The following is a 72,089-nucleotide window of genomic DNA, read 5'->3' as shown; positions in this document are numbered from 1 at the left end:
AGACCAGTGGGCCTGACGTGTAAGACAAGAGTAAAGGAGAACAGTTCTGAAAAATATTTTCACACTTAGAATAAACTATCTTGATGCAGCAATGGTTGAAATAGTTTCTAATCTGGGGATGGAACTCATCGTGTTTGTGTGGACAGTGTTATTGCTGGAAAATTCCAGATTCTGTTTATTTTCTTATTTCATTATGACGTACTGAGCAATAACATTCCTTGATAATTGGCATTAAGTTTGTTAGTGTAATTAAATTGCTCCTTGACAGAAAATTGGAAAACAGCAAAAAAAGCTGCGAAATCGAGTCATGGTGTAACTTCGATCTCCCCAAGGAGCTTCCACACAGTAATAAGGTGGCATTTCAGGGAATGCAGCAGCTCAGAGATTCAAACAGGGAGCTTGCCAGTTGCCTGAAGGGGCTGATCATCCCGCGTGGAAGAAATGTTTCAACCAATTGATCACCTGGTCTTCTACACCACCCTTGCCTTTGCTGGCATTCCTGGTAAGGCTTCATGACAATTGAATTTGTTTAAATCTGCTGCTGATATGCTCTCCACTTTTTGCTGTTAAAGAATAACGTGTACAGTTCACTACGGGTTCGCCTTATCCAGACACCAGAACAGTGATAGCAATTCACTGAGCAGCATTCTTGGTACAATTCTCCACTGACAGAGATGCCCAACTTCACTGCTGCTGCAGCATTTTCAGATGTCACTGTTCTATCAACTGTTCCACTTTCACATGATTTGAAGTTGTGCAGAGCGATCGGGCAGGTTAGTTCTGAAGAAGGGTCACTGGACTGGAAACATTAACTCAGCTTTCTCTCATATAGATGTTGTCAGTCCTACAGAGAAATTTCTGCTTTTGTTGTACAAATGAAGCCTGATTTCACTAGAATTTTGAAGTTTGACGGATGATCTGAGCGAAATCCTTCAAACTATTCATGGGAAAAGACAGGAAAGATTAGCTATTTCAATTTCTGGTTGATTGTAGAATGAAGGAGCACAATATGAGTATTGGGGAGAGAAAGTTAAAGGGAGATGTTCAGAAGCACTTCTCCACACAAACAATGGGAAAGGTTTGGAACTCTCTTCCGCAAACAGCAGTGGATGCTTGATCAGTTTTGAACTTTAAATCAGTTGTCATTTTTTTTCTGTAAGCAAAGGAATCGATAAATATGTGCTGCACTGTAGTTTGCAAAGCTTTTTCTAACTATCATATCTTCGGGAAAATCTTTCTTCCTCACCGTCTTTGGTCAAGTAATTGCAGTCTTGAGAGATATCCCCACTCCCCGCTGCATGTTGAGATGCTTGTCATGTACAGATGTGTAGATTTACAGTGTAAATATATCATCAGTCCTAACACGCACAAGTTGTCCTTAACCAGCCCCAGCATGCTGTGGAGTGTTGTCCTGTGCGTCCTGTTTGAAATCTTATGCAGTTTTTGATAATCATTTTTTCCTGATCCTGATGTGACTCTGATCAGAATTTCATTCAGTGCTCAGAGCGGGAAGTAAACCAATCAAAGGAGGCTTGCGTTTGCTGTGTTGACAGTCCAATCACCAGCCCGAGGAGTGAGTTGGGAGTGTGTTTTCTAATGGGGTTCTCCTCTTGCCAGAGTTGGAGCAGAGAACTTAAAGAGTTTACTCCAAACATTTTTTAAATAGTTACCTGGAATTTCTTTTGCTCTCCTAGCATGAGCTCAACTTCTGTCAAAACTCCATAATCTCTGAAACGACAGGGCTGGAGGAGCATCTGAGGTGGCTGCAAAAGTCTTAGACATTAAACCCACTCAACGCCAACTACTTCCGCTCACACAGTGCACTCGGTTTTGGTGGTAAAATCTGACTATTTTTCTTGGAACAGTCGAACTAGATTCTAATCAATCATTCATTGCTTCTTTTCCCATTTGTCTTCCACAGTTAATTTGCTGGTGATTGTTATCCTTTCCCGGGGAAATTGCGGAATTTCCAATTCCACTACTCGTTACCTGGTGCTTATGGCAGTTGCCGATCTGATGGTCATTATCTCTGGTGTTATACTGAGGAGATTTACCTATTATTATTACCCACTCTGTTTTTTGGCCATCCCTCCTGTGTGCAGTGTTGCTAGGGTCTTAACTTTTGCTGCCACCGAATGTTCTGTCTGGTTCACCGTCACTTTCTCCTTTGACAGATTTGTAACGATTTGTTGTCAGAAGCTGAGAACAAAATATTGCACTGAGAAAACTGCGACTGTGGTTCTAACAACAACATGCACCCTGTTCTTTTTGACAAATATCCCCATCTATTTTACAATTGAGCCTCGGTGGATTATCAATAATGTGCCATTCTACTGTAAAAGAAAGTCAAGCTACTATACTGAGACTTGGTGGGTGGCATTCGATTGGCTTGATAAGGTTTTAACCCCTTTACTACCATTCGTTTTAATTCTGTTGCTCAATGCTCTGACAGTCAGACACATTTTAGTAACCAGTCAAGTTCGGAAGGGGTTAAAGTGTCAGATCAAAGGAGAAAAGCGCAGAGACCCAGAGATGGAAAGCAGAAAGAAATCTATGATATTGCTCTTCGCCATATCTGGGAGCTTCATCCTCCTGTGGTTAATCACTGTTGTAGATTTCTTATATTATGTCATTCAAGGAGTCCATCCTGATGATTACTCGCCTTTTCTATTTCACTTGAGGAAAGTTGGTTTCATGTTGCGGAATCTAACTTGCTGCACAAACACATTTATTTATGTAGTAACATTGTCTCGGTTCAGAGCAAAAATCAGGAACACAGTAAACTACCTGGTTACGCGAATTCCTTGTGTCATGAATAAATAAAACTCATCAAGCAAACCCACAGGAGGGTCCTTTTGTTTCCCGATGGATAAATGAGTTTTAAAAGTTCACTCATGGGATATGTTCATCGCTGGCTGGGTTGGTGTTTATTACCCTCAGCTAGATCCCCCGTGAGAAGGTGTTTGGGAGCTGCCTTCTTGAACTGCTGCTGTGCATGTGCTATATGTCAACCCACCTAATTACTAGGGAGGATAGTCCGGGAATTTGACCCAATTTTACGAAACAAACCAATCTATATTTGCAAATCAGCAATGTGAGAAGCTTGGAGGGGAACTTACTGGGGTGGTGTTCCCATGTATATACAGGCCTTGTACTTCTGGATGGAAGGGGTCAGTTGCTGTCTGAGGATTTGTGGAGATCCTCTACAGTGCACCTTGTATATGGTACACACCGCACCTCCTGAACATTGATTGTGGAGGCATTCGATGCTTGTGGATGTGGTGTGAAAGAAGCGGCTTACTTTGTCCTGGAAGGTATCGAGCATCTTGAATGTTTGTTGGAGCTAGACCCATCCAGGCAAGTGGGAAGTATTCCATCACACTCCTGACAGAGTGTCTTTATACCAATGCAGGCAAAGCGTTGAGCTGAGAACGTGCGGGTTCCCTATTGTAGCACAACGCAAATGAATTGGCCAGGTAATTGAATTTCTTCCTGGGTTATTCTTTCAGCTTAGAACCGTCTGTCACCTTCCATCAAAATTACATTATTCAGTGGGGTCGAATGAAACTAAACAGAATGGTTAAACAGAAAATGTTAGACTATTAAATACATGATCTCACTGTTCAGTAACAGTTCAACAAACCCCATACAAATTCACACAGAGCATCATATGAACCGTTTCGACGTGTGAAGTTGCAGCATGATATCACAAATCGTTACCAGAACCCAACCACCAAAGGAATGATAACAATGCCTCAACTCCCTAGTTTTCAATGTCAAGCTTCTCAGTTCCAATGGGCTGCTACTCCAATGTGGTCTCATCAGAAATTTTCTGTCCCCGGGAGCAGAGTCAAAACAGTGCAACAAATTTCCCTCTCTGCTGGCCTCCCCACGCCATTGCATGGAGTTGGTGGCGAGTGACAACACTCAAGGATTCAGTCAGAGAGGAATGATTTGGAGGTGCCAGTTTTGGACTAGGGTGGACAAACTTAAAAATCACACAACGCCATGTCATAGTCCAACAAGTTTATTTCGAAGCCCGAGCTAACAAGGCGCTGCCTCCTCATCAGGTGGTTCTGGATCATAATCGTACAACACAGAATTTACAGCAAAATGGTTACACGGCAATGACAACTTCAGTTGTTTAAACAAGAAATCACACAACACCAGTTTATACTTCTTAAACAAATTTAAATTACGCCGATCATCTTTTGAAATGGGATATGATGGTTTAGGTTCTTTAATGTGTAAATATCAGAATTGCATTCTCAAGGTGGCGTCAGCTTATCTAATAATAGAACATATGACATGGAACATAGAAATGTACAGCACAGAACAGGCCCTTCGGCCCACGATGTTCTGCTGAGGCTTAATCCTAATCTAAAATAAAATAACCTAACCTAAGCTCTTCTCAATTTACTGCTGTCTATGTGCGTATCCAGCAGTCACTTAAATGTGCCTAATGACTCTGCTTCCACCACCATCGCTCGCAATGTAGTCCATGTGCTCACAACTCTCTGTGTGAAGAACCTACCTCTGAAGTCTCCTCTGTATCTTCCTCATAACACCTGAAAACTATCACTCCTCGTGCAGTCAATCGTGGCCTGGGGAAACGTGTCTATCATCTCCATGTTTGCCTCTGTAGAGAGAAAAGTCCGAGCTTTATCAACCTCTCTTTATAAGACAAGCCTTCCAGTCCAGACAGTATCCTGGTAAAACTTCTTTTCACCCTCCCCAAAGCCTCCGTATCTTTTCTCTAATAGGGCGACCAGAACTGGTCACAGTATTCCAAGTGTGGTCTCACCAGGGCTTTGTAGAGTTGCATCAAAACCTCGTGGCTCTTAAACTCAATCCCCCGTTAAAGAAAGCCAAAACAGCATATCCATTCTGAACAACCCTATACACTTGGGTGGCAACTTTGAGGGTTCTCTGCATTTGAACACCAAGACCCTGCTGTTCCTCCACACTGCCAAGAAATCTGATTTTAATCCTTTATTCTTCATTCAAGTTCGATCTTCCAAAATGCATCACTTCGCATTTATCCAGGTTGAACTCCATCTGCCATTTCACAGCCCAACTCTGCATCCTGTCAGTGCCACGCTGCATCCTACAATAGCCCAGGATATTATCAAAGGCACCTCCAACCTTGATATCATCGGCAAATTTAATTACCCACCCCTCAACTTCCACATCCAAGTCATTTATAAAAAGTGCAAAGAGCAGAGGCCCAAAAACACAGCCCTGTGGGACACCCCTCACCACTGACCTCCAGGCAGAATACTTTGCATCGAAAACTACTCTCTGCCTTCTGCCAGCCAACTAATTCTGTTTCCAGGGAGCCAAGCCTCCCTGTATCCCAATCTTGCTGAGTTGAGGAATGAGCTGACAATTGGGAACATTAACAAATGCCTTGCTGTAGTCCATATAGACCACATCCACTGCTCGACTTTCGTCGACTGGTCTTGTCACCTCCTCAAATAACTCAACGAGCTTTGTGAGGAATGACCTACTTCTCATAAAGCTATGCTGACTGCCTTTAATCACGCTATGCTTTTCCAAATAATCATAAATCTATCCCTCAAAATTATTTCCAAAGCCTTGCTGACCACAGACATAAGAGTGACTGCTCTGTAATTGCCAGAGATTTCCCCATTACCCATCTTGAAAAGAGGAACAAATGCCTCCCTCTAATCATTTGGTATGACTCCCGTGGATAGCGAGTAAGGAAAGGTCTTCGTCAGCAGGTTATCAACCTCCTGTCCCTCACTGCATATCAACTTAGTAGGAATCTGGTCTGTCCCTGGGTGCGTATCAATCTCAATGTTTGCCAAAATTTCCAGCACATCAACTTCCTCAATCTCTATCTGTTCAAGCCTATTTCCCAGCTCCTCAAAGTTCTCATTAAGGCCCCTTTCCTTCGTGAAAACTGAAGCAAAAAAACTCATGTAGGGCTTCCCCTATCTGCTCAGAGACCACGCACACAATTTCCCCATGTTATCCCTGACCGGCCCTACCTTCTCCTTGATCATTCTCGTATTCCTGATGGATGAGTCTTTTCCATGCCTTCTCACCCCAGCTCTCCTCATACCATTTCTGAGCTCTTTTCTACAGTGTGTAATCCTCTGAAGCTGTGCTTGATCCTTGCTTCCTCCACCTTACGTAAGCTGCCTTCTTTCTTTTGATGAGAATCACCTCTGTTCTCGTCATCCAAGGCTCCTTAATCTTACTCCTTCTTGACTGTTTCAGGGGAATAAATTTATGCATCACTCGCACCAACTGCACCTGAAACTTTCTCCACTTGTCTGTTGTGCCTTTTCTGTGGGCCAATTGCACACAATCTGCATTTCCCAAGTCCTGTCTGATCGCATCATAATTTCCTTTTGCCCCATTAAATATCTTCCCTTGGTAACAGCTAGTTTCCCTTTCCGTGGCTGTGGTGCATCTGAGGCAGTTGTGATCACTGTCACCAAAGACTTCTGCCATGGCTCATTGCCGTGCACCAAATCCAAAAGAGCCTCTCCCCTTGTCGGCCTGTCTATATACTCCTGTCTGAACACTGACAAGGATGGCTCCATCCAAACCATCTGAACGAAGGAGGTTCCAGTCAATATTGGGAAAGTTGAAGTCACCCATGACAACAACCCTGCTCCATCTGCATTTTTCTAACAACTGCCAGCCTTTGAGTTCTTTGATCTCCATAAGACCATAAGACCATAAGACATAGGAGTGGAAGTAAGGCCATTCGGCCCATGGAGTCCACTCCGCCATTCAATCATGGCTGATGCGCATTTCAGCTCCACTTGCCCGCATTCTCCCCGTAGCCCTTAATCCCTCTAGACAACAAGAACCTATCAATCTCCCTCCTGCAATTTGGGGATCTACAAAAAATAAACCAATGAGGTAGCTGCTCATTTGCTGTTCCTAACTTCCACCCGTACTGACTCAGTAGACAAGCATTCCTCAACAATTTTCATTTCAGTAGCTGTGACGCATTCACTGATGAGCAATGCTACACCCTCTCCACTTTTTCCACTCTCCCTGTTCTTTTTAAAAGTTCTAAATCCTGGAACATGTAACAACCATTCCTGCCTCTGTGCAACACATGTCTCCGTTATGGCCACAATAGTCCCAAGTAGTGAACCATGCTATAAGTTGACCACTCTTATTCCTGACACTCTTTGGGTTAAAGCAGAGGAACTTCAACCGATCCCTTTGTTTAATTGCATGAAAAACCTTCCCAATAGATTGACTACATCTTGTCACTGCCTCATCTACAATACCCCCCCACGCCCCAGATATGTAACTCTGGAGCCCAAACCCCTCCCGAACCACAAGAGCAAATCTCCAACGCAGGAGATGTGTGACCTTCCAGTTCAGCTGCAACTTGTTTTCAGGTACATGAGAAGGCATCCCAGTGTCTAAAAACCTGAAGATCTCTCTGCTCATCTACACTACCAAGAATGTTACCATTACTGCAGGACGTTTTATTCATAGGACTCAATCCAAAATAAATCTCCTTACATGTTTTCCCATTACATTCCATATGGCACCAATCAACCGGGCTCTGCAGTTTATCTGGGTCCCTCTGTAACCCATAACATTCTTCTGTACTATCTACAACGCCGTTGACTTTAGTGTCATTCGCAAAATTGGTATCCCATCCATTTAGGCTCTACCCAAGATGTTCATAAAAATGACAAACATCAGTGAACCCAAAACAGAGACTTGAGTTGCACCACGAATAACTGAACTCCAGCATGAACATTTCGCATCAACCACCACGCTCGATCTTCTTTCAGCTCGCTGATGTCTGACCCAAACCGCTAAATCACACTCAATCCAATGCCACCAGATTTTGCGCAATAGCCAACCGTGTGGTGACAGTAATGGAGGAAATGAGAGAAATTTAACAAAGTTTCACACCGCAATTGCCCTCATTTCCACCACAGCACCAAATAACAGCGAGTAGATTCAATACAGGATTTGGGTTCACAACAGTGGTGAAATAATGATCTTCATTCACTTTCCAAGATCATGGTGAACAACACAACTTGCCTGGAATATGAAACAGCAGCGCAGCCTGGATGTGCCCGGGATTATGCCAGGGGACTTTGGAGTAAGAGGTGAAAGTGAAGACCACAGCACCAGGGGAACACAGCGTGGATACTGACTGGTTGGAGGTTCTGTGCTCTCCCACTTCACAGAATGGTTTGGAGGTAATAATTATGTTTTATTGCATTGAACTTCAACACACACCCCCGCCCCCCACCCTTCCTAAAGTTGCCATAATTATCAGTCAGCACAAGTGGGACTCAAGGTCCTGTTTTCTTTGAAACTGGAACCTGACCTCAGCGCCTGAAATTGCTCAGACAGTCCACCAAACACGCGTTGCTCACAAAGCAATGGAGGTCGGCACCCAGATAATACCCTGCACCATACGGTCATTTCCAGCGCCTGTTCTGCAAAGTTAGCGGTTCAAAGGAGATCCTCCCACTCAAATTTGAGTTAGCAGCAGAATCCGAGAAGGAGAGATCACATTTCGAGGTTCTTGAATACGGTGCTGGTACAAATTGGAATTTTCCTGATCTTTGCCCTGAACCGGGCGTTTTCCTGTGCAGCTTTCCACATCAGGGCCGGATCAATTGTCACATGGGTGCCAGCTGAGTTGGAAACCAATGTGGGAAACGAAGAGATAAGCGAATTCACGAAATGTTACTAAATCCCACGGTGCTTGCTGAGAGATGTACAAAAGGCAGTGTCTATGCGTATTGACAGAAGGTAAAAGTCATTGCAAGATCTCAAAGAAGTGCTAACTGCACATGATTGGTCTTGTATTCGAGGTGCGAAAAACTCTCCCGTCTGAGTCACAGCTGAAAATCACACAACGCCATGTTAAAGTACAACTGCTTTATTTGGAGGCACTAGCTTTCGAAGTTCTGTTCTTCATCAGGTGACAACTTCCTGATGATGAAGCAGTTGTTCGAAAGCTAGTGATCCCAAATAAAACTGTTGGACTCTAACCTGGTATTGTGTGACATTGAGCTTGGTGCAAGTGAGTACTGCAGATACTGAGGATTAGAGTCAAAATAAGAGTCGTGCTGGAAAAACACAGCAAGTCAGGCAGAATCTGAGGAACAGGAAAATCGACGTTTTGGGCCTGATGAAGGACGTTTGCCCGAAAGGTGACTTTGAAACTTGTCCAGCCCATTCCAACACTGGCACCACCAAATCACGTCTGAGTCACTTTCACGTCTCTTCTTTCTGACTGAATCAGAAAGTAGGTATTTCACCAGAGCTTCGGTTAGTGTGGGGCTAGAAAAGCACTGCAGGTCAGGCAGCATCCGAAGAGCAGGGCAGCTCCGAGGATGCAGCCTGACCCGCTGTGCCTTTCCAGCACCACTCTAATCTAGACTCTGGTTTCCAGCATCTGCAGGCCTGGTTTTTGCCTATTTCACCAGAGCTGCATGTGGTCCACTTTCCTCTCCCTCTCAGTTTAGACATTCCTGCCCCTCTGTGATGTGAAGGAAAATAAAATGGATACAATGTCGTTCAGCAGCCTGTCAGTCATTTCCTCAGCTTCAGTTCCCACACGGCTTAGATTTCAGAGATGAAAACGTGTTGCTGGAAAAGTGCAGAAGGTCAGGCAGCATCCAAGGAGCAGGAGAATCGACTTTTCGGGCATGAGCCCTTCTTCAGGATTTCAGAGCACAAGTTAACATTAGCGACTGTATGAGAGCGCGAGGTCAGAGCTTCATCTGAGACTGTAAATCCACACATTCAGGTTGTTGACTGAATGAGCTGCAAACAAAGCCGGTGCTTAAAACTCTCGAACATGTGAACTGCTCCAAAGCATGACTGAGGATTTCTGCTTTTGATTTACACACGTTGATAAACAGCACAAAGCATCCCAATGAGGCCAGAGAGAGCCTGCTTTGGGAAACTGTTGGAGGGCAGTGCACACCAGTATTCCAGTATTCACTGCGGGTTCTCCTTATCTCTGAACTGGGCCGCTTTTGCACACACGCCAAATGAAGTATTGCTGTGACAGAAAAGTCAGTGCCCAGCAACTGCGCTCTTAAAATAGGATGCCCATCAGTGCCATTCACAGTGGTACATATTCAGGACCAGCGAGGAGAGAAATTTAACAAAGTTTCACTCAGCAATTAATCGGAATTGTATTCCTTGTCAGCACTGCAGCAGATATGCGTGAGCAAATTCAAAGCCAGGTTTGCTGATGAGACTAACGAGAAAGAAAGCTCCCTTCACGCCAATCCCAAAAGCTACCACTGTTAACAACAGAACATGTGTGTCCCTGTGGGGACTTGAGCCAGATTCAGTGGCGCATGAGGCAAGCGTGATGACCACTACACTGCAGTGCAACTGTACTCGCTGTCCTACCCAACGCACTGACAGTTGTGGCCATCCCATGCATTAACTTTCTCTTTCAAGTAGATCATTGTCATTCAGCATTATTGAAATGTTAAAGAGCATCACGTGAAATTTCTCAGGAAATGTTAGCAGGGATGTTGTCAGGTTTGCACGGTTTGGCCTACAGTAGCCCAGGATATTATCACCGGCACCTCCAACCTCTGTATCATCGGCAAATTTAATTACCCACCCCTCAACTTCCTCATCCAAGTCATTTATAAATCCTACAAAGAGCAGTGGCCCAGGAACACAGCCCTGCGGGACAACACTCACCACTGACCTCCAGGCAGAATACTTCGCATCAACAACTACTCTCTGCCTTCTGCCAGCCAACTAATTCTGATTCCCTGTGTCACTGTGAAAGGGGACAGAGGGAGAGTGAGAGTCCTTTGGGTTATAACCACCTTCGGCAGCAATGTTTCTCTCTCCAAGTTTCCAAACAGTTCATTTTATCGCCCTGGGTTTCAATGTGAACAAGGTGGAGCTTTGATAAATTGATGTTGTTCGGGAGTAGCACTGAAGGAAGGTACAGAATAGGCTGATGATAACGAGGGCTCGTTCTGAGGCGATGGGTTGTGGTGAAGTGGCGCCGTCTATAAATGGGGTCATTCAACTCGTCTGATTCCAGATCCCGGGGCTAGAAATAACGAGCGTTTTCTCGCTGAATTTGGACGGGGCTTTGACTGGAAGAGACCGTGACGCCAGGTATGAAAGGACATTTCACTGGAGTGGATCGTGAAATCGAGCAGTGACTGTGAATAAAACGCTGGAAACGTCCAGCAGAGGAACAGGCGACCCCGAAATCGGCACCTGGGAACAGATGTCTTTCCCTTTCCACTGAAAAGCACTGTTTCACAAAGTGGGGAGTTCCAAGTGAAGCAGTGGGGATTATCTCTGCTGGTTGTTCACCTCGTGAATGCTTTCTCTCCCCAATGTCAGCGTTTACATTCCACAATGACAACCTTTGGGGTCTGTACCAGGGAATTGGGCCAACGGCGTGATGGGTAACGCCTCTGACTTCGGCTCAGGAGATCGTAGGTTATACCTGGGGCGAGCACAATGAGTTTTTCGGCACATTCTGCGAGTTGGACGTCCATTTTGGGTTCTCCAGGAGGTGCAGAGATTCATTGAAATTGGAAGTTGCATTTGGGCCAATTGCATTTCATTGCCAGACAATTGGATGGTAGGTCCTGTTATGTCAGGTTCTGAGGAGCTGTAGGGATGGGAGCAGTGGGGTTTTTTTAATCGAATTTGAAAATTGCATTTGGTTCCATTGCAGCTCATTACCAGAGGGGTGTATGACACGTCCTGATTTACCTGGTTCTGAGGAGCTGCACGGATTCCATCCAAGTGTTTTTGAGTTTGAACGTTACCTTTGGGTCCATTGCAGCTCATTGTCAGAGAGGTTTGTGACAGGCCATGTTATGTCAGGTTCTGAGGAGCTGCAGCGATTGAATCACTGTGCTTTTAAAGTTGAAAGATGCACCTGGACCCATTCCCCATTTTCAGTTCCAACTCACCTCAAGGTCTCTCATTGACTCTGCAACTGGCTTGTGTTCCACCTAAAGCTGCCTTTTGTCAGAGAATCTTGTGTGTGAAGACAAAGGGCGCAAGTGAAGCGCAAAGACCGGATATAATCATGAAACCTTTGACCCTCACAGGGAATGTGTCTGTTTGTTTCCCTCTGTGGGTGAAAAGGGAGATGTGTTCGTCAGTGGGGTTACAGCACAGTGTGAATAGGCCAAACGTCGTTCCCATTTCTGTGTTATTTAAGATCACAAGGGGAATCTCATTGACATTTCCACTGGGAGCATCAGAACACACAAGGATATGGGTCAAAGCTGGTGGCTGGGACTAGTCTAGATGGATGCCTGATGAGCCGCACTGCATGATGGGCTGAAATGTCTTTTTGCAATCTGTAAATGCTCCAATGCAAGTAGAGACTACTCTGCAGATGAAAAGATCAAAAATAAAAATGCAGAAGCAGTTTGATTGAGAGTAAATGCGACATATTCGGTCGACTTCTCACGAAAGACAAGAGTGGTCCAAAAGGAAGAGGACTAAATTGGTGGAAGGCCAACTATATCAACATTAGTCTGTCGCTGGGGAATGCAGATTGGGAACAGGTGTTTGAACGTATATCCATATTCAATATGTGGGTGGTTTTTAAATACAGGTTAATTAGCGTTCAGGAGAGAGGATGTTCCTGGAAAATGAGCAATACAAATGGCAAGACAAGGGAACCATGGATGTCAGGTGAAATGCCAGCTTGGCTAAGAGGAAAAGGGGTGCGTACTTAAGGTCCAAGTGACTGAAGACAGACGAACGTTTGAAAGAACATGAGGACTGTTCTGCCAATCTGAAACGAGGAGTTAAGAGGCCTAAAAGGGGTCATGAGATATCCTCAGTGAGCAGGGTAAAAGAAAGTGCCTTTATTCAGATATAATGAGCTAGAGGGTACTAGAGAATGTGTTGGCCCACTCAGGACAAAGGAGGAACCTTATGCGTGCAGTCAGGGAAAATGGGTGAAATTCTTATTGAGTACCTGGCATCGGTGTTCACCAAGGATAGGGATATGGTGGATGTTAAGGTTAGGAATAGATGTTTTATTACTCTAGGTCAAGCTGGCATAAGGAGGGAGGAAGTGTTGGGTATTCCAAAAGGCATAAAGGTGGGTTAGTCTCCAGGTCTGGATCGGATCTATCCCAGGTTTCTGAGGGAAGTGAGAGAGGAGATAACCGAGGTTTTAACAAATACCTTTCCAACATGATTGAACACGTGTGAGGATCTGGAGTACTGGAGAATTGCTAATGGTGTCCCCTTGTTTAAGAAGGTTAGCAGGAATAATCCAGTAATTACATACCTGTGAGGCTGTTGTCAGTGACAGGGAAGTTACTGAAGATTAGGATATATTTCCATTCAGAAGAAAATGGGCTAATCAGTGAGAGGCAACATGGTTTTGTGCAGGAAAGGTCATATCTTACAAACCAAATAAATGTTTTTGTAAAGGTGACAAAGTTGATTGATGAGGGAAAGGATCCAGATGCCATGGACATGGACCTTGGCCAGGCTTTTGATAAAGTACGCAGATGGAGAAGGTGAAGTCACGTGGAGTCCAGGGTGCTTGAACTAGATCGGTAGAGAACTGGCCGACAACAGGAGACAGAATGTAGTAGTTGGGTAGTTGGAAGGGACTTCCTGAAAGTGGAGATATGTGACAGTGGTTCCACAGGGATCCGTATTGGGGCCACCGTTATTTGTGATATATAAAAGTGATTTCGAGGAAGGTATAGGTGCCTTATTAGTAAGTTTGCAGATGACACTAAGGTTGCTGGAGTAGCAGATAGTGATTGGGATTGTCAGAGAATACAGCAGAATAAACATATGAAGGAAAGTTGGCGAGAGAAATGGCAGATGGAATTCAATGCATGCAAAACCAAGGTGATGCATTTGGAAGATCCGATTCAAGAGCGAACTGTACAGAAAAAATGAAATGTCCTCGGGAAACTTGATGGACAGACCGATCTGGGTGTTTATGTCCATTCTTCCCCGAAGGTGGCGACGCAAGTCAGTGGAGTGGTCAAGAAGACATTCCTCCATCGGACGGAGCATTGAGTACAAGAGTTGGCTGTTCAGGTTACACCTGTATAAGACTTCGGTTCAGCCACATTTGGAACACTGTGTACAGTTCTGATTGTCACATTGCCAAAAAGGACGGGAAAGCTTTGAAGGGGGTGCAGAGGAGGTTTACCAGGATGTTGCCAGGCATGGAGGACACTCGCTGTGAGGAGAGGTGGAGTAGATTAAAAAGCCGGAGGTTGGGGTCGGACCTGCTAAAGGTCTACAAAATCATGAGAGGTTTGCAGGGAAGATAGCAAGAAGCCTATTTTCTCAGAGTGGGAAACTCAATTACTAAGGGTCACGCGTTCATCGTGAGGGGGGGTTGGGGGGATGTTTAAGGGAGATATGTTTGGTACTTTCTTCACACAGAGGGCGGTGGTTGCCTGAAACACATTGCCGGCGGAGCTGGTAAGGGCGGGAACAATAACATCATTTAATATTCATCTGGGCAGATACATGAAAAAACAGGGAGCAAATGGATACAGACCGTCAGAAAATAGGCACCAGGTTTAGATAGAGGATCTGGGTTGGCACAGGCTGGGAAGGCCGAAAGGCCTCTACCACTGGGGTAAGGTTATTTGTTGTTTGTTCTTTGTTATATTCAGCCTCGCCAACAGGCCAAACCGTGCAAACCTGACAACATCCCTGCTAACATTTCCTGAGCAATTTCACGTGATGCTCTTTAATTTTTCAATAATGCTGAATGACAATGATCTACTTGAAAGAGAAAGTTAATGCATTGGATGGCCCCAAATGTCAGTGCATTGGGTCGGACATCGAGTACTGTTGCTCTGTAGTGTCGTGGTCGTCACGCTTGCCTCATGCGCAAATATATCTGGCTCAAGTCCCCACAGGGACACACATGTTCTGTTGTTAATAGTGGTAGCTTTTGGGATTGGTGTGAAAGGAGCTTTCTTTCTTGTTGATCTCATCAGCAAACCTGGCTTTGAATTTGCTCTTGCATATCTGCTGCAGTGCTGACAAGGAATACAATTCCGATTAATTGCTGAGTGTAACTTTGTTAAATTCCTCTCCTCGCTGGTGCTGAATATGCACCACTGTGAATGGCACCGATGGGCATCCTATTTTAAGAACGCAGTTGCTGGGCACTGACATTTCTGTCACAGCAATACTGCATTTGGCATGTGTGCAAAAGCGGCCCAGTTCAGAGATAAGGAGAACCCGCAGTGAATACTGGATTACTGGTGTACACTCTCCTCTAACTGTTTCCCAAAGCAGGCTCTCTCTGGCCTCATTGGGATGCTGTGTGCTGTTTGTCAACGTGTGTGAATCAAAGGCAGAAATCCTCAATCATGTTTTGGATCAGTTCACATGTTCGAGAGTTTAAACCACCGGCTTTGTTTGCAGCTCATTCAGTCAACAACCTGAACGTGTGGATTTACAGTCTCAGATGAAGCTCTTAACTCGCGCTCTCATACAGTCGCTAATGTTGACTTGTGCTCTGAAATCCTGAAGAAGGGCTCATGCCCGAAACGTCGACTCTCCTGCTCCTTGGATGCTGCCTGACCTGCTGCACTTTTCCAGCAACACATTTTGATCTCTGAAATCTAAGCCGTGTGGGTACTGAAGCTGAGGAAATGACTGACAGGCTGCTGAATGACATTGTATCCATTTTATTTTCCTTCACACCACAGAGGAGCAGGAACGTCTAAACTGAGAGGGATAGGAAAGTGGACCACATGCAGCTTTGGTGAAATAAGCAAAAAGTAGGACTGCAGATGCTGGAAACCAGAGTCTCGAGTAGAGTGGTGCTGGAAGAGCACAGCAGGTCAGGCAGCATCCGAGGAGCTGCCCTGCTCTTCGGATGCTGCCTGACCTGCTGTGCTTTTGCAGCCCCACTCTAATCTAAGCTCTGGTGAAATACCTACTTTCTGATTCAGTCAGCAACAAGAGACGTGAAAGTGACTCATACGTGATTCGGTGGTGCCAGTGTTGTAATGGGCTGGACAAATTTAACAGTCACCTTTCGGGCAAACGTCCTTCATCAGGCCCAAAACGTCGATTTTCCTGCTCCTCGGATTCTGCCTGACTTGCTGTGTTTTTCCAGCACTACTCTTATTTTGACTCTAATCTCCAGTATCTGCAGAACCCACTTGCGCCAAGCTCAAAGTCACACAACACCCAGCTAGAGTCCAACAGTTTTATTTGGGATCACTAGCTTTCGAACAACTGCTTCATCATCAGGAAGTTGTTACCTGATGAAGAACAGCACTTCAAAAGCTAGTGCCTCCAAATAAAGCAGTTGTACTTTAACATGACGTTGTGTGATTTTCAGCTGGGACTCAGACGGGAGAGCTTTTCACACCTCGAATACAAGACCAATCATGTGCAGTTTGCAGTTCTTTGAGATCTTGCAATGACTTTTACCTTCTGTCCATACGCATAGACACTGCCTTTTGTACATCTCTCAGCAAGCACTGTGGGATTTAGGAACATTTAGTGAGTTCGCTTATCTCTTTGGTTCCCACATTGGTTTCCAATTTAGCTGGCACCCATGTGACAATTGATCATGCCCTGATGTGGAAATCTGCGCAGGAATAACCTGGTTGAGGGCAAAGATCAGGAAAATACCAATTTATACCAGCACCGTATCCAACAACCTGGAAATGTGAGCTCTCCTTCTCGGATTCTGCTGCTAACTCAGATTTGAGGGGGAGGACCTCCTTTGAACCGCTAATTTTGCAGAACAGGCGCTGGAAATGACCGTATGGTGCAGGGTGTCATCTGGGTGCCGACCTCCTTAGCTTCGTGAGCTACGCGTGTTTGGTGGCCTGTCTGAGCAATCTCAGGCGCTGAGGTCAGGTTCCAGTTTCAAAGAAAACAGGACCTTGAGTCCCACTTGTGCTGACTGATAATTATGGCAACGTTAGGAATCGGGGTGGGGGTGTAGAAGTTCAATGCAATAAAACATAATCATTACCTCCAAACCATTCTGTCAAGTGGGAGAGCACAGAACCTCCAACCAGTCAGTATCCACGCTGTGTTCCCCTGGTGCTGTGGTCTTCACTTTCACCTCTTACTCCAAAGTCCCCTGGCATAATCCCGGGCACATCCAGGCTGCGCTGCTGTTTCATATTCCAGGCAAGTTGGGTTGTTCACCATGATCTTGGAAATTGAATGGAGATCATTATTTCACCACTGTTGTGAACCCAAATCCTGTATTGAATCTACTCGCTGTTATTTGGTGCTGTGGTGGAAATGAGGGCAATTGCGGTGTGAAACTTTGTTAAATTTCTCTCATTTCCTCCATTACTGTCACCACACGGTTGGCTATTGCACAAAATCTGGTGGCATTGGATTGAGTGTGATTTAGCGGTTTGGGTCAGACATCGGCTAGCTGAAAGAAGACAGAGAGTGATGTTTGATGCAAAAATGTTCATGCTGGAGTTCAGTTATTTGTGGTGTAACTCAAGTCTCTGTTTTGGGTTCACTGATGTTTGTCATTTTTATGAACATCTTGGGTAGAGCCTAAATGGATGGGATACCAATTTTGCTAATGACACTAAAATCAATGGAGTTGTAGATAATACAGAAGAATGTTATGGGTTACAGAGGGACCCAGATAAACTGCAGAGCCGGGTTGAATGGTGCCATGTGGAATGTAGTGGGGAAATGTGTGAGGAGATTTACTTTGGATTGAATACTAGGAATAAAACGTCCTGCAGTAATGGTAAGATTCTTGGTAGTGTAGATGAGCCGAGAGATCTTCAGGTTTTTAGACACTGGGATGCCTTCTCATGTACTTGAAAGACAAGTTGCAGCTGAACTGGAAGGGCACACATCTCCTGTGTAGGAGATTTGCTCTTGTGGTTCGGGAGGGGTTTGGGCACCAGATTTACATATCTGGGGGGTGGGAGGTATTGTAGATGAGGCAGTGACACGATGTATTCAATGTATTGGGAAGGCTTTTCATGCAATTAAACAAAGGGATCGGTTGAAGTGTGCTTGCTTTAACCCAAAGAGTGTCAGAAATAAGAGTGGTCAACTTATAGCATGGATCAGTACTTGGGACTATGCTGTTTTGGACATAAAGGAGACATGTGTTGCACAGAGGCAGGAATGATTGCGACATGTTCCAGGATTTAGAACGTTTAAAAAGAACAGGAGAGTGAAAAAAGTGGAGAGGGTGTAGCATTGCTCATCAGTGAATGCGATACAGCTACTGAAATGAAAATTGTTGAGGAAGGCTTGTCTACTGAGTCAGTATGGGTGGAAGTTAGGAACAGCAAATGAGCAGCTACCTCATTGGTTTTTTATTTAGACCCCCAAATTGCAGGAGGGAGATCAAAGAACTCAAAGGCCGGCAGATGTTAGAAAAATGCAGATGGAGCAGAGTTGTTGTCATGGGTGACTTCAACTTTCCCAATATTGACTGGAACCTCCTTCGTTCCGATGGTTTGGATGGAGCCATCTTTGTCAGTGTTCAGACAGGAGTATGTGGACAGGCCGACAAGGTGAGAGGCTCATTTGGATTTGGTGCACGGCAATGAGCCATGGCAGAAGACTTTGTTGACAGTGGTCACAACTGCCTTAGATGCACCATAGCCACGGAAAGGGAAACGAGCTGTTACCATGGGAAGATATTTAATGGGGAAAAAGGAAATTATGATGCTATCAGACAGGAGTTGGGAAATGCAGATTGTGTGCAATTGGCCCACAGAAAGGGCACAACAGACATGTGGAGAAAGTTTAAATTGCAGTTGGTGCGAGTGATGCATAAATGTATTCCCCTGAAACAGTCAAGAAGGAGTAAGATTAAGGAGCCTTGGATGACGAGAACAGAGGTGATTCTTATCAAAAAAAAGAAGGCGGCTTACGTAAGGTGGAGGAAGCAAGGATCTAGCACAGCTTCAGAGGATTACACACTGTAGAAAAGAGCTCAGAAATGGAATGAGGAGAGCCGGGGAGGGGCTGGGTGGTGCATTTGTTCAGGTTCCCAATGGCCAGCTCATTCCTCAAGTCAGTAATTATGGGATACAGGGAGGCTTGGCTCCCTGGAAACAGAATTAGTTGGCTGGCAGAAGGCAGAGAGTAGTTGTAGATGCAAAGTATTCTGCCTGGAGGTCAGTGGTGAGTGTTGTCCCGCAGGGCTGTGTTTTTGGGCCTCTGCTCTTTGTAGGTTTTATAAATGACTTGGATGAGGAGGTTGAGGGGTGGGTTATTAATTTTGCTGATGATACAGAGGTTGGAGGTGCCGTTGATATTATCCTGGGCTATTGTAGGCTGCAGCGTGACATTGACACGATGCTAAGTTGGGCTGTGAAATGGCAGATGGAGTTCAACCTGGATAAATGCGAAGTGATGCATTTTGGAGGGTCAAACTTGAATGCAGAATATAGGATTAAAAACAGGATTCTTGGCAGTGTGGAGGAACAGCGGGGTCTTGGTGTTCAAATGCAGAGAACCCTCAAAGTTGCCACCCAAGTGTATAGGGTTGTTCAGAAAGGATATGCTGTTTTGGATTTCTTTACTGGGGGATTGAGTAAAAGAGCCACGAGGTTTTGATGCAACTCTACAAAGCCCTGGTGAGACCACACTTGGAATACTGTGACCACTTCTGGTCGCCCTATTATAGAAAAGATACGGAGGCTTTGGGGAGGGTGAAAAGAAGGTTTACCAGAATACTGTCTGGACTGGAAGGCTTGTATTATAAAGAGAGGTTGATAAAGCTCGGACTTTTCTCTCTGGAGAGGCAAACATCAAGATGATAGTCAGACACTTTTCCCCAGGCCACAATTGACTGCACGAGGAGTCATAGTTTTCAGGTGTTCGGAGGAAGTTAAAGAGGAGACTTCAGAGGTAGGTTCTTCACACAGAGAGTTGTGAGCACATGGACTACATTGCGAGCGATGGTGGTGGAAGCAGAGTCATGAGGCACATTTAAGTGACTGCTGGATACGCACATAGACAGCAGTAAATTGAGAAGAGCTTAGGTTAGGTTATTTTATTTGAGATTAGGATTAAGCCTCAGCAGAACATCGTGGGTCGAAGGGCCTGTTCTGTGCTGTACATTTCTATGTTCCATGTCATATGTTCTATTATTAGATAAGCTGACGCCACCTTGAGAATGCAATTCTGATATTTGCACATTAAAGAACCTAAACCATCATATCCCATTTCAAAAGATGATCGGCGTAATTTAAATTTGTTTAAGATGTATAACCTGGTGTTGTGTGATTTCTTGTTTAAACAACTGAAGTTGTCATTGCCCTGTAACCATTTTGCTGTAAATTCTGTGTTGTACGATTATGATCCAGAACCACCTGATGAGGAGGCAGCGCCTTGTAAGCTCGGGCTCCTAAATAAACTTTTTGGACTATGACATGGCGTTGTGTGATTTTTAACTTTGTCCACCCTAGTCCAAAACTGGCACCTCCAAATCATTCCTCTCTGACTGAATCCTTGAGTGTTGTCACCCACCACGAACTCCATGCAATGGCGTGGGAAGGCCAGCAGAGAGGGAACTTTGTTGCACTGTTTTGACTCTGCTCCTGGGGTCAGAAAATTTCTGATGAGACCACATTGGAGGAGCAGCGCATTGGAACTCAGAAGCTTGACATTAAAAATAGGGAGCCGAAGCATTTGTTATCATTCCTTTGGTGGTTGGGTTCTGGTAACGATTTGTGATATCATGCTGCAACTTCACACGTCGAAACGGTTCAAATGTTACTATGTGTGAATTTGTATGGGGTTTGTTGAAATGTTACTGAACAGTGAGATCATTTATTTAATAGTGAAACATTTTCTTTTAACCATTCTGTTTAGTTTCATTAGACTCCACTGAATAATGTAATTTTGATGGAAGGTTACAGACGGTTCTAAACTGAAAGAATAACCCAGGAAGAAATTCTATTTACCTGGCCAATTCATTTGCGTTGTGTTACAATAGGGAATCTGCACATTCTCAGCTCAACGCTTTGCCTGCATTGGTAAAAAGAAGCTCTGTCAGGCGTGTGATGGGATGCATGGGTCTAGCTCCAACAAACATTCAAGATGGTCGATACCTTCCAGGACAAAGTAAGCTGCTTCTTTCACACCACATCCACAAGCATCGAGTGCCTCCACAATCAATGCTCAGGAGGTGCGGTGTGTACCATATACAAGGTGCACGGTAGAGGTTCACCACAAATCCTCAGACAGCAACTGACCCCTTCCATCCAGAAGTACAAGGCCTGTACATACATGGGAACACCACCCCAGCAAGTTCCCCTCCAAGCTTCTCACATTCCTGATTTGCAAATATAGATCGGTTCGTTTCGTAAAATTGGGTTAAATTCCCGGACTATCCTCCCTAGTAATTAGGTGGGTTGACATGTAGCACATGCACAGCAGCAGTTCAAGAAGGCAGCTCCCAAACAACTTCCCACTGGGGAGCTAGCTGAGGGTAATAAACACTAACCCAGCCAGCGTTGCCCATATCCCATGAGTGAAATTTTAAAACTCATTTATCCGTCGGGAAACAAAAGGACCCTCCTGTGGGTTTGCTTGATGAGTTTTATTTATTCATGACACAAGGAATTCGCGTAACCAGGTAGTTTGCTCCGAACGGAGACAATGTTACTACATAAATAAATGTGTTTGTGTAGCAAGTTAGATTCCGCAACATGAAACGAACTTTCCTCAAGTGAAATAGAAAAGGCGAGTAATCATCAGGATGGACTCCTTGAATGACATAATATAAGAAATCTACAACAGTGATTAACCACAGGAGGATGAAGCTCCCAGATATGGCGAAGAGTAAAATCATAGATTTCTTTCTGCTCTCCATCTCTGGGCCTCTGCACTTCTCTCCTTTGATCTGACACTTTAACCCCTTCCGAACTTGACTGGTTACTAAAATGTGTCTGACTGTCAGAGCATTGAGCAACAGAATTAAAACGAATGGTAGTAAAGGGGTTAAAACCTTATCAAGCCAATCGAATGCCACCCACCAAGTCTCAGTATAGTAGCTTGACTTTCTTTTACAGTAGAATGGCACATTATTGATCATCCACCGAGGCTCAATTGTAAAATAGATGGGGATATTTGTCAAAAAGAACAGGGTGCATGTTGTTGTTAGAACCACAGTCGCAGTTTTCTCAGTGCAATATTTTGTTCTCAGCTTCTGACAACAAATCGTTACAAATCTGTCAAAGGAGAAAGTGACGGTGATTAAGACAGAACAATCGGTGGCAGCAAGAGTTAAGACCCTAGCAACACTACACACAGGAGGGATGGCCAAAAAACAGAGTGGGTAATAATAATAGGTAAATCTCCGCAGTATAACACCAGAGATAATGACCATTAGATCGGCAACTGCCATAAGCACCAGGGACCGAGTAGTGGAACGAGAAATTCCGCAATTTCCCCGGGAAAGGATAACAATCACCAGCAAATTAACTGTGGAAGACAAATGGGAAAAGAAGCAATGAATGATTGATTAGAAACTAGTTCACCTGTTCCAAGAAAAACAGTCAGATTTTACCACCAATACCCAGTGCACTGTGTGAGCGGAAGTAGTTGGTGTTGAGTGGGTTTAATGTCTAAGACATTTGCAGTCACCTCAGATGCTCCTCCAGCCCAGTCGTTTCAGAGATTATGGAGTTTGGACAGAAGTTGAGCACATGCTGGTAGAGCAAAAGGTATTCCAGGTAACGATTTAAAAAATGATTGGACTAAACTCTTTAAGTTCTCAGCTCCAACTCTGGCAAGAGGAGAACCCCATGAGAAAACTCATTCCCAACTCATTCCTAGGGCTGGTGATTGGACTGTCAATAAAGCAAACGCAAGCCTCGTTTGATCGGTGGATATCCCGCTCTCAGCACTGAATGAAATTCTGATCAGAGTCACATCAGGATCAGGAAAAAATGATTATCAAAAACTGCACAAGATTTCAAACAAGACACACAGGACAACATTCCACAGCATGCAGTGGCTGGTTAAGGACAATTTATGCGTGATGGAATGCTGATATATTTACACTGTAAATCTTCACATCTGTACATGACAAGCAGCTCAACATGCAGGGAGGAGGAGGGAAAACTCTCAAGACTGGAATTACTTGACCAAAGACAGTGAGAAAGAAAGATTTTCCCGAAGATATGATATTTAGAAAAAGCTTTGCAAACTACAGTACAGCGCATATCCTTCGATTCCTTTGCTTACAGAAAAAAATGACAACTGATTTAAAGTTCAAAACTGATCAAGCATCCAATAGACAATAGACAATAGACAATAGATGCAGGAGTAGGCCATTCTGCCCTTCGAGCCTGCACCGCCATTCAATATGATCATGGCTGATCATTCCTAATTAGTATCCTGTTCCAGCCTTATCTTCATACCCCTTGACTCCACTATCTTTAAGAGCTCTATCCAATTCTTTCTTAAAAGAATCCAGAGACTGGGCCTCCACTGCCCTCTGGGGCAGAGCATTCCACACAGCCACCACTCTCTGTGTGAAGTAGTTTCTCCTCATCTCTGTCCTAAATGGTCTACCCCGTATTTTTAAGTTGTGTCCTCTGGTTCGGCACTCCCCCATCAACGGAAATATGTTCCCTCCTGCCAGAGTGTCCAGTCCTTTCATAAGCCTATACGTTTCAATCAGATCCCCTCTCAGTCTTCTAAACTCAAGGGTATACAAGCCCAGTCGCTTCAGTCTTTCCGTGTAAGGCAATCCTGCCATTCCAGGAATTGACCTCGTGAACCTACGCTGCACTCCCTCAATAGCCAGAATGTCTTTCCTCAAATTTGGAGACCAGAACTGTACACAGTACTCCAGGTGTGGTCTCACCAGGGCCCTGTACAGCTGCAGAAGCACCTCTTTGCTTCTATACTCAATCCCTCTTGTTATGAAGGCCAGCATGCTATTAGCCTTCTTCACGACCTGCTGTACCTGCATGCTTGCCTTCATTGACTGGTGGACAAGAACACCCAGATCTCTCTGAACAGCCCCTTTACCTAATTTGATACCATTGAGGTAGTAATCTGCCTTCCTGTTCTTGCCACCAAAGTGGATAACCAGACATTTATCCACATTAAACTGCATCTGCCATGCATCTGCCCACTCACCTAACTTGTCCAGGTCACCCTGTAATCCCCTAACATCCTCATCACATTTCACCCGACCACCTAGCTTTGTGTCATCAGCAAATTTGCTAATGTTATTGCTGATACCATCTTCTATATCATTTACATATATTGTAAAAAGCTGCGGTCCCAGCACGGATCCCTGCGGTACCCCACTGGTCACTGCCTGCCATTTCGAAATGGAGCCGTTAATCACTACCCTTTGTTTCCTATTAGCCAACCAATTCTCTATCCAATCTAGTACTTTGCCCCCAATCCCGTGCGCCCTAATTTTACTCACTAACCTCTTGTGTGGGACTTTATCAAAAGCTTTCTGAAAGTCCAGGTACACTACATCCACTGGATCTCCCTCGTCCATCTTCCGAGTTACATCCTCAAAAAATTCAAGAAGATTAGTCAAGCATGATTTCCCCTTCATAAATCCATGCTGACTCTGTCCTATCCTGTTACTATTATCCAGATGTGCCGTAATTTCATCCTTTATAATAGACTCCAGCATCTTTCCCACCACTGAGGTCAGACTAACTGGTCTATAATTTCCTGCTTTCTCCCGCCCACCCTTCTTAAAAAGTGGCACAACATTAGCCGCCCTCCAATCCTCAGGAACCAACCCCGATTCTATTGAACTCTGGAAAATAATCACCAGCGCATCCACGATTTCCCGAGCCACCTCCTTCAGTACCCTGGGATGCAGGCCATCAGGTCCCGGAGACTTATCAACCTTCAGACCTAACAGTCTCTCCAACACCAAATCCTGGCAAATAGAAATTCCCTTAAGTTCAGGTCCTTCAGCCACTGTTACCTCAGGGAGATTGCTTGTGTCTTCCCCAGTGAACACAGATCTGAAGTACCCATTTAATTCCTCTGCCATTTCTTCGTTCCCAGTAATATATTCCCCTGCTTCTGTCTTCAAGGGCCCAATTTTTGTCCTAACCATTTTTTTTGCCTTGGACATACCTAAAAAAGCTTTTACTATCCTCCTTTATATTCTTGGCCAGTTTACCTTCGTACCTCATTTTTTTCTCTGCGTATTTCCTTCTTACTAATCCTCTGTTGTTCTTTAAAAGCTTCCCAGTCCTCCGTTTTCCCGCTTATCTTCGCTAAGTTATACTTTTTCTCTTTTAACCTTATATGTTTCTTTACTTCCCTCGTCAGCCACGGCCGCCCATGTCTCCTCCTGGGATCTTTCTTCCTTTTAGGAATGAACTGATCCTGCATCTTCTGCATTATACACAGAAATATCTGCCATTGTTCCTCCACGGTCTTCCCTGTTAAGGTATTAAACCATTGAACTTTGGCCAGTTGCTCCCTCATAGCTCCATATTTCCCTTTATTCAACTGAAATATTGTCACTTCAGATTGTACCCACTCCCTCTCAAATTGCAGATTGAAGCTTATTGTATTATGGTCACTACTTCCCAATGGCTCCTTCACTTCGAGGTCACTGACCAATTCTGGTTCGTTACACAATACCAGATCCAGAATCGCCTTATCCCTGGTCGGCTCCAGCACCAGCTGCACTAAAAATCCATCTCTGAGGCACTCCACAAAGTCTCTTTCTTGAGGCCCGATACCATCCTGATTCTCCCAGTCTACCTGCATGTTAAAATCCCCCATAACAACTGTAGTAACATCTTTGCGACAAGCCAATTTCAGCTCCTGATTCAACTTACCTCCAACATCCAGACTACTGTTTGGGGGCCTGTAGATGACTCCCATGAGGGTCTTTTTACCCTTAGTGTTTCGAAGCTCTATCCACACTGACTCTACATCCCCTGACTCTAGGTCCGCCCGCGCAAGGGACTGAATATCCTCCCTTACCAACAAGGCCACCCCACCCCCTCTGCCCGTCAGTCTATCCTTACGATAACACATGTAGCCTTGAATATTCATTTCCCAGGCCCTGTCCCCATGAAGCCACGTCTCAGTTATCCCCACAATATCGTATCTGCCAATTTCCAAAAGAGCCTCAAGCTCATCCACCTTGTGTCTAATGCTTCGTGCATTCATATATAGAATTTTTAATTTGTTACTGCTCTCACCCTTCCCCTCAACCCTTATTTCACTCAACTTTACAGCATGATGCCTTTTCCAGTTTTCTGCCTCCTTGATACAGTTGTCTTTCTTGACTTCTCTTGTTCTAACTACCCCTTCAATTTCCTTTTTAAACATCCAGCTTGTCCCCTCCCCCCCGCTACTTAGTTTAAATGTAGCGGTGTTGCAGCAGAAAACCTGCCTGCCAGAATGCCGATCCCTGTTCTATTAAGGTGCAAGCCATCTCTCTTGTAGAATTTATGGTTACCATAAAATATACCCCAGTGATCCAAGAACTTGAAACCTTGCTTCCTGCACCAGTTCCCCAACCACACGTTCAAGTCCATTATCTCCCGGTTTCTGGCCACACTAGCCCGAGGAACTGGAAGCAAACTGGAGATAACCACCTTGGACGTCCTGCTTTTTAGCCTTCTTCCTAGTTCTGCGAAGTCTCGCTGTAGTATGTTCCTCCTCTTCTTCCCGACATCATTTGTGCCGACGTGTACCACCACCTCGGGCTCTTCACCCTCGTCCTTGAGGATGTCCTGCACTCTGTCCGCGATGTCTTTCACTCTAGCACCAGGAAAGCAACACACCATCCTTAAATCCCGTCTGCTACCACAAAAACCCCGGTCAGTTCCTCTCACGATGGAGTCCCCTATTACCACGGCTCTATGTGATGTCCGACTCTTCCGCTCTGCTTCTGCGGCAACTTTTGATTGACAAACATGGCCGCCTTGCGAACTGGTAGTGTCATCAGACTCTACTGTTTCCAAAAGCTTCAACTTGTTCCTGACAGGTACTTCTCCCGGCGTCTCTTGCACCTGTCTCCTCTCTGCCTTCCTCATCGTCTGCACTCTTCTGCTCTCTTCTGGCATGATTGGTGTAATAACATCACTGAAGGTCTTGTCCAGAAAGATCTCGTTCTCTCGGATGAGCCTAAGGTCTTCGAGTTCTTTCGTCAGTGCTGCAATATGCTCGGTCAACTGCTGTTTGCGGAAGAGAGTTCCAAACCTTTCCCATTATTTGTGCGGAGAAGTGCTTCCGAACATCTCTTCTTAACTTTCTCTCCCCGATACTCATATTGTGCTCCTTCATTCTACAATCTACCAGAGCTTGAAATAGCGAATCTTCCCTGTCTTTTCCCATTAATATTTTGAAGGATTTCGCTCAGATCTTCCCTCAAACTTCAAAATTCTAGCGAAATCAGGCTTGATTTGTACAACAAAAGCAGAAATTCCCCAGTGGGACTGACAACATCTGTGTGAGAGAAAGTTGAGTTAATGTTTCCAGTCCAGTGACCCTTCTTCAGAACTAACCTGCCCGATCGCTCTGCATAACTTCAAATCATGTGAAAGTGGAACAGTTGATAGAACAGTGACATCTGAAAATGCTGCAGCAGCAGTGAAGTTGGGCATCTCTGTCAGTGGAGAATTGTACCAAGAATGCTGCTCAGTGAATTGCTATCACTGTTCTGGTGTCTGGATAAGGCGAACCAGTAGTGAACTGTAGACGTTATTCTTCAACAGCAAAAAGTGGAGAGCATATCAGCAGCAGATTTAAACAAATTAAATTGTCATGAAGCCATACCTGGAATGCCAGCAAAGGCAAGGGTGGTGTAGAAGACCAGGTGATCAATTGGTTGAAACATTTCTGCCGCGCGAGATGATCAGTCCCTCCAGACAACTGGCAAGCTCCCTGTTTGAAACTCTGAGCTGCTGCGTTCCCTGAAATGCCACCTTATTACTGTGTGGAAGCTCCTCGGGGAGATCGAAGTTACAACATGACTCAGTTTCGCAGCTTTTTTTGCTGTTTTCCAATTGTCTGTCAATGAGCAATTTATTTACAATAACAAACTTAATGCAAATTATCAAGGAATGTTATTGATCAGTACGTCATAATGAAATAAGAAAAAAAAACAGAATCTGAAATTTTACAGCAATAACACTGTCCACACAAACACGATGAGTTCCATCCCTAGATTAGAAACTATTTCAACCATTGCTGCATCAAGATAGTTTATTCTAAGTGTGAAAATATTTTTCAGAACTGTTCTCCTTTACTCTTGTCTTACACGTCAGGCCCGCTGGTCTATAGTTCCCTGGTTTTTACTTAACACCATACTAAAACAGTAACATGATGTTTGCCAACCTTCACTCTTCCAGCATCTCACCAATGACTATCGATGACACAAATATCTCAGCAAGGTGCCCAGCAATCACTTCCCGAGCTTCCCACAGAGTTCTCGGGTACACCTGATCAGGACCTGGAGGTATATCCACTTTTATATGTGTGAAGACATCCAGCACTTCCTCCTCTCTCATGTGGACATTTTCCAAGTTGTGACCATCTATTTCCCTCCATTCTATATCTTCCATGTGCTTTTCCACAGTAAACGCTGATGCAAAACACTCGGTTATTATTTCCTCCATCGACATCAATGCCACACAATGGCCGCCTTGTTGATATTTGAGGGGCCCTATTGCAGAACATAGAACATAGAACAATACAACGCAAAACAGGCCTTTCGGCTCTCAATGTTGCGCCGACCTGTGAACGATTCTCAGCTCATCTCCCTACACTATTCCATCGTCATCCATGTGCTTATCCAAGGATAGATTAAATCTCCCTAATGTGGCTGAGTTGACTACATTGGCCGGTAGGGCATTCCATGCACTTACCACTCTCTCAGTAAAGAACGTGCATCTGACATCATCTTAAATCTATCAGCCCTCAATTTGTTGTTATGCCCCCTCATACAAGCTGACGTCATCATCCTAGGAAATAGGCTTTTCTCTCTACCCTATCTAACCACCTGATCCTCTTGTACGCCTCTATCAAATCCTCCTTAGCCTTCTTCTTTCCAATGAGAACAGCCCCAAATCTCTCAGGCAACATACTGGTAAATCCCCTCAACATCTTTTCCAATGCTTCCACATTACTTTTCTCAACTCAGAAACTCGAGATAACCATTTGCTCTGATATTCAAAATTGTCCACAAAGTGCAGATACATGCAATTTCAAACGCAATGCCACCAGCCCAGCTTCAGCTTGTCATGTTGACAAATATTGCCTGGAGAACCGTACCTTCAACGATCGCACACTGTGCTCCTTAGTACTCACAGACCTTTGGAGTCATGGTGATACGCTGCTGATCAACTGCTCCGACCCTTATGCCAAATGCATTTGAATTGTAATCCTAACAGAGGGTTTTATCGACTTTCACACGTTCGAGAATTGCTAACACCACCTCGTTGTGAACCCGACTCCAATCTAGTCTGGTAGCCTGTATCTCAATATTCACCTCAATAACGTTGTCGTTTTCCATCACGAAGGCTGATAAAAAATATTGACTTCGTGCTTAAACTATCTCCTCTGACTCCACACACACTTCCTACTACTATCCTTGATTGGACCTAATCTTACTAGAGCCATTCTTTTATTCCTGATAAACCTTCCGGGTTTTCCTTGATCCTCTCCGCCAATGGATTCTCATGTACACTCCCGGATCTCCCCAGGTCTCGATCTAGGTCTTTCCTAGTTAACCTGTACTTCTCAAGCACCATAACTGAGGCATCACATCTAATCCTAACATAAGCCTTCTTCTTCCTCTTGACAAGAGATTCAACTTCTTGAGTAAACCATGGTCCCTTCACTCGACAGCCTCATCCCTGCCTGACAGTCATACACTTATGACGCAGTGGCTGTTCCTTGAATAAGCTTCACATTTCAATTGTGCCATGCCCTACAGTTTCCTTCCACATCCTATGCATCCTAAATCTTGCCTAATCACATCATAATAGCCGTTTCCCCAGCTCGAACTCCGGCCCTCCTGTATATGCACATCCGTTTCCAGCGCTAAAGTAAACATAACCGAATTGTGGGAACAGTCACCAAAGTTGCTCACCTCCCTTCAAGTCTAAAAACTGGCCGGGTTCATTCCCCAGTTCCAAATTCAATGTGTCCTCGACGCTTATTTACTTGTCGACATATTGTGTCAGGAATGATGAAATACAAACAGACTCGAACCGCAACGTAACCGCAACGGGACAGGCTGCAAGGTCGTTCAGTGAATCAGTGGCTGTAAAATTTCAAGGGAAGGAAAGAGTCAAGATTAGAGTGGTGCTGGAAAAGTACAGCAGGTCAGGCGGCATTTGAGGAGCAGGAAAATCGACGCTTTGGGCAAGAGCCTTTCATCAGGAATGGTGAAGACTGCTCATCAGATGCTGCCTGACCTGCTCTGCTTTTCCCGAATCACTCCAGTCTTGACTCCAATCTCCAGCATCTGCAATCCACACTTTCACCTAAGGGAAGGAAGGAGTTGCAGTGCCTCTTATATATCAATCTGAATGGTATTTTATTGATTTCAAAACAGGGAAAGGATGGCCACTCAGTTGGACAATGTGGAGTCTGTTCCCATCAATGATGGCATTTTATTAGCAGTCGGTGGGAACTCCATTGTGTGGGATGCCATATCCTGAAGACTCAGGGTGTCCCACCTAAACAAGACCATATAGATGAACAGCAGCGTATCCCAACTGCATACTGGAACAGCCTCCTATCCATGATCGCAGTCATTACTGGAACTGGAAATCCAGGCAAATGAGTAGAAGGGGCCATGGAAGGCGGAGTGTACACAATTTTGCCAGGGCCAGGTTGGCAGGTTCCACTGAGGGCATTAATGATTCATTAAACATCCCCCCAGTTGGCACATGGACCTTCACCGAGCGGGAGTATTGTGAACACAGCTTTTTCAGTCCTATAAAGGTAAAATTGGAGAGCAGCCACGCGAGAAAAAGTATTCACGTTCAGTGCTGTACACTTGAGACGGTTTTGTGTGTGTTTGTGCGAAAGGATTTATAATGTTGTTAATAGTCAATTGGTTTCAAACAATGGTGATTTATTGTTTATTCATTTGTGGGACTTGAGTGTCACTGGCTGTCCAGCATTGATAGCCCATCCCTAATTCCCCTCGAGAAGGTTGTGGTGAGCTGCCTTCCTGAATTGCTGCAGTCCACGTGCTGTGGGTTGTCCCACAATGCCAGTAGGGAGGGAAATTTAGGGCTTTGGCCCAACGACTGTGAAGGAATTGCGATATATTTCCAAGTCAGGATGGTGAGAGGCTTGGAGGGGACTTGCAGGTGGTGGTGTTCCCAAGTCCCTGTTCCCCTTGTCTTTCTAGACGGAAGTGGTTGTGTGTTTGGAAGGTGCTGTCTTGGAATCGTTGGTTAATTTCTGCAGTGCGCCATGTAGAGTGTAATAACTGCTGCCACTGAGTGCTGGCGATGGAGGGACTGAATGTTTGTGGATGTGGTGCCAAACAGGCAGGCAGCTTTGTGTCAAGCTTGTTCAGGATTGTCAGAGTTGCACCTATCCATGTAAGAAATTGAGGGTTTAGTTAAGAAAACGAAGGAAGCATGTGTAAGGTGTAAACAGGATATATAGAGTAATCCTAAAAAGAGTATAAAGGCAGGAGGAGTATATTTAAGAGATAGCTTTCGTAGATAGAACTAAGGAGAATGCAAAAGGTTTTTACAAATACATTAAGAACAAAAGGGTAAGTCGGGAGAGAATAGGACCCCTCAGAGATCGACAAGGCGGCCTTTGTGTGGAGCTGCAGAAAATGGGGAGATGTCAAACGAGTATTTTGCATCAGTATTTAACGTGGAAAAGGATATAGAAGGTATAGATTGTCGGGAAATAGATGGTGACACCTTGTAAAGTGTCCATATTACAGAGAAGGAAGTGCTGGATGTCTTGAAACGCATAAAGATGCAGGGAATCCTGAGGGACAAGATGTGCATGTGTTTCAAAAGGCAAAGACTTATGAGGGATAGTCAACGTGACTTGGTGCATGGGAAATCATGTCTCACAAACTGGACTGAGTGTTTTTGAAGAAATAACAAGGAGGATTGATGAGGACAGAGCGGTACAGGTGATTTATATGGACTTCAGTAAGACAAGGCTCCCCAGAGGAGACTGGTCAGAAAGGTTAGATCTAGAACTAGGCATTTGGACACAGAACTGGCTCAAATGTAGAAGACAGAGCATGGTGGTGGAAGGTTGCTTTTCAGACTGGAGGCCTGTGACTAGTGGAGTGCCACAAGGATTGTTGCTGGGACCTATACTTTTTGTCAGTTATATAAATGATTTGGAACCGAGCTTATGAGTTCCAGTTAGTAAGCTTGCAGATGACAACAAAATTGGAGGTGTTGTGGGCAGCGAAGAAGGTTACCTCAGATTACAAGAGGATATTGACCAGTTCGGCCACTGTGCTGAGAAGTGGCAGATGGAGTTTAATTCAAATAAATGCGAGGTGCTGCATTTTGGGAAAGCAAATCTTAGCAGGAGTTAGACAGTTAATGGTAATGTCCTAGGGAGTGTTGCTGAACAAAGAGACCTTGGAGCGCAGGTTCATCTTAATTCCCTTTTGGATTTCATGGGAACTCATAGAGTCATATAGATGTACGGCACGGAAATAGTCTCTTGGGTCCAACTGATCCATGCCGACCATATATCCCAACCCAGTCTAGTCCCACCTGCCAGCACATGGCCCATACCCATACCACCCTTCCTATTCATATACCTATCCAAATGTCTTTTAAATGTTGCAATTATACGAGCCGTCACCACTTCCTCTGGCAGCTCAATCCATACATATGCCACCATCTGAGTGAAAATGTTGCCTCGTAGGTCTCTTTTGTTCACCAGTCTCTCATGGGGAACCTTGTTGCACGCCTTACTGACGTCCATATAGATAATGTCTACCACTCTGCCCTCATCAATTCTCTTTGTAACTTCTTCAAAAAAACTCAGTCAAGTTTTTGAGACATGATTTCCCACGCATAAAGCCATGTTGATTATCCCTAATAAGTCCTTGTCTTTCCAATTACATGTACATCCTGACCCTCAGGATTCCCTCTCACAACGTGCCCACCACTGACATCAAACGCTCTGGTCTGTAGCTCCCTGATTTGTCCTTATTTGAGACAGTATTTAATTTGCAGTTATACTTTATTGTGCTTTGGGAATTTGTTTTGGTTAAGTACTCAGTGAAGTGCAGTAATTCACATGATAACTGCAACAACTAAATGTAAAATGATGGGTTGATATAAGAAATTATAAATACAGAAATAATTTGTAGGTTCTATTAACTGCAAGCTCTAGAAATTGAAAAGGCATCCATCCTCGATTTTAAACTAACTGATATTAAAACAATGATATTGTTAATGTAAAATGCAGCATGATTTATGAAGGACTCCCTCCCGGTTTCTACATCTTCACGGCCACATTCAGTAATATAATAAGAGGCTTAATAAGCTGCTTGTTTACCCTGGAGCATCTGAGGGCGAGGGGTATAACATCGTGAGTGGCGTAGATATAGTGGATAGACAGCATTTTTTTTCCTGGGTTGAGGGAGTCCAGAACTAGAGGGTGTAGGTTTAGGGTGAGAGATGGAAAATAAATGAAAGGGCCCTAATGGGCAACTTTTAATGCAGAGGATGATGCATTTATGGAATGAGCTGCCAGAGGAAGTGGTGAAGGTTGGTACAATCTTCATATATCATATATCATATCATATATCACTTTTCTCCCTCCTGATTTCTCTTTTTAAAAATGTCCCTACAACTTTTATATTCTTCAAGAAATTCACTTCATCTCATTTGTCTATATCTAATATACAACTCATTTTTATTGTTAACCAGAACATTAGCATCTTTATTTCTCCATTGTTCCCTCGTGTTCCCAGCCTTACCTTCACTCTAACGGGAATGCAATGCTGCTGAAGTTTCGTTACCTCACTTATGGAAACCTCACACTTGTTGGCTCTCCCTTTACCTGCAAACAGTTTACTATAATTTACTCTTGGAATTTTTGTTTCATACTATCAAAGTTTCCCCGAATCCAATGAGGAACGTTAACTTTTATACATGACCTATCCTTACCATAAGTATTTTCGAACTCATTGAATTATAGTCACTGGCGCCAAACTGCTCCGCTGCAATCACTTCAATCACTTGCCCCGCTTGATATCACAAGGCAAGGTGAAGATTTTTTTCTCTGTTGTGGTTGCATCTACATATTAATTAAGAAACTTTTTTTGAGCACATGTACCAAATTCCTTACCATCCAAGTCCTTAACATTATGGCTGTCCCAGGTTATGTTTGGAAGGTTAACATTCACTATGATGACAACTCCATTATTCTTATATATAAATGAGATCTCTTTACATTTTTGTTCTTCAATTTCACTCTGACAACTGGAGGGACTATTACAATCGCATCGCCTTCTTATTTCGGACTTCCATTTATTTAGCTTTACTGGACCACCCCTCAGAAATATCCTCTCTTAGTTCAGCATTGCTAAACTAAGGTGTCCTGACATTGGGAGTACTTTTTGTTTTTAAACAGATTCAACTTTCTAATTCCATTGTCTGCCTCTTATACGTTTCTGTGGAGCAATGTTCCTGATTTTCATTATTACATGACCCGTGGGCGTGACGATTTGTGCTTAAGAGGAAATGGTGTCTAATCATTCTGCCTCTGGAGAATTCTAGAAGACAGACAGTGTGAACGATGCATTTATATTAGTGGTCCACTTGATGGTGCAGCATTAACCTTCTGACTGAATGAAACATAACTGGACAGATCAAGTGAAAAGTGTTTTTGGGAAGGGAGTGGGACGTGTAAACTTGGGAAAATATATTATTACTTATTGGCCTTGAAAAAAGAATCAAGCAAACTCAAAGTTAGTGCATTTCATTCAAGATTTATTAACCACTTCAGAAGCATTTTTATCGAAACGCTTATGTTAATGTTAATAGAAGTGAATATATTGACTGGATGCTACATTGAGACGAGGTTGCATGCACTATGAGCCGTGAATTTTATGTACATCTGTAACAATCGCCAGAAAGAGCTCAACATATGAGGGAAGCAACCATTCTGAATAAGGAACAAGTAAAAAAAAAACAAATTGAATTGGGAAGCTATAAATTATTCCAACTATAATAACCTCAAAGATATCAAAGTGAAAACGAAAGGCCATCAATATTTATCTTAGTTACACACTGACAAACTTAAGTGATCTCACTGTTCGAGTCAGCAACAGGACAGATTGTAGATTGGGAATTCAGAAGACTTGATAAGCAGATGAGGAAAATCTACGGTGTCCACAACTCATTCACTTAACCTGGAAAAGACAGATAAAGTCATGATGCAGATGTTTATGATCCGATGCATTCAGGTTCTCAGTTGCATTCAATGGCACATTTTGATATTTCACAAGACATCTTTGGCTCCTTGCTGTGTGAAATATTTGATTATTCTCACCTTCACCAGAGTGACGGCAGCACTGTAGAAAATACTCAGGAAGAACAGGGTGATGAATGTGGACGCAGTTGCCCTGATGTTGCCATTATCATCTTCATTGTCTTCATTCCAAGTGCGATCTATTGAATCTATGAATATAAAACCGAGAAAACGTATTCAGATTGTGTATTTATCCTGACTGATCTATCTGCACCTTAGTATTGTAATTAGAGACTGCTACATCTTCTTTAGGCAGTCAGGTGTTTCTCAGGTTTGACTCTCTATCTGCATGTATTAATGCATGACTGACTCTCATCAAGAAATTACGAAAACTAACTGCACAATTTTCCTTACTGTCCGTGCTGGAAAACTTCGAATTACTTTGCCTTTTAATCTATTATTGAAGAATATTATCATTTGAGGAATACTTACAGAGAACAAATATTTTAATTTTATCGTTATATTTTAAATATGGGCTGTGACCGCAGTTTAGTTCAATATTTTGTCCATCACTGGATGAAGGTTCAAATATGGTTCTCATCTTCATGATATATTGGTGATCAATTGTTTGGTAAGTCACGAATATAAATTTCATCCACAGTAAAAACATCGCTTCATATTTTTGTTTGTACGATCTGCATATTTAGGAATAAGTTTTTGTCCATGTCTCTCTTAATTTATTTTTTCTGCTGCTTGATGTGTATATTTTTCCTTGTGTTTGTGGATGTGGTAATGCGTGTCTCTTAGATTACACCTGCCCATTTTGGAGTGTGTGCATGAATAAACATACTCATATTCTTTACTGATGATGTGCTCACGTGCTTGTTGTATGTAAATCTTGTTCCCTTCACAATGCGTAAGCATCATCATGCTAAAATGGCACTTCTTTGACGCCTATGTCTATCATTTAATGTCCTTGTCTGGTTTTCGTCAGTGCCATCCTACCAATAGACTGCAGGATCTGTCCATTTCAGGTCCTACCTACATTCGGTTATTTTCATGTTTGTGCTCAATATATGTGAGCATGCAACGTCATGTTTGGTGGATGTTTATCTTTGCGTGATGATCTCTGTTTGTGTGGCAATCTATCCTAAACCATTGCCGGATGTGTTTGTTTGTGTTATTATGTGTGGATGTTTGCTGACGCTTGTACCATTCTCCTTGTTTAATAAACACCCCATTACTTGCGCGTCTGCACGTGAGACTCTGAATTTATGTGCGTGTGTGACCATATATAAGTGCTGATCAAAGTGGTTTAAAAATAAATTAAGCTGCCTCTGCAATCATATGTTTGTCATTATGAAAATTAAAAAATAATAATATTAATGTCTAACCCTGTGCTCATATGTGCCTGTGTGAGTTTACATGTGGGAGAACATTTTTCAGATGTTGCATCTTTGTGCGTATGAATGTATGTCGGTCAGCATTATGCTGCATGAATAGAAATGCAGTCATGTCCATTTGTGTATTAATTTGCGTCGATGCTTTTCGTGATTATGTGTGGATATCCTTGTTCACTTGTGCACGTGCTATTCTTTCTGTGTACGTGCGTTTTTGTGGGAGTTGAGATGAGAGTTCAAGCACTATTTGCATGTGTGGCTCTGTGTATATAAGAGTGTTGGCTGTTCATCTGTGTGCACGTTTATGTGTGTGCATAAGCATGTGTCTTTAGGTGAGAGCCTGTGTATGTGTTTTTACACGTGTATTTGTGAGCATTTCTCTGTAATTGCTTCAGCTCTGAAACTAGACTGTAATTTGTATTATTGTTCCAGTTTTTATGGATTGTCAACATTTATATCTGACCCTGATGTTGTCAGGAACATTTCTGATCGTCGTGGAGAGATAGATGCTTTAGAACATAGAACAATACAGCGCAGAACAGGCCATTCGGCCCTCGATGTGAGCAACTCTTTTGTTACAGCGAAAGAATTTCTGTCTCTGAGACAAGAGACCTGAGATCAAAACCCCACTACTCCAGATATGCAGAATTGCCTTTCTGAACATGCTGATTACAAAATATCTACAAATGTTCTGTACTTGTAGCAAAATGATGTCAGATGTTCGAATACCAGAATTTATCCCATTTGCTCCAGAAAACTGAGACAAAACTATGCGCCTCAAACTGGGATGATGTAAATACCAGTTTTGGATTAAGGGGAGTCAATGTTAACAAACGATTAATAGGGTCAATCGAATTGTGCAGACACAAAGGTATTATTTTGCATGGAAACATGGAATCTTCGAACACTATACAAGAAGCTGACTGTTACTGTCAGCAACTGGGTTGCATTACAGAGGACTTCGATCTTGAAATCTCTGCAGAGTGAGTAAGAGTACAGACCTTTAAAAATTCCCCTCTCCCCCTACCTGAGCTCAACAACAATAACCTTCATTTCGGGTCTCTTTGGTGTTGAAATAAAGATTCATTCTGTCAACCACTGCACTGGTACAAGATTCCTCGTTCCACAGAAACAAGTGTCATATTCAACTTACTCTGCACTGTTTGCGATTGGCATTTTCCAATCAAAACTAATTCCAAATGTCTCTTAAGATTGCGATCCCATTTGTTGCATGGTGGCAGTTTAAAGCCGACATGAATTTTGTGAGAATGTGCAATCGGGGAATCAGGAAAACAAAGTTCAAAATCCGTGGTCTTTACTTGAGAGAAATTGGGCATTTTAAGATTTCGTTTTAATGGAATTTAAGATGGATAAGGTTCTTTGCAGAATCTGGTATTGAGTGAGCTTTAGTCTGCCTCCGATCCTAAGTTTACCTGTGCAGGGAACATTAACTGCACAAGACACGAGTCCTAGACCTGTTAATAATCCAATTTAACTTTACAGGTGGAATATAAGTAAAAGTGGGAAACACAATTAATTAAACGGTTGTATATTTAAATCACAATTTGAGGAAAAAGCTTTATTACTTTTGTTGAATTATTAAAAACAACTTTGAGTTTTTTTTATTGACATGAATTAACCGTATCCATCAGTGCAAGTGAAATGTTCACAAAACTCGGTTTACCGCTGGATTTATCGACTGTTCTGTTGATGATCTTCAATGGAATCGCTTCATGTCCCACCACACAGGAGTAAGAAGCACTGCTGGCCCACTCCTCTGCTGTAATGGATAACAGGCTGTACATGAAGAAGGAGGTATTCTCGCTGTCCGACATCACCTCAGTGTTCTTGTAGTTACTGGGATTCACCGGCTTGTCATTGTTTGTCCACTTGACGAAGATCTCTCGGGGGTAGAAGCCTCTCACTAAACAGGTGAGGGAGAGAAACCTCTGAGCAGAAACATCTTCTGTTGGTGGCAGTTGGATTGACACTGATGGCTCCAGTAGCTTTTCTCCTGCAGAATATTTGAAACAAATATAAATCAACTATAAAAATCCAGAATCAATATTGCATTTAACTACATATTAAAATATGCCAGTTTTGTTTTTTTTTTAAATTTGGGCTTTATACGCTCTCATTTTCTAAACCAGCAGAATGATATCCATTCTATTCATTAAGATAAAAAGAGTTTAATTCGAAAGTCGACTCCATGTTTCTAACCCACAACTAACACATCCTGTACATTTGTCATTGCTGATGTTAAAAATACAAATCTGGTTTCTTCCCACTTTATTTGACTTATAATCATAAAAGATCAATCTTTGGTCCATTTTGTTCTCAGTCAGATATTTAGCTATCCTGCCATCAGACACATCTTTCATGCTCCCAACGTTATGTGGAGCCAATCTAAGCATGCCATGTATGTAACTGGATCGAGATTACACGTGGAATACTTTGTTCTTTCCTCTCACCACTCACCATTTCCCTTGCGGATGGAGTCTCTCAGAGGTGTCGGGAGGTATGGATGGTTCACCACACATTCGACACTAACGTGACTCAGCCAGGTTTCGGTAGAAATGCTCAATTTGCTGATCACGCTGTCGGGATCTTCTCCAGGCTGGTTAACAATCTCTGATTTCAGAGTCTTCTTTTCTTGTATCCAGGTGACATTGACTCCAGAAGGAGGATTGGACACAACACAGGTTAATGTCACCGTCGCCTCCAGTAAGACCTGTTCTACTGGTGGTGGTAGGATTTTAACTGTGTAATCGTGGCACTCATTAACTCCTATGAAACAGAAATCAAATCAATGAAAAATGCCTCTTTAGAATCAAAACACCGAGCCTTCAGGCTACTCCCACATGAAGTGAAGAAACCACCTTTGACATGGCAGCTTCCAAACATTGCTGAAATGTTGGTTCCTGTTGTTTATATATTTTGATTTGTGAAAACATTTGTTATTATCGATAACATGTCCCGTGTAATTATTCATAAAGAACACTGCCTTTGTAACAAGTGAAACCTGTGAAAAAGTAAAATCAAAGATACCACGGTGTAACACATGGAATTACCTTTCTTCTAGAGTTCTTCTCTCACTTACGACCATCCATTGATACTTGTGTCAAGAGTAATCTGAATATAACGACTTCATTTCTATGTTCATGAAATTTACTTGCAAATGCTGCTGGGCATTCTGAATGCCAAATTATACCCCTAGTTTTGGGCAAACTGTAATCAATCATAATTATTGTCTTTGTTCTCGTGCATTTGCAGAGGATATAAGGTGTTACAGGGGCAGTGATCAGTCACAGAAATTCTATTCAACATGTTTAACGTTATTGAAAATAATTGACATTATTGGTGTGAGATCATTCTCTAAAATATACCATGAGATATTATTACTCATGTCAAATTTGGAATAGATCTAAAAGCAAAACAGTGAATTTCTTAGTAGAACAAATACTGAACAAATTCGAGTGTCTTCAATTATTCTAACAACTTGATGGAATTTTGCGCGAGTATTATTCAGACTTCCACTGCTCACTGCATGAACATTTCCATCCTCACCCTGGGCTCAGTCAGCCTTGATTCAAATTCCTAATCGTTCATCCCTACTATAGCCTTACCACGAGAATGTATTCTCCTGCCACATCCACTAATTGCGGAGAGTATCTTAAAGAGGCTCAAATAGGTCATGTTTATCCAGATTAATCAAATATGATACCAACTTGGTCCGCCGCCTGGTCCCATAAATGAGGTTGAAGAGCTCAGTACCAGATAAAATCTATTACGTACAATGCCCAAGGACAACAGGCCATTCCTGAGCTGGAAATGAAGCATTGAACACATTTTGATTTATTTTGAAAGAAGGGTCGCTGCATGTTTTACCATGTCATTTTGAGACCACATGATAGTAAGATAAAGGTGCAGAATTAGGCAGTTCGGCCAATCTAGTCTGCCCTGCCATTCGATCATGGCTGGTATGTTTTTCTACCCCATTCTCCAGCCTTCTCCATGTACTAACCGATCTATCGCCACCTTAAGTACAGTCACTGACTTGGCCTCCATAACCCTCTGCAGCAATGAATTCCACACATGCACCCCCCCCACTGGCTGTAGACATTTTTCCCCATCTCAGTTCCAAATGGTGCACCCTTTGACTCTGAGGATATGCCCTCATGTCCTACTCTGGCCTTCTGGCCAAAACATTTATTCCACGTTCACCCAATCTCGGACTCTCAGCATGTTCTAAGTTTCAAAGAAAAACCTCTCTGACCCTGCTCCCCGGCTCCCACAAGACACGCACCCCTCCCCCACCACCAACCCCTTTATCCTTAAGCAAGTCACCAGGCATGGATTCGGCACTCTGCCTCTCCAAGTGTGGTCAGCCAACAAACTACTTTAAAAAAAGACTGTTAATCCAGCTCACTGTCTATATGTCTTCAATATAGAGGGAAACATGCTTTTCTGATTTGACATAATGTTAAATTATGAGCAATGCTAATGTAACACTCAAACTGAAATACATGACACGTTTGTGAATAGGATGCTCTACACCTTCGTGCTGTTCACTAAATTTGATAAATGTGTGTATCTGATTGACATCGGAGTTCAAAATGATTTATAGTTCTATCGTCTGTATGTCTTACCCTGGGGTGTGGTGATGTTTTGACTTTGAGTGTTCTCTCCATGAGTGACCTGGCAGGTATACACTGCGCTGTTGAACCATTCACTATAAGGGACTGTCAGCCGACTCATCACCGAGAAGTTCCCATCCGCCTCACACACAGGAGACGTGGAGACACCAGAATCCACGGATTGGCCATTTTTCAACCATGTCACGGAGATTTCCTTCGGATGGAAATCAATGATTGAACACACGATGGTTGCAAACTTGCTGCTTGCGATTTCTTCACTGGGACTCACGGTGAGAAGAAGAGTTGGCTCGAGAAATGGGCCTTTATGAAAAACAATGCATAAATTATCCGACAAATTTGATAACAAATACATTCAGTTCTATTATAACAAATTCTATTATGGCCAATAGATAATAACCTTAACATTACAAGTATCATAATTATGCAGAGTGCTATAGAAGCTGAAATCAACACAGTACAATTAGCAGGACAATGTAATGATAAAAATTAGAGGTCACAGCAAGGAAGTCAAGAAGGTCAGTTTGATCAGAGGGTGAGATAGTAAGGTTGAATGGTATTCATTTCAATGAAAGGAGTATGATAAACAAGGCAGATGAGTTAACGGCATGAAGGAGGAAGTGTGCACTTGATGTCATGGAGACAAGTTGAGAAAGGGGCAGGAGTGGCTGTTCAATATTCCAAATATAATGCCTTCAAGCGAGACAGGGAAAGATGTCGAAGGGCGGTAAAAATTGTTGATGTTCACCAGTGTGAGGGAATATGTGGGTATAGAAAACATGGAGAAGTATGATGTTTTTTCAGGAATTAGGATAGATGATGTGATGTGCTGTCTTGCTGGATGAAAAATAGTTATATTTCCAGGGCAGATAAAATGTATGCCAGACAAAGGATGAAATATTGGTCGCTGGCAATAATTTATAATTCCTGGCCACAGGGGATATGGCAAAACTGCCAGTGTGGTATTGCTATGCTGGACGGATGAAGGGACAAACAATGAAACCACAGGCTCGGCTCAAGTTAGACTCAGTAGTAGGGAAGACATGGACAGGGGAATTAATCTTCATCTGGAAGATTAATCAACAATTCTCAGCACGATTTTATTGACGAGAAGTCATGTCTGAGCAATTTGATGGTAGTTTTCAAAGAAATAAGTCGATATCCTGATGATAGTAAAGATCAGAGCCAGTTGATGTCAAGTCAATTTGACGAATTGAATCCTCAGGTAGCTGAGTGGCGGAGTGCAGAGGATAATGGCCGTAGGATGTTTGTGTGGCTGGAAGTATATGTCTAGTGGTGTTCTGCAGGATTCAGTGTTGATTTATTGATGTCTCTATTATGAAAAAGTGATTTAGAATATACTGCAGGAGATTTGGCTAGTAGGTTCACAGCTGAAGCAAAAATTGCCGTGTTGGCAGGGAGTGACCATGATACCTTTAGATTGCAGCGAGACACAGAAGGATTGGCCACTTGTGCTGAAAAATGGCAAATTAAAATCATTCTGGATAAGTGTAAGGTGATGCAGTTGGTCAGGAGAAACTAAGAGGTATTATGTTTTGAATGGTGGAACTCTGAAAAGGATTGCATGCCCATCGATCCCTTATAGTAATGTGGCAGGTGGATAAAAAGGCTAAGATGTGTGAACGGTATTTGCTTTTATGAGCCAAGACTATTATATTATGTGTTGGGAGATGATATTGGAAATTAATAAAATACTGGTTAAGCCAGACATGAAGCATCATGTGTAGTATAGGACTGCATGTAACGGAAGGAATGTGATTAGACAGAAGGCAGCATTGTTGAGATATTCCAGGATGTTTCCTGGACTGGAAGTTTTTAATTATGAAATGTGATTCACCAAACTGGGGTTTTCCATGGAACAGAGAAGATTGAGAGAGAAGATGATTGTGATGTCTGGAATTATGGTAGACATACACAGAGTAAACAGAACAAAACCTTTCCCCTTCATGGATGGAGCAATGTCTCAAGGGCATAGGGTTAGGGTAAGGACAGGAGGATATCGGGGAAAACAAAATCTCACACAGGGTGTGATTCCGTAGCTCAGTGCCAGTAAGTCATGTCGAGTCTGAGCCCCGCATAATATGTGAGAAATATTTAGATGGATATAAGAAATGTCAAGTCACACAAAGCAATGGATCAATTGTGGACATATTGAACTGGAATTGTTTGGGGGCTGTAATTGATTGGCTTGGACTGGATGGGCCGAATGACCTTTTCCTGTGCTGTACATCTCTATGGCTATGTCAAATGTATTATAACTAATGTCCTATTCATGTTAACCACAGATGTGCTGTTCGCCTCAGTTCCCACAAGACTTACATGGCATTCCAGTGTTCTGCTTTGACCCGCTGTGTTGAACCTCACAGGAGATTTTTCTGCAATCCGCTTCTGACTCAGGCAGGGTTAACTGGCTGCTCAGGGTGTCAGTTCCCTTCTTGTTTCTCACGGATGGATAAGTCTTCAATCCAGTCGTGATTGGCTTCCCACCTTTCTTCCAGGTCACCTTGGTAACGTCAGGGGAATAGTCCATGGCCAAACAACCAAAGATCACAGAACCGTCGGCATTGTGTTGCTGACAGGAGGAGACCAGTCCATAAAGTGTGGGGGGAGATGCAGTCTCTAGGATAGAATGAACAATTGAGCAAGTTACTTTCTGTTAATTCGACCTTATTGGTTACCCAAATGTTTCCTCAGCTGTAAATGTATGTCAGTGTGTTCCTGCTAAAATCTTCAGCATACCTTGAGTTTATTTTTGTTTCCCATCAGTCGTTGATCATGATCTATTGGTTGCCTCTTCAGAAACATGCCCTCGACCTTGACCATTACTATATAAAACTTAGAAATAAGAACACCCTGATCCCACGAAAAGTAACTGTTAGAAAATCTCACCAACGAACACTTTCATTGGATTGCAGGTGACGAGCAGAGTCGTTTCACAAAATGCAAACCAAGAAAACGTGGAAGTTGGAATTGGAAATAAAAACCGAAGTTGCAGGAGAAACCCAACAACTGGCAGCATCTGTGGAGAGAAACCAGAGTGAACGTTTCGACTCCAGTATCCCTTCCTCGCTTATCAATGTCAGTCAGAATCTACTCTCTGTAAAGAAGGCAGTTGCAGGGCACTGGGACTGAGAGAATGCCTGTCACAGCTGATATCATGCGAATTATCTGGAAGCTCAATGATAGACTTGGCAATTATCTGAATTCTGGAGACTTCTGAAATATAGAGGACCATTAAGGTTCAGAGACTTTGGAATGTGACAGCGAGCTGAACTGAGTATTTATGTGAATATGATTCGAGAAATGAACAAGGACTCTTTTACTTCAATAACCAACAAACTTACAAGCAGTTCATGGTAAAACTCTAACCTCTCAGACTAACCACCGCTCTGACTCACTTACCAACCTCAATTTCCACTCACATTGACAGCCCCAACACTGTTACACGCTCATTCACCCTCGGAACACATGACCCTCATCTCAAGAGATAACACACATTCAAGGCAATCCATATTCCAGACAAGAATGTAATCTCGATTCCTTTCACTCAATTCCACTCCTGCGACACTGCACCTGGTCCTTGGTGAATCTAGTCCTGACACCCGACTTTACAAAACCCCTGACAGGATATCCCTACCCAGATATGAACTCAGACCTTCACTGATCTCTCATCATACCCAAGTCAACCTGTGCACATTGCATCCCAGCTCTGTTCCCATCTGCCCTTCGCCACACTCCGAGCTTTGCATTTTGACATCATATCCACGTGTCACATCAGTACAATGACCTTCTGTCGCCGAAAGAGCCCAGCACTCTGCTAAGGCGAACAACTGAACTTCCTGACACCCTGCCCACCTCTCAACTAACCAGCCCAGCAACCTGCCCACCTCTCGATTAACCAGTCTGACACCCTGCCCACCTCTCAACTAACCAGTCCGACACCCTGCCCACCTCTCAACTAACCAGTCCGACACACTGCCCAGCTCTCGATTAACCAGTCTGACACTCTGCCAACCTCTCAACTAACCAGTCTGACGTCTTGCCAATGTCTGAACTAACCAGTCTGACATCCTGTTTACCACTCAACTAACCATCCTGACCCCCTCCCCACCTCACAACTGACCAGCCCTGCACCCTGTTGACCTCTCAACTAGTTGGCCTGGCACTCTGCCCACCTCCAAATTTCAAGCCCTGCACCCTCCTCAGCTCTCAACTAACCAGCCCTGCAGCCTGCTGGCCACTCAATTAACCATCTTGGCACCAGGGAGACACCCTGCATTGCTGCTCAAAGGACCTACCAAGCACAATGCGACCAAGTTATTTCCTTGTGACCATTATGATTTTCTTTGATGCCACCCTGCCAGACTAGGTGCATGCAAGCTTCCCCAGCAACCACCCAACACCTCACGGCCTATCAGCTCAAAATCTACCACATCACCAACCTACCTCCTCACTAGATCACCAGCTTCCAACTTTCAGCCGACTCCATCATAATGTCATAGATTCAGAGAGTCACACAACACAGAAACAGGCCGTTCGGCCCAGCTCGTCCATGACAACCAGGGTTCCCAAATTAAGCAAATTCCATTAGCCTGCATTTGGCCCTTATCAATCCAGATCTATTCACTTCCTGTACCTGTCCAAATGTCTTGGAAATCTTGTAACTAGATCTGCATTTGCCACTTCCTCTGGCAGTTGATTCCAATGTCTGGTACAGTTGCAACACAAACTCCCAACCTTTATACTCAATACTCTGTGCAATGAGAAAACATTTTACAAAAACATTCTTCAACACGCCAACGACTTGAGACACCACTTTCAACAATATATGAATCTGATCCCTCAAGTCCCTACGTTTGACAAAGCTACCCATTGCCATATCATAACTCTGTACGAATCTATGTATCTGAATCCCCAGGTGCTTCTGTTCGACATCACGACCCAGTGCACTACCATTCACTTTAGGTTGTTTCCTGATTTCTGTTCCCAAAATGCAATGAGTCATATTCAGTTGAAACTGATCTCTATCTGCCCATCCTCTGCCCATTGGCCCAGCTGATCATGATCTCGTTGTTCTTTTAGATAACTTTTATTGTTAATTATAGAAACAATTTTGCTGTTATATGAAAACTTAACAACCATGCCCCATTCAATTTTTCACAATTTTCATCCAATGTTGTACACGGTTCAACTTTCCCCCCCCCACATATCTATTGTTTCCTTCAACGCTTGAAAATACTATCACCTTCTTGAAATCATTTGATGTTTTGACCTCAAACCCTTTCTGTGACAGAGCAATCCAATGGTTAATTCTTTAGTTGAACAGTACAATAAAGGGTTCAATCTTATCGTGTGTGGGTCAGACTGTTGACTGTTCCTCCAAACATTACTACATTTTGACTTGCAATTCTTTCATTGCCCCTTTACTCTTTCTGGATCACAGCCATGGAACTCACTTCCTGACAGAGCTGTGAAAATGTTAATACCACAGAAATGTCAGACAGTCAAGGAGGCCAAAGTCGACTGATCTCTCAAGGAGATGCAAAATTCCTAACATTTCCACGCCTATCTACCGATGCAAATAACTACTAGAAAAAATGAAGATTATTCTGGCGCTTGCGTGTCCACACAAAGATGACGTGCTCAATAGTTTCGTTGTGTGTCGTTTGATTGTATTTCCAGTGAACCACTTCTTAATCATTTCATGGGCAAGAAAATTTCCTCATTTTTAGCACGGTAATCATACAGTATACTTCCTTGGAATAAAGAAATATAATGTTAAATTAAAGGGACCTGACGATTGGGATGATTGAGTTGGAAATTGTCAGAAATTTCAAACTTATTTTCACGAGCAATTAATTACATCCTTATTGTGTCACATTACATACATACACAAATGCCTTTCAGAAATGGTGTCTCCCTCTGTTATGTGCAGTTGAATCATTAAATCTGGGATAGTTATTGCTTGTTAATCAGATGTGTTAAAGAGTTTTAGTCAAAGGTTAGCTCGCAAATGTACCATGTTTTAAGTAAGTGGTGGAATAGCTCAAGGGGCTAAGTGTTTTACTCCTGATCATCCCTTCCTATCATTGTGTCATTAATTCAGCTAGCAAAGGTGCTGAACACTATTTACTAAAATATTTCAACGAATTAATTGTTGAAAATATTCTTTAAATATTCCTGTTGATTATTTGGAACAGGAGCATCGACATTCTCTATTTGAGTGATCAGAATAACTCCCGCCTACGTACACTCCAAAGATGCGAAGGGAGGTGAATTGGCCATGCTGAATTGCACGTGGTGTTCAGGAATATGTAATTTAGATGTGTTCATTAGCGTTAAATGTATGGTCTATAAGGTAGGTGACTGTGTCTGGGTGTGTTACTCTTCAAAGGGTAGATATGGACTTGTTGGGGCAAATGGCCTGTTTCCACACTGTAGAGATTCTATAATTCTATACAGCAGCCATTGCCCTCTGGAACAGGTTGTTACTTCATCATACAGCTTCTCCTGAAATTATGGCTCTACGCGAGATCACTCACCTTCAATGATGACCTGGTATTAAATATTTCTGAAAATTCACAATTTGATGAAATATATTTTCTCTCTGAACAACTTGTTTCATACAAAGGAATTATTTTTTAATTGAAACAACAAACTTTGAATGCTACAAATCCGAAATAAAAACAGAATTCTGTGAAGAAAAGCGGCAGGTCGGGCAGTTCCTGTGCAGAGAAAGGAAGCTTATCATTTCAATTGCAGTGATCATTCTGCAGCAAATTGTTTTCGTATTTTCTCGAACGAGAACTCATACCTATTGAGTTAGACGGTGATTAAGTTTACCTGACTTCTGTTGGAAAAGCATTATAAGAAGATGTACTGGATGATCTGAGATATCAGTTGAAGACTACTTGAAAAGCTACCACCAAAGTGTTGGATTCAACCAAAATCCCACCAGACTGAACAGTAAAATTCACTCACAGTAATGGTTTGATACAAACCAAAACTGCTCCGACTTAATTTCATCAAATATGCTTTGGGAATAATTAATTTTGGTTAGTTATAAATGGTATTGATAGAACAGCAAGTCAAAATCCCGGATTTCTATGAGGAGTTACACTATTAACCCAGCTCACAATTCCCAAAGGCCTGTGATCAAATATTGATTTGAAAAAGGCTCCAAACCGCCAACCTACTGTCTAATACCTGAGGCCCAAGACTGGACAGCGATTAAATCGATTTCACAGTCCTCTGTGAGTGGCATTCCAACAGTACTCAAAGAACTCAATGGTTTTTCCCCTGAAATAACCGGATAAGACATCGTATTACATTCCTCTCTAACAGGTTGTAAATGTACACAAACCACCTGTCTCAGAGTCAGAGACACTACCATTACATTATAACAGATCCGAACACAATCTCTGACAACACAGACCACCGGTTTGAGAGTGCACAAATTTGTTAATAATTAACCAAGGATTTCAGCAACCAGGGATTGTTACAAAATGCTTACATGATGAAAGTAGCATTTGAAAAATTATCCAAGAATGCTTTGATAGCAATTCCGAATTGTTCAAGCTCTATGGGAACTGTAGAGAAATAAAACTAGGTTTTGCGTTGCCATAAATTTAAATTTAACTGGCTTTCAACTGAGAACGCCCTTCCTCTTAACCCTTTGTATGTTGCTGCACCAGATGGTCTGCTAAGGCTGAAATGGATTAGAATCTTTGGAAGTGTAACATCACCTTTGTCAGTAACATTACATGCTGACAATGAGTTCTTAATAATTTGATTCCACATTGTGCCACTAAATGTGTCACTGACAAGAGAGGCACAAAGAAAATGTGCAGCATATTTCCCTCTGTCTCACTGAATGATATATCCTTCATTGCTCACAACTGACTTCAGGGGTCTACAATTTGACTTTTGTTACTGATGTGTTTATTCTGATTGTAACAATTCTGTGGTGCCTAATTTCTGGCAGACAAAAGTGGTTTTGAATGCCACATGAAATTGAACTGTCTGAAATTTGTTAATTCTGCAACTGTTGGAACGCATGGACTGGAACATGAAGGGGGTGGCACGGTGGCTCAGTGGTTCGCACTGTTGCCTCACAGTGCCAGGGGATCCTGGTTCAACTCCCACCTCGGGTATCTGTCTGCATGGAGTTTGCACATTCTCCCCGTAGTGTTCGGGGTAAATGTCGGGGAAGGTGTCTGGGTGGTTGCTCAGCGTGGGTTTGGACTTGTTGGGCCGAAGGGAACCTTTTAAATCTCCGATTTTGCATCATTTATTCCCATGGTGAGTCGATGTTGGATTATTTTAATTGAATCGAAATCTAGACTTGGTGACATAATCGACTATCGCAGCTGTTTCCTAATGAATGTCTCTTCAGTTGATATGTGTTGAAAAATGTATCTATTTACTTAAAACACACGGATTGGGAACATCTAAAGCATAGCATGGATTTAATCACTCAGTTAATGTTACATTTTTTAATCCTGTAAACCTAAATTAATCAGATTATAAGAATTAATCATTTCAAGTTAAACTGAAAAGCTGATCAATTCAGTGAAATCAATTTGTTCAGCATCGAAATATTTGGAGCAGAATTTCTTAATCGTCTTTTCCAATGATCTCTTCCAGCCAGGAAACTTGTGTGTCGGGAACAGCGGAATTGAAAGGTAATTCTTGATTAATGATATCACAGTAATGGCATTTTGCTCAATCGTAAGAAAAATAAGAACATTATATTTTTGAAATTATATGTATATTTCTTATGACTTGTAAACTGTTTCAAGACAAACTTTGTGATTTAAGTAGAAAATTGAGTTCTGAGTTTCGAATTTAAGGTTTGGATTAGACCAGTTCTCAATTGTTACTTACAAATAAAACTTGCACCCTAACATGTCTGGTTTCCCGTCATTTCCAAATCCTTTGCGATTTGCCTTTTACTTTAATATTAGGTTTAATGAAAGTTCAACTCCAATGCTGATTGCATGGAATGAGGAAACTGAAGCAGTTCACTATCAACGACCATGTAAATATTTCTAAAGCAATGTAGAAATCAAAGACAGCTTCAAAAATATATTAGCTTAATTTTACCGAAGCACATTCGCTCATCAACTGAACAACGATTACCCAATCACAACACTGAGGATCAATGATGTGTTTGCAGCAAAACTGTCTCTTTGCAAACATTTTCAACAGAACCAAGAATATAATGTAACCTCACAACAAATATCCCAAATTGGAAACCATCAAAACTGCTCACCATCACACAAGCGAATAATTAAATCAAATAGAAATAAAAAGTCAGATCAGCTGCCATGGTTCTGAGATAACTTATTGAACAACGCTTAAAGTTTTAACATTTTCTGCAACAACTCAATTTATTACCAACCCATATAGTATTTCTGATCATGTCAATCTTGTGCAGTGCACAGTAGAGCTGCTGAAGGCATCTATTGATTAATCGCCTTAAGGTCAAAATGAAATTAGTTCAATGGACAAACATTAGAATTGAATGTTATGATAAGTTCATGAAATCTGATGAATTCGGAAGCTTAAGATTTTAGTCCCAAATTTTATTTTGAATGAGGCTACTTCAAACAGACTTTAACTAGTTTAAAATGATAACTGAGACTGTGTATGTAAAAAAAGCTCTAAAAAACGTCGTTTTTTAAAAATTTCTCACACTTCCGTGATTCTGTGTTAAGTTGGTCTTCAGACAGTTACAAACGGATATAGTGATTTCAGTCAATCAGAAAAAATATTGCCCCGCGTTTAACAAACGCAGAAACGATTCAGTACAAAGAACTTCACAGATATTCGTAACTGAGAGTCATCCAGAGAGACAATCCCCTTTGCCGAAAGAAAACACCGATTACTGAAAGCATGAAAACGCAGTTCAATTCCACAAGATGAATCAACTCAATTCAACACCATCAAATAAAGCAAAGCCAGAACCCATACAACTTTTCAACAGAATCAAATAAAACACATTCAGCATCCAATCAAAAGAATGAAATGTGGTGCCACAAGAAGATTCCATGGCAATATCCAACGTGCTTGTCATCAACAAAATTAACAACTCAAACGACAAAATGCAATCATGGTAAGAGCATGATGCACCCGGGGAATATATTCAATAAATTAACATATTTTCACCCTGGTTAGTGATATTTCCAATATCTTTAAGTTCTTATCATTTGTTGTCGATAATAAAACTCACAGATAGTGGGTGTCACTAAACTTTGCTTGTACCTGACTGATTGAGAGAGTTTAGGTGTTTCAAGTAAGTCAGCCACACAGAATGCCCATCTGAGTTTTAAAAAAGATATAAACTGAGCATCTGAATCCGCCACAACGACCTCAGTCATTTTCTGAGACTTAATGTAAGTCTATAATCAGTTTTAACAAAACTCAAACGGAACCAAATCAAGCTCAGCACAGGATCTAAGTTTCATTTAATTCAGGAATTATTCACGTGAATGGAACGTTAGTAAAAAATAAAGTCACTAAGAAAGTTCAAGGTTCTTACCTGAAGTCACCGTCACCATGGTCCCTTTGCCCCAGTAACCACGATGATCACCCCAGTGCAGTGTCACAGTGATTTAGACCCGTACATTTTCTGGAATACACTCTGGGTCTCAATTCTCATGTGAAATGGACATTTAGTGCTGGTAGTCTATAGAATTAACGGCATTGTTTGCAGACCACGATTAGTAGACATTTCCCGAACTGTCAGATATATGAAAGCTAACATTATGTCCAAGCCTTTAATTGGTGGAAGTATCAGCAGTACATACGACATGCCAAAAACATTGTCCCGTGATATCACCCAGTTTGTTAGTTTCAATGGTCTGTTTCCTCTGTAATCGGGTTGTAAAAGGCAGCCCGAGGTGTGTTTCAGATCGCAGTTGGTTGAACTGAATTTAAAACGGGTACTGACCGTCAGTGAACGATGAAATTGGCAAAATGTCCCCTTGAGCTGTTTTTTTGAAAGGGTCCAGCCCTGGTTCCTCTCGCTGTGGTGTGTTGTACAGTAATAGATGGCGGTGTCTTCGATCTTCAGGTTCTCCATGTCCAACGCGAAGATGTTGTTTGAAGTGTCTTTGGACGCAGTAAATCGATTCTTAATCGCTGATACATAGTTACTGCTGGATGAACTTTTGTATTCAAGCAGCCACTCCATCTCCTGTCCGGGAACGTTTCGGACCCAGTGCATCCAGTAATTGGAAAGATCGAAGCCGCTGGTTTTACAGGTCAGTTTCAGGGTGGCTGGGATGGCCACTCTCTGACTCTGGTTGAGTTAAAACAACTTCCGACTGGACACCTTTAAAAATGAAAACAAAAAGAACCCATGAGTATTAATGCTGATACAAAGAAGCCAGAGTCTTTTACATTCCTGAGGCAGACGAACATTGAGACAGTAACAAAGAGAGACATGAACAAAAAAACACTCACATGGTAAAAATGTCAGTAACAAACTGAGAAAAAATCTTGACTTAATCATTCTGATAACTTGTGGAACACGGTTCTGTCAAGAGCTTTCTGAACAAACCAGATCCAGGAGTGTTGAACGAAAGCACAGTGACCCGGATTTATATGATCATTAGAAGGGGCAGGTTTACAGGTTCCGCCTGTTGGTTTCCTGCTGGAGGCTGAGACAGGATCCTCGTATCACCTTGCACAGCCCAAACAGATGTGTTCATATTGACATGAGATTATTCTTAAGCATGGAAATATACACAGCTTGGGATATTGTTTTGCTGATTAGCCTGCGAGGCAGTGTTTTTTGAATGGGAAAGTGAAATTTAACAGCTTGAAGTATTTTTCAGATGAATTTGTCAGATATTTTGTTTCTGTATTTTCACATGCATTCACGAGTAAATAAAACTAAAATTAAAGTCCGAAGGTATTATCAGCCAAATAATTAACTGGCCATACTTTTTTCTGGACACTCCAAGTCTCTGTCACACGACAAAATAATTTGTAAATCATACCAGATGTTTCTAAATTCACTTTGTGCAACTGAATACAGAGCGTGTTCAAAGTGATTATGTTTAGAATATTCAGCTGGAAATTAACTCCCTTTAATTCTACATTCAACCACAAGTCGAAAAAGCTAAAACGAAGTTTAATACCATTGTCAGACAATACAATTACTGACTTTATTTCTGCAACCACCCCAAGTTCCCCTCAAATTACAAAATAAGATATCATTTCTAATTGGTGTTTCTAAATTCAGTTTAGGCAAGTTAATGTCGAGCATGTCTAAAATGAATATGTTAAGAATGCGTGTGTATGTCACTAAAGTGTTTGGGCACGGAGATGAGAAGAACCTCACCATATTACAGAATCTCTCTCCTTGTATCTTTTTTCAACATGCACCGACCACAAGATAGATGTTTGAAAATGTATTGTAAAGGAAAGCTGTGTGCCCGAGAAATAAAAAGTGGATTGACAGTGATACCTAACACTCAGGTAAACCTTTGAAAGAGAATCTAATAAAGTGGAGCAGGCTGGTGGGAAGTTAGAAAGTAATTCTCAACATCGAAACCATTGCAGGTACCTGTTTGGGTACATCAGGAGTGTCTGGCAAGTTACAGAGTATTACATCAATAATTGCCACGGATGTCGGTCATAAACAGCACATTTCTCCGCGCATTGGTAACTGTGACACGGGACTGTCAACGAGTAGAAATCAGCTAAACCTATGCGTTACACTGCACCGGTGCTCCCTAAGTATAAATGGCCCATTCGGTTTTAATGAGATTCATTAATCAGAGAATGGTGCAACAGGTTATGGGAGTTCAAGCCAATTCAAGTTTATCAACTTACTCTGGGAAAATGACAAATGTTAGTGCAATGTGGGAGTTTGGGAGCATTAATGCCATATTCAAGCGCTTTAAAAATCCTCAATACAAACGGTTTACTAACTAGGCTGATCTTCAGCCGGAGTTAATATAAATGTCTGTCATGCAGTCAATTTCCTGTTTTCTGATTGCTCACAATTTGCGTTGTCTTCTGATTGTCTGCGTTGAATGGCCATCCTTGTTAAAGAAGAAATGGCAAGTTGAGTGTGTCCATTTTGGGTAAACGGGAAAATACAGTTTTTTTGGTTAGGTTTTGTTTTATTTGATTCATACTGCCTTTAATCTGCCAGATACAGTCGTTGGCAGCAATTGAGCCGACTGCAGAAATGGTTCTCGAGTTTCCAGTTACATTTACCGGAAGCATCTGGAGTCTCTGCAGTTGATCAAAGATATTTTGTCTCACTGTTGACCACTTGCCAGAAAGCCAACGTCAAACCATAACCACTGCCTCGGCATAAATAAATCTACTCAGCAGCAATGCTACAGAAAATATTAATTTTCAGCTGTGCAACTTGGAGAACTGGTCCCTTCTCTCATTAAAACAAATATTCACAGAGTCTCAGTCACAACCGAAAAATCAACTTTTCACAAGAGGATCACTACAGCACTCAATCAAATTGAGAAAAAACAGATAGATAGTTGTTCATGGAGTCATGGAGAGAAATCACTGAGAAACAGACCCTTCGGTCCAAACAGTCCATGAGCAACCATAATCCCAAACTAACCTAATCCCACCTGTAAAGGCCCATATCCTCCCAAACAGCTCGTATTCATGGACTTAACTAAAAGTCTTTTAAAAGTTATAACTGTATTCATATCTAACTCTTCCTCTGGAAGATAATTCCTCGCATGAACTATTCTCTGTGTAAAAGTTGCCGCTGATATCAATTTCAATCTTTTCTCCTCTCACCTTAAAAAAATGTTCTCTACTCTTGAAATCCCCCACCCTTGGGAAAAGACATTTGCCATTTTCCTTACCACTCATGACTTTTACAAACTTGTACAAGGTCACCTCTGGAACTCTTCTGCTCCAGTGAAAGAAGTTCCAACCATCTGGATTTCCAACGGTGGATGTGTGCCTCACATTCTCCCGTGTGTTTCAATTAGAGATCCTCCTGCCTCCCCAGGACCACATATTACATTCCTTCTCAATATATTAAAGAATTGAAAGGGACTTGTCCTTCCTGTATTGTTCAATTTTATTTTGCTCCAAACATCATCACAAAATCAGTTGTCCATGTCATTGCTGATTCATGGGAGATCTCTGTGCGCACAATGTCTTCTGAAATAACTACATTACCATCCCGAATGTACTTCAGAAGTGTACCTCTAGCTCACAAACGCAATTATACACCAGGGAAGATGAATACCCTCTCTGCACGCCGCCACACCTTCTCCTTTGCCCTTGTGAAAACCGTATTGTCAATATTAAGTAAAATAAATGCATTTTGTTTTAACTTTCATAATTCATGTTGCTGATCTTGGCTGAAAAAAGGATATTGTTGTCAGCATTAATGTGTGCATTAATTTTCATGTTAACTTAAATTTAATAAGTAAGTCAAGAACAGTTAAAATAACTTGAGAAACGACGATTAGAACGGGTCATTAAGATTCTCAAGGCTGCACCAACTGTTTGAATAATGATGTAGTTCTGCCTACAGTTTTCCCATAAGCCAGCATTTAATAGAATTGGATATCATGTCTGAGTGGACAATGGATTTGACCTTACACAATGACCCGGATTTTAATGGCTCCGCATCATCTTTTTCCATCATATTTTGACGTGAATCCAAGTAAATTCCCCAGCTGCTGGTGAAGTGATAGTATACACAATATCAGTTAACGTAAATGGAACAAACATAAGAACAATGACAATTGAAAAAAAACTTTACGACATCCACGCAGACATACTCGTGGGCACACACACACATCTGATCACTTCATTACTGTCAGAATGGAAGTATTTTCGAATGAGTCTCGGAGGATGCTGCTAAGACTGGAAAGAAAGCAGTCATAACGAAATTCGAGGTGGCCTGGAGCTGTTCATTTGGAGCAGAGGAGGTTGAGGGATATTTTTCTAAAGAAACGCTCAAATGTTATGCAAGGATAAAATAGATGGGTAAAAACCACCTTAGCTTGGGGGAGGGGGAGGGAGACGGTGGCGAGTTCGATAACTAAGCTGCTTAGACATAAGTGATAGACAGCAAACTCACGGGGAAGATTCGGGAAACTCACAACCTGAAAGGGTAGGAGATGCAGGAACACTCAAATATTAAAAATAAGCTTGGCTATATGCTTCATGTGCTATAACCTGAAGAGTTATGGATAATATACTATGAAGTGGGTGTAGTTTGGGAGGTTCTGTTTTTACGTGGCACAGGCCTGATGGTCGAAGTGATCCCTCTCTGTCATTAAACATTTCTATTACTCTAAAAGAACCCTCCCTACTTTGTTTAATTCGAAGGCTGTAATTCATATGATTTATACGGGAAATGTTTCAAACTTTCATTTCAATGATATCCCAAATCAATACACTCCACCTGACACTATGTCTAGTGATGTGGAAATTAATGGTCTAGTTAATGATCCCAAATGATGCCTGGCATAACATCCCTTTATTCAAATAATGATTTGGAGATGCCGGTGTTGGACTGGGGTGTAGAAAGTGAAAAATTACACCACACCAGGTTATAGTTCAACAGGTTTATTTGGAAGCACTATCTTTTGGAGCGCTGCTACTTCATCAGGTGGTTGTGGATTACAAGATTATAAGACACAGAATTTGCAGCAAAAGTTTACAATGTGAATGTAACTTTAAGAATGTTCTGCGATTTACATATGAAAGAACTGAAACCAACATGTTCATTCCAAAAAAAAAGAAACTTAATACTATCCAGTTCAATATTTAATTTAAGTTTCTCGCCTTTTAGAATGAACATGTTGGTTTCAGTTCGTTCATGTGTAAATCGTAGAACATTCTTAAAGTTACATTCTCAAGTGAACTTTAACAATTAGTCTCATGTCGGCGCAAATAATGCATTTAAGTTGTGAGATGTCCACTGTGAGACTGTCTGTGACACAATGTTCAGACTGATTCTGATCTAGAAAAAGGATTTACAGAATCTAACTTGGATTCGTTCAGTTTTAGAGAAAAATAAAATGTAATTCTGCAAGTACAAATTCACCCGACAAATTTCTTTGTGTGTGGGGGGTGCGGGGAGGGGAGGTTATGATCGTTCGTGTGAGCGTGTGTGTATGTGTGTGATTGTGAGTGTAAAGGGGTCCAACTCTGTGAGAGGCTGCACGTCTGACCATGTGAGTTTGTGAGTGTATGAGAGAGAGATCTTGTGCATGAGAGGACCCACATGAGTGTATTTGTAGGATTGTGTGTGTGTGTCTGTAGGAGTGTGTGTCTAGGAATGTGTGTGGCTGTGTCTGTATGTATGCATGCATCTGCATGTGTGCGCATGTCTTTATCGGGGTGTACGTCTGTTTGTGTGTGTATGTGAATGGGGGAGGAATTGAGCGTGTGTGTGTGTCTGTGTGTGTGTGTGTGTGTGTAGTGGGGTCACCTGCAGTGTGGCATGAACCCAAAGTCCCGTTTGAGGCCATCCCCACAGGTACCGAACTTGGCTATCAGCCTTTGTTTGGCCACTTTGCTTTGGTGCCCACCCCGGAGTTCACCTTGGAGAACGATCACATAAAGATCCAAGGTCGAATGTCCTGGACCACTGAAGGGTTCACCGTCTGGAAGGGAACACTCCTGTCTATTGATTGTTGTGTGGTGTCCATTCATATGTTGCAGTAGCTTCTGCTCATTCCCACCAAATTATTATGCCGCAAAGCATCCTTGCCTACAGTGTATGAGATAGACAACGTTGGATGAGTCACATGCATGCCTGCCATGTACACACACAAAGAGAGAAAACCAGATACACACCCAGACACAGACACACACACACACACACACTCCTACACACACACTCCTTCAGATCATCAAACATTCCTGCAGATGCACAATTTGAGGAAAGACATTCTGGCTATTGAGGGAGTGCAGCGTAGGTTCGCGAGGTCAATTCCCAGCTTGGCGAGACTATCTTACGTTGAAAGATTGGAGCAGACTGGGCTTTTATACGTTTGAGTTTAGTAGGCTGAGAGGGGATATGATTGAGATGTATAAGATTATTAAATGATTGGACATTCTGGAGGCAGGAAGCATGTTTCCGCTAATGGGTGAGTTACGAACCAGAGGACACAGTTTAAAAATAAGGGGTAGGCCACTTAGAACAGAGTTGAGGAGAAACTTCTTCACACAGAGAGTGGTGGGTGTGTGGAATGCTCTGCCCCAGAAGGTGGTGGAGGCCAAGTCTCTGAATACTTTCAAGAAGGAGTTGGATAGAGCTCTTAAGGATAGTGGAATCAAGGGTTAAGGGGATAAGGCAAGAACAGGATACTGATTGAGGATGATCAGCCATGATCATAATGAATGGTGGTGTTGGCTCGAAGGGCAGAATAGCCTACTCCTGCGTTTATTGTCTATTGCCTATTGTCTATTACTCACACGGGCTCTCTCATAACACAAGCTCTCTCTCATATGGTCACACGTACACTCCCACATTCTGTATTCTGAATGCATGTAAGATTCTGTAAATCAGTTATTTTTTTAGGATCAGAATCAGTTTTTATTTAAGATTAGAATCACTCTCATGGACAATCTCGAACAGGGCACCGCACACCTTTACTGCATTATCTGGGCCGATATGATACCAAAAATTGTTAAAGTTCACTTGAGGATGCGATTTACATATGAAAGAATTGAAACCAATATGATAATTCTAAAACATGAGAGACTTAGCAAACAATCCAGGTATTTTTCATTACATAATTTCAATTATATCACACTATCAAATTTTTCTGTAAATTCTGTGTCTTGCGATCTTATACTCCACAACCATCTGATAAAGGAGCTGCTCTCCGAAAACTCATGCTTCCAAATAAGACTTGTTGGACTATAATCTGGAGCTGTGTGATTTTTAAATTTATTCAACGAAGGTCAATAAATGTAATTAACAAAGTGAAAAGCACCCTCCATACATTTAGGCAGATCAGACATTTTCATGTCTCAGTGGATACAACTTAAAATTCAGAACAATGTAGTGAAGAAAGATGAGACCTCATAACATTGGAAATTATTTTTTGATAAAATAATCCATCGTAGACATGCTGAGATTAATACCTGCGAACCAAGTTGTTTAATTTCTTGCAGGGTAACACTCGAGATGTTACTTTAATCCGATTGATGTGAACCATTTACACGTCAAAAGTTATTTGAACACGTTCTTCACAACTGACATGCCAGCAAAGTTTCGAAATTATGGGTCAAAATCGGCAGTTGGCTTTTTTCGACTCAAGAAAGATCCATAGTGATAGTTTGCAGGTGGAGATTAGATCTGATTAGATTAGATTACTTCCAGCGTGGAACCAGGCCCTTCGGCCCAACAAGTCCACACCGACCCGCCGAAGCGCACCCACCCACACCCATTCCCCTACATTTACCCTGCACCAAACACTATGGGCAATTTAGCATAGCCAATGGGGGAAGTGTTTGGACCTGTGACTGCTTTCATTTTTAGTTTTGACTAAGCTCTTGGCAAACAATGGACAGCTTCTCAAGTTGCTATAACACCAACCATTGGGAACCAGGAAGACGGTAATACAAAATTGAGTAAGGACCGAGCGAGGTTTGCAGATGGGACGATGAGATGACAATAACATTTAGCACAGGGATTTTTGACATAATTAATTTAGCTCGGAAGGACACAGAAACACAAATGCATGTCTCTGTTTGCATTTCCATACACTATAAATTACTTTTCCTTTATAGTCTAAAATACTGGTGTCTTTATCTGTTTGTGGTTGATACACCATGTCTTCTCCTGAGCTAAGATAGTTCCTTTATTTAATGAATACAGGACTCTATCTAAAATACACCATACTTTCTCTCAGTAGTAACCCAACTCGATCTGGTGTCAGCTTATATCACAGGATGTGCTTTTTCAGCAATTCAATCTCTCCTTGACTTGGAGATGCTGGTGTTGGACTGTGATTTACAAAGTTAAAAATCACACACCACCAGGTTATAGTCCAATAGGTTCATTTGGAAGCATTAGCTTTCAGAGAGCTCCTCCTTCATTGGGTGGTTTTAGAGTATAAGACCATAAGACACAGAATTTATCTCAAAAGTTTACAGTGTGACCTAACTGAAATTGTATATTGAAAAAGACCTGGATTGGTTGTTCAGTCTCTCATATTTTAGAATGAACATGGTGGTGCCAGTTTCTTCTTGGATGGCATGGTGTCACAGTGGTTAGCACTGCTGCCTCACAGCACCAGAGACTCGAGTGCAACTCCTGCCTCTGGTAGCTGGGACTGCTGTTCACTACAGTCGTCGATTCGTAGAGTTGTGCAGCTCTTAAACAGACCTTTCGGTTCAACTCATCCATGCTGAACAGATATCTTAGCCCCATACGCCAGCACTTAGCCTATATCCCTCTAAAACTTTAATACTTGTGTAACCATCCAGATTCCTTTTGAATGTTGCAATTGTACCAGCCTCCACCAATTCCTCTAGCAGCTCAATCCATGCACGTACCACCCTCTGCGTGAAAACTTGTTCCCTTAGGACCATTCTATATCTTACCCCTCTCACCCTAAATCTATGCCCAGTAGTCTGGGAATCCCGATCCCCAGGGTAAATGCCTTGTGTATTTATCATATCCATGCTCCTCATTATTTTATGAACTTCGATAACATCGCCCTAAGCTTCTAAATCTCCAGGGAAAACAGCCCCAGCCTATTCATCCCCACACCCCAAATCCCCTTCCCCACTTCACAGAGTCTGCATGTCTCCTCATCCCCACGACCAAGGTTCTGCGTGTCTCCCTCCCTACCACACCACAGTCCCACTTCCACAGTCTGAGTGTCTCCTTCCCCCCACCTCCCCATACCCAGTCCCCAGAGTTCGAGTTTCTCCCACACCGCATACCCCATCCCCACTCCCTAGAGTCTGTGCCTCACCCTCCCCACACCCTATTTCCAACACCCAGAGTCTGTGTGTCTTCCTCCATCCATGCCCCCATTCCCTGTCCCAAGAGTTTGAGTTTCTCCAAACCCCACACCCCCAACCTACTCCCATAGTCTGCGTGTCTCCTTCCCCCTCATACCCACACCCCTCCTCCCCAGAGTCGAAGTGTGTCTCTCACCCCACAACCCAAACTACACTCCCCGAATCTGTATGACTCCCTTTCCCCAACTCACACCAATCCCCATTACCAGAATCTGTATGGCTTCCCCCACACCACAGTCGCACTCTCAAAGACTGAGGGCCTCCCTCTTTACACACCCCCATTTCCAGTTCCCAGAGTTCGAGTTTCTCCAACACCACACACTTCATTCCCACTCCCAGAGTCTGTGTGTCTCCTTTCTCCCATACCCCCATCCTCACTGCCAAAGTCTGTGTGTCTCACTTCATCCCCACAACAGTATCCCCAATCTCCGAGTCCATGCATCTCCCTCCCCAACAACTCCATCCCCACTCCCAGAGTCTGTGTGTCTCCTTCCTCACTCACCCCCATCCTCACTGCCAGAGTCTGTGCGTCTCCCTCCCACCACACCTCTATCACCACTCCCAGAATCTGTGTTTCTCGCTCCCCAACACCTCCATCCTCACTCCCTGAGTGTGTGCATCTCCCTCCCACCACACCTCTGTCCCCACTCCCAGTGTCTGTTGTCAAAATCCCCCGACATCTCCATCCCCACTCTCAGAGTCTGTGTGTCTCCTTCCTCCCACACCCCCATCCTCCCTCCCTGAGTCTGTGCATCTCCCTCCCACCACACCTCTATCCCCACTCCCAGTGTCTGTTGTCAAAATCCCCCGACATCTCCATCCCCACTCTCAGAGTCTGTGTGTCTCTCTCCCCCATCTTTAATCCCAGAGTCCGTGTGACTCCCTCCCCTACACCACACTCCCCAGTCCAGCGTCTGTGCGTCTCTTCACCCATACTCACCCCCACTTCCACAGACTGTGTATCTCCCTCCCGCAACATCTCCACCCCTTCGCGGAGTCTATGTGCCTCCCTCTCCCTCACACACCCCTCCCCACTCCCAAGGTCTATGAGTCTCCCTCCCTCCATACCCCCATCACCACTCCGAAAGTCTCTGTGCCTCCCTGGCTCCACTGGCCCATCCCCACTCCCCGGGTTTCTCTGTCTCCCTCCACCCCACCATACCCCCATCCCCACTCCCAGAGTCTGTGTGCTCCCCTTTACCCCACAACCCCATCCCCACGAGGCAGTATTTATCACCCTCCCCACACAACCCCAATCCTGACTCCCAAAGAATGTGTCTCCCTCTCCCCCCACACTGCTATTTGCATTCCCAGAGTCTGTGTGTCTCCCTGGTCCCCACATCTCCATCCCCACTCCCACAGTCTGTGTGTCTCCCTGGCCCCCACATCTCCATCCCCACTCCCAGAGTCTGTGTGCTCCCCTTTACCCCACAACCCCATCCACACTCGGCAGCGTGTGTTTATCATCCTCCCCACACACCCCAATCCTGACTCCCAAAGATTGTGTGTCCCTCTACCCCACACTGCCATCCCTACTCCTGGAGTCTGTGTGTCTCCCTGACCCCCGCATCTACATCCCCACTCCCGGAGTCTGTGTGTCTCCCTGACCCCCGCATCTACATCCCCACTCCCGGAGTCTCTGTGTCTCCCTGGCCCCAACATCTCCATCCACACTCCCAGAATCTGTGTGTCTCCCTGGCCCCCAAATCTCCATCCACACTCCCAGAGTCTGTGTGTCTCACTGGCCCCCATATCACCATCCCCACTCCCGGAGTCTGTGTGTCTCACTGGCCCCCATATCTCCATCCCCACTCCTGGAGTCTGTGTGTCTCACTGGCCCCCACATCTCCATCCCCACTCTCGGAGTCTGTGTGTCTCACTGGCCCCAAAATCTCCATCCGCACTCCCGGAGTCTGTGTGTCTCCTTGGCCCCCACATCTCCATCCACACTCCCGGAGTCTGTGTGTCTCCCTGGCCCCCACATCTCCATCCCCTATCCCGGATTGTGTGTGTCTCACTGGCCCCAACATCTCCATCCGTAATCCCGAAGTCTGTGTGTCTCACTGGCCCCCATATCTCCATCCCCACTCCTGGAGTCTGTGTGTCTCACTGGCCCCCACATCTCCATCCCCACTCTCGGAGTCTGTGTGTCTCACTGGCCCCAAAATCTCCATCCGCACTCCCGGAGTCTGTGTGTCTCCTTGGCCCCCACATCTCCATCCACACTCCCGGAGTCTGTGTGTCTCACTGGCCCCAAAATCTCCATCCGCACTCCCGGAGTCTGTGTGTCTCACTGGCCCCAACATCTCCATCCGTACTCCCGAAGTCTGTGTGTCTCCCTGGCCCCCACATCTACATCCCTACTCCCAGAGTCTGTGTGTCTCCCTGGCCCCTACATCTGCATCCCCACTCCCGGAGTCTGTGTGTCTCCCTGGCCCCACATCTGCATCCCCACTCCAGGGAGTTTGTGGGTCTCCCTCCACACCTCCCCACACTGCTGGGGAGATGATGGCTGCAGAATATAGAATGTAAAACTGATTAAAATTACTTTACACCATAAGACAAAGTAACAAAAAGTGCAAGATCAGAAATGTTAAAAGGTGCAGTCGAAGTGTTCCAGATTTTGAGAATTGAATGATCTTGTTAGATGGTTTGGAGATTCGTCCAACAACGTCATGGAATCGGACTGTTAAACCGAGTTCGACAGGGTTGATTTGTAAATGTTACTTCAACGTGATTGCATACCGCCTCATGAACCTGTAACCAGATACAGGCCACATTAGCAGATGTTTCCTCAGACTGTTTCCCCTGTGTTTTTATTTTCTGATCAGAAGTCAAATGTGTGGCACACAGAAACAGGAAGTTTTGTGTCAGCTGAGAATGACACACCGGGCAACAATTCCCTGTTATCAATGCGAGCAGTCTTCCTGCCTGTGAGGGTGAACACACACTGACAGCATCAAAACCAAATAGGCAGATTACGGTTGGTTTCAACGTTGTATTCAATTCCATTCCCAGCTTCCAGAATGAAACATAAAACACCCAGGATTATTTCAGCTAAAGTACATTAACTGTCAGCTGAGAGTTATCACTGGGCGAAACATGCCAAAAGACAATTATTAGTTTCAGTTGCAATTCTCTGTTTAAACACGGAAACCTTTCGCAAACTTCAGCGATATCTCAGATCAAAGGCAAGGAGAGATTGCATCAATGCACAGGTATTTCTACCTTGTACCTATCTTCAGTCAGATTTTGGTGTTCTCTTTTTGTTTTCAGTCATGTCAGATATCAAGAAGCAATTTAAGATTTTAGTTAGTGAATCACAGGTATTTCTAAGAGAACGAGAAGAGATTAAGTGCTTCTGGTGTTACGCCACGAGATTTGATTAAATAATGACTCTAGAGAGTAGCGAAATTGTTGTGAATTTTCTCTTTGTTCTGAGGTCACAAACAGTGGGCAAAGACTCGTATTATTAAATTAAATAAGGATAAATATGAAGGTATAAAATCAGAACTAATTAAAATGTGTTGGTAAATCATTCAAAGGAATACTGAAAAACGGTGTGCCAATTATTAACGCCAATAAAGAGATTCCTGGATGGAATGTTGTTTCCCTAGAGCTCGGGTCAGAGATGTCACCGATCGGTTGTAGAGCATTCTGAAAGTGGAGCGTGAACAGACAGTTATCTTGGTGCATACAGGCACCAATGATATAAGTAAAAATTGAGATGAGGTCCTGAAAGCAGAACTCAAGGAGCCAAGAGAGAAGTTAAAGATGAGGATCTCGAAGGTAGTGATCTCAGGATTGCTACAAATCCCACGTACTGGCCAGGGTAGAAATGAAAGAATCGGCAGCATGAACACGTGGCTTGAGAGACAGTGATGGAGGGAGAGGTTCAGATTTCTCGGACATTGGGGCCAGTCCCGGAAAGGTAGGGCTATTACAAATTCAGGTCTACACCTGAACCTGCCAGAAACTAATGTCCTTTGGGGAGTTTTGTTTCCGCTGGTAAGGAAGCTTTAAACTAATGTGGCAGGGGGCTGGGAAAAAGAGAAACGAGCAGACTGTGAGGTGGAAACTATAGACTGTAAAGATGATGAAGTTAGCATTACCGAGGGGAAGAGTAGGCAGAGAACTGATGAGCACAAAAGAACTGGCAGTCTGATGGGCACAAACATTAATGCAAGGAGTATAGTGAGTAAGGCAGATGAACGTAGGGCTTGGATTGATGCCTGGGAGAATGATGTTACTGCGATCACCGAGACGTGGTTGAAGAAAGGGCACGATTGTCTACTAAATGTTCCAGGAGAGAGATGATTGTGACAGGACAGGGAGGGAAATAAAAATTGCGAGTTGGGCGGGTGGGAGGAGTTGTTTTGCTGGCTAGGGATGATATCATGTTTGTGCTAGAGGAGGACACGAAGGAGGACTTGAGCAGCGAGGCATTATGGGTAGAGCTGAGGAATAAGAAAGGTGCAGTTCCATTTTTGGGGATGAACTACAGGCTCCACAACAGTGACCATGAGGTAGAAGAACAAATAGGTAAACAGATCATGGAAAAATGTAGAGACAACAGGTTGATGGTGAAGGGAGATTTTTATTTTCCCTACATTGACTGGGATACATTTAGTGTCAGAGGTCTGGATGGGCACAATTTGAAGGAGCATCCAGTAAAGATTTCGAGAGCAGTATGTCAATAGTTCAATGCGGGTAGAGGCCATATTGGACCTGAGGTTGAGGGAAGATCCAGGCCAGGTGGTAGACGTTGCAGTGGGGGATTTCTCTGAGAACAGTGCATACCGTTCGCCAATTGTGGTCTACCCAAACTGCTATGTAACTAAAGCAAAGCTTCATTGCTCCAGTGTTCAAATTATCTTATAGTAAGGGCTAACATTCCATCAATCTTCCAAATGTGCATTGAGTAAAGGGTCACATGAAACGTTTTTCTGGTGGATAATTAAACAACTCATCGGAGGGGTAGGCTCCACAGATATTTCTATCGTCCCTGATGGAGAGCACAACATATCAGTGTAAAAGTTAAGGCTGAAGCATTCACAGCATTCTATCGTCAGAAGTGCCAATTGTACGATCCACCTCGGCTTTGTCCAAGTATCAGCAATATTACAGATATATGTATTCAGCCAATTCGCTTCTCTCCACGTGATAACAAGACACTCTGGGAAGCACTGCTTACTCAAACGTTATGTAGCCGACAAAAGTACTGATGGCTTGAGCGAGGCAGGCACTTCCAGTGCAGCTTCAACACCGGCAAAAATCCGACAGTGTGTCAAATAGTTGAAAAGTGTGGTGCTGGAAAAGCGCAGCAGGTCAGGCAGCATCCGAGGAGCAGGAGAATCGACGTTTCGGACATAAACCCTTCTTCAGGAATCAGGACGTCGATTCTCCTGCTCCTCGGATGCTGACTGGCGAGCTGCGCTTTTCCAGCACCACACTTTTCAACTCTGGTCTCCAGCATCTGCAGTCCTCACTTTCTCCCAGTGTGGGAAATAGGCCAGGCACGTCCTGAGCACAGAAAACAGGACAATCCAAACTGATAATTTCTGCTCCCATGTTCAGCCCTGAGTTGGGTGTGTAATAAATGCTGTCAACAGAGTAATCAAGCAGCACTGGCTCAGCAATAACCTGCTCAGTGACATGAAATGTGGGCTACACAAGCTCCACTCAGCTCCTGACCGAATTACACACTTGATTTAAGCATAGACAAAGAACTGAGCTCCTGAAGTGTGGGCAGAGCGACAGCACTTGACTTGAAGGTCACATTCGCCCGAGATTGATATTACAGGGCCCGACGAGAACTGGAATCAGTGAGTATCAGGTGACAAACTCGCGACTGCCTGGAGTCGCACCTCGTACATTGAAAGATGGATCTGATTGTTGTAGGTCAATCGTCTCTGCTCAAGGACATCTCCATGAGAGTTCGTGAAGGAAGGAGCCTTGGCCGAAGCGTCTTCAGCTGTGTCATCAATTATCTTCCTTTCATTATAAGGCCAGAATTGATATCTGCGCCGATGGTAGCACTTTTTATGACACCTCGTACATGGAAGCAGTATACCTTCAAATGTAACAAAAGCAGGACAATATCCGGAATTGGACTGACGAGTGGCATTGACACCACTTCCAGACAATAAGAGATAATCTAGCAAAACGCCTTGACATTCAATGGTGTTACCATCATTGAACCCCCCAACGATCAACATTCTGGAATTTATTGTTAACTAGAAACTTAACAGGACATTCCATATGAGCACAACGGTTAGAAAAGCAGGCCAGAGGCTAGGAATACTGTGGCAACTAATTCACCCTCCTGACCCCCAAAGCTAATTGACTCTCTAAAAGGCAGAAGTTAGGAGTGTGATGGCACAGCTCCCCACTTGACTGGATTGGTCCAGCTTCAGCAACACTCAACAACCTTGACATCATTCAGGATAAATCATCCCACTTCAGTAGTAGCACTCTCACAAGCACACTTTGCCTCCAAATCTGATACTCAGTACCTGCAGTATCCACTATCTAAAAACTACACTGCAGTAATTGACCAACATCCTTAGACAGTACCTTCCCATGATCACTTCCATCTCGAAGGACAAGAGCAGCAGATATATGAGAACAGCAATACTTGTCAGCTCATCTCTAAACCACTCATCATCCTGACATGGAAATACTTCAACGATCCTTCACTGTGACTGGATCAAAACTCCAGGAATTCCCTTCTTAAGAATATTTTGGACCACAGCATTTCAGAAAGGCTGATTATTTCGATTTTCTGAAGGACACCTACAGAAGGGTAATAGCGCTCACTGTGTCGCATAGGTCAGTAAAAAAAAAATCCTTGAAGCGAACATATCAGTTCAATAAAGTGGTTAGTAGGCCTTATGAATACTTGATAAGCAATCGAAATTTCCAAACTCAGGGTTCAATATCTACCATGGTAGCTTCAATTCATTGAAGGATATGAAATGAAAATTATGGTGTAATGAACGATGATCATGGACTTTCCAAAGTTCTGAAGCAAGTTAAATGGCTCAGTATTGTCCTTCAGGGGACGCCTGCCATTCCGACCTGAACTCCCCACCCTATTCAACAATAAGGCGCTTGTTCCGTGCATGTGGCAAACGTGCCGCAGAAGGCAAACATTTGTATTAAAGCTTCTTCAGAAAGATTAACCATAATTGGTCTAACAAGATGGCAGTCTTTCGAAAAGATAGCTGACGACAACATTGGAATATGTGACTCACATTTTCATATTTCAACCAAGAACCCAACACGTGCAAATTATGGGGGAGCATGGAAATCTGAAAGGAAAACAGAACAGAAATTTGGGAATTATGTACCAGGTGAATCAGGTCTGCAGCCAGAGCATCAGATACAGATTTTAGATTGATTATTGGATGCAAAGTCTCCTGTGATGCTGTCAGTATTCCATTCCAATATTTATTCATGATATAAAGTGTCAGATTTATTGCATTTCTGTTTGTGAGAGCTTTCTCACTGCATTTTCAACATGAGGATCAGAGTGGGAGTATCACTGGAACAGTATTCCAAACTCCAGTTGGACTTTGAGTGGACAGGAGGTGGAATACACCACTTGCCAAGGGGAAATTTGAATACAAATTAATCCTGGAATCAGGGGAATAAATGGTGACAAGGTAACCATAGTCAATGGAAAAATACTAAAACAGCTGGTTTACTAATTGCCATGAGAAAATCCGTCTATCGCCTTTACCTCATCAGCCAACATCATGGATGGTACTGTGGCTCAGTTTTTCGCACTGCTGCCTCACAGCGCCAGGGTCCTGGGTTCGATCTCCCCCCTGTCTGTTTGGAGTTTGCACACTCTCACTGTGTCTGCGTGGGTTTCCTCCCACAATCCAAAGCTGTGCAGGCCAGATGAATTGGCCATGCTAAATTCCCCACAGTGTTATGTGCCCTAGTAAGGGTAAGTAAGGGTAGAGAGATAGGCTCCTCTTTGGAGGGGCGGCCTGGACTTGTTGGGCCAAAGGGCCTGTTTCCGCACTGTAGAGAATCTAATCATCAGAATCCGCACCCACTTTCAGGTAATTGATGATTTTTGAAGTGGCATTAGCAAATGACACAGCGGGTAATTCGGGAGAGGGTCCCATCGATGATTGAGCCAGCAACATCAACGTTTTATGAAAGATTAAAAGAAAATATAAGCGTGACTAAACCTCACAACAACAATATCGATTCGATGAAATTGTTGTAGCAGTGTTTGATTTCATTTCAACTATTTTATATGAATATTCTAAAATGCACTTTGAGCTATGTTGCACTTTGGAAATGTTATTGTCTAAAAGGACGACAATATAAATCAATGTTCTAAGTGGATCCAATTGAAGAGAAATGTTTCATTGCATGAACTTCCAGAATTCAAATATTAAGCTAAATTCAAGTGTTAAATTAGGTTTATCTTCCAGATATAAATAATATCTGTTGCAATCGATAGTCATGAAATTTGCATTCACTTCTGCAAACTGTCAACCTTCTTCTAATAAACTTGGTTTGGTTTGAAACTTATCATTTGAAACTCCGTTCATCTGGCTTTACTGTCATCAACTCTGCTTTGAAACCAGTGAAACGTTTATGTAAATAAACACAGAAATAGAACTCTCAGAATAGATGACAGAACAACAAACCCCCAGGTTATATTTCCCCACAAGCACAGCACTCAAATAATGCCAAATATGCAAATAAAACTACGGATTTTAAAAAAAAGTATGAATCATTTGTGGGACCTGGGCATCTCTTAGCTGGCTCGCATTGATCCCTCTTGGCCCTCGAGAAGGTGATCGTCAGCTGCCTTCTTGAATCGCCATTGTGGATTAACCAATATGCCGGTAAGGAGGGAATTTCCATACTAATTGATTAAAGTCCCTTTAAATATGCAAGTTGTCTGATTCTAAAATCACAGTGATATCAATTTCCATGTTTAGTCCAAAAAAACCCTACAATTTCTAATCCTAGCTGCGAGCACCCGACCCATATCCCACCAAACCCTTCCTATTCATAAATCTATGTAGATGCGTTTTAAATGTTGCAATTGTACTTGGCTCCACTACTTCCTGTGGCAGCTCATTCCATACATGTACCACCCTTTCTGTGAAACAGTTGCTCCTTAGGTCCCTTTTACATCTTTCCCCCCACACCCTAAACCTACGCCATCTAGTTCTGGACTCCCCCACCCAGGGAAAAGACTTTCTCTATTTATCTTATCCATTCCACTCATGATTTTATAAACCTCGATGATTTTATAATGCCTTACTGAATTCCATATAGATCACATCCACTGCTGTCGTCTCATCAATCCTCTTGGCAACTTCTTCAAAAAACTCAATCAAGTGTGTGAGACATGAATTCCCACGCATGTTGACGATCCCGAATCAGTCCTTACCTTTCCAAATACATGTACATCCTATCACTCATAATTCCCTCCAAGACCCTTCCCACCACCAACGTCATGTGCACTGGTCTACAGTTCCCTGGCTTGTCCTTACTGTTTCTTAAACAGTGGATCCACGTCAGCCAACCTCCAGTCTGCCAGCACCTAACCTGTGACTATTGGTTACACAAGTACCTCAGCAAGGGGACCAGCAATCACTTCCTTAGCGTCCCATAGAGTTCGAACCTACATATGATCAGGTCCTGGGGATTTAAGGTCAATTATAAGGAACTAGAAGCGGGCAATTTTGTCAATGGAATTTTGTCTTCTATTCAATGACGTTGTGGTTGAACTGATAATCCTTACATCCGCTTTTCAACCTTTTCCCAATCAGCACTGATTCCATTAAAAATTGAAAATCTGCCCAGTTACATTTGAAAGTACTCAATGGTCCAACCTCGGTGTCCTGCAGTAAAGAATTCTACAGATTCACTCCATTTTGGAAGAAGAATTTCTCTTCAGCCTTAAATCTGTGACCTCTAAGCCAGAGATTACCCTCCCTGAACTCTCCCAAAAGTGGAAACAACATTTCTGCATTTAAAGCACCATGTTTCCTGAAAGTTCAGACTGTCACCACTGAATAATCTATGTTCCAACTGGTACAAGCTCAAACTACGCAATCTCTACTCTCAAGACAGTCCCTCCATCCTCAAGATCAGTCTATTGAACCTCATGTGGATTGTCTCGGATTCCAGAGTAAATTTCCTTTAATCCGAGTCCCACAGTAGTAGAGAGTATTCAGCTGTGATATGACGAGAGCTTCTTCTAAGTTTTAACAAAACTTACAGTCATACAGTTATACAGCACGGAAGCAGATCCTTCGTTCCAACTCATCTGTGCTGAACTGATATCCCAATTTGACCGAGTATCATATGGCCAATAGGTGACCCATATTTGTCACTGACTGTGTGGAGGTTGCACGTTCTTCCCGTCTCTGTGTGGGTTTCCTCCGGGTGCTCCAGTTTCCTCTCACAGTCCAAAGATGTGCAGGTCAGGTGAATTGGCCATGCGAAATTGCCCATAGTGTTAGGTAAGGGGTAAATGTAGGGGTTTTTTGGGTGGGTTGCGCTTCGGTGGATCGGTGTGGACTTGTTGGGCAGAAAGGCC

The 72,089-nt window shown here is 43.1% G+C and overlaps 1 pseudogene; it reads right to left on the bottom strand.

Moving 5' to 3' along the window:
* Positions 1 to 35,094: 35,094 nt before the first annotated feature.
* Positions 35,095 to 53,050, bottom strand: LOC140471386 (Ig heavy chain C region, membrane-bound form-like; annotated as a pseudogene).
* Between the last annotated feature and the right edge of the window lie 19,039 nt (positions 53,051 to 72,089).

This window comes from Chiloscyllium punctatum, chromosome Y (assembly GCF_047496795.1).
Source record: "Chiloscyllium punctatum isolate Juve2018m chromosome Y, sChiPun1.3, whole genome shotgun sequence".
NCBI lineage: Eukaryota > Metazoa > Chordata > Chondrichthyes > Orectolobiformes > Hemiscylliidae > Chiloscyllium > Chiloscyllium punctatum.
This window is presented reverse-complemented; position numbering and strand designations above follow the sequence as displayed.